General features: G+C 40.6%; 2 protein-coding genes across 3 annotated transcripts in view; one reads left to right on the forward strand and one right to left on the reverse strand.

Annotated features, from left to right (window-relative positions):
- Nucleotides 1–12,574: 12,574 nt before the first annotated feature.
- Nucleotides 12,575–49,676, forward strand: LOC309604441 (N-acetylated-alpha-linked acidic dipeptidase 2-like; the record flags this gene model as incomplete). Its single annotated transcript, XM_082337808.1, has 19 exons — nucleotides 12,575–12,656; nucleotides 14,200–14,311; nucleotides 17,626–17,812; nucleotides 19,238–19,339; nucleotides 20,134–20,259; nucleotides 20,941–21,127; nucleotides 22,267–22,360; nucleotides 22,642–22,740; nucleotides 24,765–24,850; nucleotides 25,451–25,570; nucleotides 26,006–26,088; nucleotides 31,642–31,705; nucleotides 34,380–34,447; nucleotides 39,172–39,263; nucleotides 40,706–40,796; nucleotides 42,305–42,569; nucleotides 45,757–45,838; nucleotides 47,707–47,799; nucleotides 49,487–49,676. The coding sequence occupies 19 exons, from the start codon at nucleotides 12,575–12,577 to the stop codon at nucleotides 49,674–49,676; spliced, it is 2,223 nt and encodes a 740-aa protein (XP_082193934.1).
- Nucleotides 49,677–59,243: 9,567 nt separating this feature from the next.
- The window catches only part of CHORDC1 (cysteine and histidine rich domain containing 1), a 19,027-nt gene continuing 6,181 nt past the window's right edge, over nucleotides 59,244–72,089 (reverse strand). For both annotated transcript variants that reach the window (XM_082304714.1, XM_082304715.1), the window contains 9 exons: nucleotides 70,402–70,458; nucleotides 69,764–69,924; nucleotides 69,067–69,167; nucleotides 68,039–68,097; nucleotides 66,899–66,969; nucleotides 66,560–66,665; nucleotides 64,747–64,866; nucleotides 64,052–64,114; nucleotides 59,244–63,496 (listed from right to left, as the gene is read on the reverse strand). In XM_082304714.1, coding sequence (XP_082160840.1) covers nucleotides 63,353–63,496; nucleotides 64,052–64,114; nucleotides 64,747–64,866; nucleotides 66,560–66,665; nucleotides 66,899–66,969; nucleotides 68,039–68,097; nucleotides 69,067–69,167; nucleotides 69,764–69,924; nucleotides 70,402–70,458 — 882 coding nt within the window. In that variant the 3' untranslated portion in view covers nucleotides 59,244–63,352. The remainder of the gene's footprint in view (nucleotides 63,497–64,051; nucleotides 64,115–64,746; nucleotides 64,867–66,559; nucleotides 66,666–66,898; nucleotides 66,970–68,038; nucleotides 68,098–69,066; nucleotides 69,168–69,763; nucleotides 69,925–70,401; nucleotides 70,459–72,089) is intronic.

The following is a 72,089-nucleotide window of genomic DNA, read 5'->3' on the forward strand; positions in this document are numbered from 1 at the left end:
TGAGTCTTGCAGCTGTTTGCAAATAAAATTAAGAAAGAAGCTTTCTAGTCACCGGAGTAAAAACAAGGCAATACATCTTGTCAGATGTATAATCATCTCACAAAACGTGTCTTTCGAGGTGAAGACCTACTTTTATTCTTTTCTCCAAAATCTACCCTTGCTATGCATTGTCCATATCAATGTATTTTTAATATGAAGACGATTAGAAGCAAAGAAAATTCATCATGTCTTTAGTTTGAAAGGATACCAAATTATTACCATCTTAGTAGAGTCTGTATTTCTGATTTTGGTGTGCAGCTTACTTTTATGACAGTCTGCTCAGAAGACTACAATGGGACAACTGAGATCAGACAGAGAAGACTCAGAAAATCAGATGCCTTCATCTGCCACTCTGCCACTAGAGGATTACTAATATCTTGCACAGCAAATATTTTGTATAATTTGATCTGCCATTTCGGCTGTGGCCTCCACTATGTCTTAGAAGACTGTCCCATGATCTGATTTTTTTCTTGTCCATAACACCTCATTTATTCATAAATATTTCTACTCTTCACATTAAAAGCCTTTAGGCAAGTTATTGTAATTAAGTCATTATTTTACTTAGCTGTTGATCTTTCTCATAAAATAATCCAGTTTTCCAGATAATGGAAAATGCTCTTACACCCACGGTTATTGCTCAGTTATTTTCACATTTTTGTGAAGGTGATTGGAGTAAAACCATGGAGACATGTCTTCCCCCAAACCTAGCTGTGCCGATGGGAGACATTGCTGCCTCTAACTATTTTAGCGCTGCTGGCTGCTCCACTGCTCCTTTTGCCAATGGAGAATCCACCTCTGAAAAAAATGGTCAGGTTAGTTTAGATCATCAGTTAGGCTAACCTAGAGGATTTTGTCTGCAGTAATCAAGGGAATGATAACACAAATCCTCCATGCAGAGCAGGGCAGTGATAAACAGCTTCTGTTGACCAGGTGGATACAAAAAGAGTATTTTTCTATTGCTAAGGAGGATGTATCCAGAACCGAAGCACTGAACTCCAAAATTGTTGAGATCTTTCCCTAAATGACCTGTAAGCTTCCTCAGCAACTTTTTCTGTCAGCCCAGAAGACATAATTTTTTAATCTCTGGCCTAACCATAGCATTGTTTCATTTAAGTTTAATTTAATTAAATTAAAGTTTTAAGTTTAATTTAATTTTTGGCAATACCTGGCAGATAATATACAATGTCGGGGCCCAGGATCTCACAAAATACAGATAGTTACACTCTTAAACTACAGCAACATCCATTTAAAAAAAATTCTGTGGGCTGTACCCTAACCACTGCAGGGAATAGGATATAGGGACAGAAGTTCTCCCTCACCTATTGACTCTGTTCCCTGTGCACAAAAAATTCAAGGCTATCTGGTCCAGAGAGAGGATGCACCCATAAGGCTGGCTGTAACACACGATAGTTTACGTGATATTTTGTTAAGGTGGGATTCAAACGGTCCAGTGCCTTCTCCCAGGTTTGAGTCTGCTTTTTGACCCATTTTGTTCAGTGCAAACCGCAACCCGTAGCAGTTGAATTTTAAAAGTAAACAGAGCTTTGCTTAATGTTTTGAGAGAAGAAGATCCTCAGATGGACTCAGTCCGGCTCTTTCCCCAAGCCTTAACCCAGTCATTTATCAAAGGGATTTGAGGTCAGACATTATGCTCCATGCTGTTGGTGGGGGTGTTTCCCCACTCACTTCTCAGCACGAAGCTTTTCTGATCTCCATTCTGAGAAGCCTAATATTTTGTGCTGACTTCTCTTGAGACAGCCACTGTGATTCTTATCCTTAGCTTATCCAGCATCATCTTGGGTGTTACTGGCCCCACTACAGAAAACCACCACAATTTACAAAATTGTTATGACAAACCAGCACTCATTCCGTTTTTCCTCAATATTCTGGGCTACAACTTGTGCCTGTTCAACAGCTTCTTCAAGAGCTGCTAAGACCTGTTTGCATCTTTATCTGGGACTTGCTGAGAGAGGGAAAGGCAGACAGCAGGTGGCAATAAGGACAGCATGATAGGTGTTCCATGGTAAGCTGTCTGCGCCTTAAGTGCATACCTCAGACTCCTTCGTTTCTGTGAGGAAGGAAGCAGAGGTGTCTAGTGCTGCAAGCCCTAAGTTAGGTATGGCAGCATCTCGCATTTAGACACATTATGGCCAATTCCAGTTCTTGATCAGTTTTTAAATTTAAAATAAAGATGCTTTTTAGTCTTCAAGAACTTCTATGAAAATTCTGATAAGAACATTCTTCTCCCTAAATCATTTCTTATTGTCAGTCTTTTATGGAGTGTAGATATAGCCTTCAGTTCCTCAAAGACTATTCCAGACAGAAGTGGCTGGTGTCATTACTGGACACCAAAGGGCAAAGCCTATGTCGCTAATTACTGAAGCTACATGATTTGTAGTCAGTTGTCCAAGCCATATGTCAAAATATATGCATGGATGCATATGCAACTGTGCATCTCCTGTATGTGTTACTAGGATTATGAGTTATGAGTTCTAAACAAAATGCAAAAAATGAAAGAATAGTTGTGTATGCACTGAGAAATGACTCATTTACTAGGATGATACAAAGATGTAAGGGTCACATTTCACATTTCTGAACAAAATCAGACCAACTGATGTGTTCCAGCAAATGAAGACATCTACTTGCTACCAGACAAGTGGGGAACAATGGTTAAATGAATAAGTAATATGCGTTAAAAGCACTCTCTATTAGTATGTTCTTGCAAACTTTGTAGCTGCACTGAGAAACATGTCCAGTCCATTGATTCTAAGAGCTCAAAAAACTGTCTGAACCAGCCACGTGAGTAAGGAGGTGTATGCTATGAAGCAGTCTACTAAGGAAAGGCAGAAAATGAGAAGCCAGATAAAGGAATAACTACTTCTTAAGCATCTGTTTTTTTTGTTGGATCTGCCAGGGTATCTCAGGGGCATAGCTATTAGCTAACTCAAGCCCTGAGTGTGAAATCCTTTCCTACACAAGAAGTCAAGATAAGGTTTGTGTGCTAATTCTCCTTCAGTGAAGTAGACCTTCAAACAACATAAAAAATTCTTTTTTTTCTAGACTTCTACAGTGAGTTGAAATTCACTCTTAACGCTGCCAAGTGCTGTTGACCAGATTAGCTGTTTTGGCTCTCGAGCTTTGATGATATTCCATAGGAACTGGCCAACAAAGACTGTTGAATTAAGTAAAAAAAAAAAATCAGTTGTTAACAGGAACAAAACCCGAAATCAACTAAGTATGTTGAATTTACAGTTTATTGATCATCTAACATGAGCCAGTTGTTCATGTAACTACAGATGTTTTCAGCTAGAGATGGCCATTAACAGAGCTGTTTACTATAATCAACTTTCAGTTCTTTTATTTTCTAAACATGCTGTAATTAATACTTGGAAGAACTAAGACCCTAATTCCAGACAGCTCCTTGCAAACACTCATTTGGCTTTTACAGTTACTGCAGACAAACTTACCAACTCATTGATTTATATACAGCAGCAGATGACTTAATTACAAGACAGGAGCTTTGGAAGTATTTAGTAAGCAGAGGGAGGAACCTAGCTGGCACACAGGCATTGTTGAGAGCATCCTTTGCAATTTGAGCAATTACATCAAAGAATCTGGAGGTGAAATGAAAAAGGAATGGTATTTTTTTGAAGACAGTACTTTCTATCATATGATCACAAATTGGATGCTGTCAAAATTTTCTAAATAACTTCATACAATGATCATCCTGTGCACTAAGAGTCTGAATCAAATGAAATGAAAGCATACCCATGTGTGGAAAAGGTAGAAACTATATTTGCATTAAAATGGATCCTTGCTATCATGAAACCAGCAATGTCAGTGTTAGTTTGGCTGGAAAGTCTGTTGACCTGTCAGGATAATTTCTAAATTAAGATGCTGTCGACACAGATCTTACTCCAAGTGTTGGTTTAGCTGAGACAGAGCAATCACTGGTAGTCAAGATCTTTGAGATGGGGCCTGTGCGCATCTCTGCTTGTATGAGCAGTTTGAAATGTGCTGCTGGACTACAGACAATACCGTGGTGGAGCAGAGCAGCCAGCCCTCACAGCTGGAGTCAGAGTAAATTGTATTCTTTCACTTGATGGACAGCAGCTCCCCAGGGCAGGGGATTGTAACAAATGGAAGAATATCATGCAATCATAGGATCATAGCGTTGGAAGGGAGCTCAAGAGGGCTCTAGTCCAAACTCCTGCTCAAAGCAGGGTGAGCTCCAAGGTCAGACCGGGTTGCACAGAGTTTTATCAAGTCCAGTCTTGAAAATCTCCAAGGGTGGAGACCGCATAAACTCTCTATGCAACATATTCCAGTGCTTCACTGCCCTCATGATGGGAAAGCTTTTCCTTATATCCAGACAGAACCTCTTGCTGTTTCAGTTTATGACTGTTGTTTCTCAACCTCCTGTCATGCACCACCGAAGAGGCTGGCTCTGTCTTCTTGAGAAACTCCTTGTACATGCTGAAAGATGTCATTTGGTTTATGTTCAGTGCACAGTCCTTTACTCTTTCTGCCTCACCGGGTACATTCCTCTTGTAGAAGAAAGGGTCAAAGTTTGCAAGCTGAACTTGTCAGCTGCCAGCACTGTAAACTTTATTTTAGCTGTAATCTGATAATGGACTCCTGAAGTTCAAGATAACAGAGACTCCAACTCAAAGCATCAAAATCTACTACCCTTTTAATCTGGTAGTCAGACTGCAGAGGCCGTGAGAGAGTTCTGGGGCACTGTGCAACTGCCAGAGTCAGAAGAAAACTACTGATTTGGAATTGCGGGTGAGCATTCCCCTGTTGCCGTTTTTCCTGCAAGAGCTGCCTTTCCCACAAACCAGGGCCCTTTGATCTTTCAAGCCACAGGTTCAACCTTCAGTCAAACAATAGGTCAAGAAGCACAACAGTAACATATCTTTTCTTGCTGCAGATATTAACCTTTGGGGCTCAGTTGCTGAGCAGCTACAACCCATGATTTACAAGCCCTGGCATTCATTCTGTGTATTATGTATTTTCATGTACTGTTGCTCGTTTTGCTAATTGGCTGCATAGCATAATTATGCATTCAACAAACAAATACCTGCTGTTTTGCATTTGGCATGTGTATCTTTGCCATTTTTGGAGCTTTTCTACTTTACCAGGGGTATTTTTTTTTTTTTAACTGAGTAGAATATATGTAGCTCTCTGCAAGTTCTGCTAGCTTCAGCTGAACCTCACTCGTTTTCACTCTCAACATGTGCAATTCTCACCAATCCTGAGCTCAATATGAGGCCTATGCAGTAACTGATAGTTTTCTTGCTAGTTTTAAAAGTGATGTTAATTTGAAGAAGTACTGTGTGTTCAGGAGTTTGTGGTTTGGACCTTTTTTTCATTTTTTTCACCTGGTCTGAGAAAATAAATCTCTTTTCCTAGTAATCTTTTCACATTGCTTGTCTTGCATAATCTTTGTGACTACTTAGGACTGGTTTTATCTGCCATCAGCCTCAAGTCTTAACTCTGAATAAACTTAGGCTAAGGTTGGTATTTTCAGCATTGAATAAAATACCCAACTATTATTAGAGAAGCACTTAGCAGTATCTCACACTGGTAATACCTTAGTTCTAGCAGGAAAAGCCCCATGTAAAAGAATAGGGTGGCTGAAAGGTGTGGTTTTGATTTGGTCAGGAAGTGACTCGGAGAGAAATGAGTCTTATGGGATACTGATGGTCTTCACAGCTCTGAGCTCCCTCCTTGGCTGCTAAGGGAGATGCTCAGTAAGGGCTAAGAGTGAGATGAGGTTTGGTTTGGATCAGCTTCTTCCACCTCACAGATGTGACTTTGCATTCTAGGCACGCTGTACTTCAGATCTCACCACGTCAGGCTGACTTTTGTCTGGCTCCAGTTCTTCTGAGAAGCATTTGTGAGACAGGATACTACACCTTTGGCTTTGTGAGTTAGTAATGTGTATAGTGGGTTATTTAGGCCATATCCCAAGACTCAGGAAACAGCGAACATGCAGGATAGACACTGCATTCCTTATGCTGCATATCTTGGAACTGGTAGTACCAGCAAAGGGGAGAAAGTAAGGAGGTACAGAAAAAAAAGAGGGGGACAAGAAAGTAGCAGCAAAACAATGCTAAAGAGAACCCCCACTTCCAGCCCAGGCAGAGGGAAATGGAAGCTGGTACAGGAGGAGGTAGCTTTATTCCCCCTCCCTTCTTTTCAAAAACTTAGTTCTAGCTGCTCTCTCTCCACATTCTTTAAGGAGCATCTGGATTGCTGCACCCTGTTCCTCCTTCCAAAAGGGAGGCCAGCAGCATCTATAAATTCTGTTATCAAGCCAAAACTTCTGTTTTGCCTGGGTGAATGGTATTTATTTATCCTTCATATGCTGTTTTTCTCATCTTTCCAGGAAGTGTGTAGATGAGATAGCTCAGGGATACTTTTGCAACATATCAGCAAGCCATTTCAAATATCTATGTATAAAATAGATATGATCCAAGAGGGACAACAAAAATTCTTGTGTAGTAATGTCACTCCGTACACTGGCTTCCACAGCATTCCAAGCTGATTCATAGGCTGGAATTGAATGGTTTGGGTTGGAAGGGACCTCCAAAGATCATCTAGCCCAACCCCCCTGCAGTGAGCAGGGACATCTTCAGAGCCCCATCCAACCTGACCTTGAATGTTTCCAGGAACGGGGCATCTACCACCTCTCTAGGCAACCTGGTCCAGTGTCTCTCCACCCTCATTGTGAAAAATTTCTTCCTTCTATCTAGTCTGAATCTACCCTTTTTTAGTTTAAAACCATTACCCCTTGTCCTGTCACCACAGGCCTTACTAAAAAGTCTGTCCCCATTTTCTTACAAGCCCCCTTTAAGTATTGAAAGGCCGCAATAGGGTCTCCCCGGGACCTTCTCTTCTCCAGGCTGAACAACCCCAACTCTCTCAGCCTGTCCTCATAGGAGAGGTGCTCCAGCCCACTGATCATTTTTGTGGTCTTACTCTGGACCCAGTCCAACCGGTCCATGGAAGAAACTGCAAATAATCTCTTATTCAGCTGGGAGAGAAGAATAAATGTTTCAAGAATTTAGGGCTGGAAAGGACCCAATATTTCCAATCTATGAAAATTGGAAGTTTCAAAATGTGGCTTTATTCAACACTGAAGTAGGACTACAACAATTTGTGGGAAAGAGACCAACTTGCTTTAAAACAGTTGATTGCACAATTGTTTAGTAATCTGTTCAAGCAATATATATGTGAAATTCCTTACTTTTCTATGCCTGATGAAGAGCAAGGATTTAAAAAGGACTGGATAAGTTTGCAGGACTGGTTTATGAAGACTGTCACTTTCTTTCCCAGTGAATATTTCACTTGTATACAAGACCAGAAGGAGTTTAGGAGAGAAAAGATCAGCCCAGATTACCAATTATTTGCCAATAACTAGAGCACATCAGCCTACTCAGAATGACGATTTTTTACAGGGGACTTCACTTTCTGAGACAAAAATGTAGTACTCCAGGTCATAAAAGATGTGGTCCACAGAAATGGACAAAACCCAGTCTTTAGAGCTTATCATTTGAATGACACTCAATGCCCTGTGAAGAAGCCCTGCACATCTATTGAGGTATATAGCACAGGTAGGATATTAAAATATTGATGAGCAATAAGGGAAAATAGGTTCACAAGTGATATGAGAACTGTGAAACCCCAGCTTGGCACCACAGAAATATGAGACATCAGCTTCACAGACCATGCCGGAATTGAAACAGAATAATCAGGCATTCCTAGTGTGATTAAGTGACTTGATTTCATGTTTTTTAAAAAGTAATGAAGTCAAAATATTACTTTACTGGGTTTGCATCATAGGTCATAAAATAATAACTCATGAGAGGAACCTTAACCTTGAACTGTACGGATTTGAATCAAGTTTCAACTCTGAGGAAGGACTTTGCTTCAAACTGAATTCACAACTCTCTCCTCTGCGTTCTTTGTATCCTTGGGCGACAGACTGGGGAAAGGCAGCTTTCCATTCAGCCTAGTCCAGTCTAACCCAGCGAGCCCTACACTGCTCCTGTCCTGGTGCGTTGCTTCAGCCCCTCCGAGGGACATGTGTTCCACCAGGACGAACGTTTATCATGACAGATCTTTTTATAATACTCTTCCTATTGTAAACCAATCTCCTTTCTCAACACTTTCTGATTAACGTGAGAATGTCACACTCGACTTTGCAAAACACGACTTTTATGCACTTCCTTTATATCCATTGACATTTCTGGGACAGGTCTGGCTCAAAAAATCAGAGCAGGAGGAGAGGAAGCAACAGCAGAGATGTTAAATTGCCAAGGAGTTTAAGGCTCAGAGTTTCATCTAGACAGTATTCTAATTGCGTACCTTAATGGCATCGTATTATGTGATTAGCAATCTCATTGATTCAAATAATAACAAAAAGAATCACAGAAAGGAAGCAAATGAGATTCCCTTACGTAGGAATTAAAAGCGTGCTATGCCAGCTCTCACAGCACAGTCTACCCAGAGACATCTGAACCACACAAATTGGCTTATATACTTGGGTAAAACTTAGATTCTACTGTGACTTTGAGAAGTTACTAAGATATTAATAAGATACCAGTAGTGTATTATTGATGTTGACTTAGCTTTTGTAATTTTCAGAGAATTTGAGGGCTTCTTTAAATCTAAGGATCATAAGGAAAGCCCCGCAAAGGTTTCCCCAAAACCCCACACAAACCAGAAGAGCCAGCCAGTGGGTTCATAAACCTGAAACTTTATTTCGAGGTCGGTTTGGGACAGAGAAGGCGGGTGTCGCGGAGCTCCCCTTGTCTGTGGCTGTGAGGAGCTTCCAGCTGCCTGTGAGGCCGTGGGGCGGCGCAGGCCGGGGCTGTGCGTGCGTCCTTGTCCCCAGGCCGAGGGCTGTGCAGAAAGCTGCAGAAATCTCCGGCTGAGCGGCTGAGGAGGGAGGGGACGGGAGTGCGCCGGGCTCTGGTTGTGTCCCTGCCTGGGCCTGAGGCTGTGAAAAACAGGACAATATGTACAAACAAGGGGAGCAGCCACCCTCGGTCAGCGTGGGCCACCCCTGCCCAGGGCTCTCCCAGCCTCAGGCCCAGGCTGTCAGCCCCACGTCTCCCCGGCAGCCAGGAGACACCCGTCCTGGGGTGGCCATGTCACTGACCCCCCCACCAGCCTGCTGCCCACTGGGACACGGCCACCAAATTGCTGGGGCTGGTGCCAGGAGCAGATAGCTCAAAAATGGCACCGGACAGGTGTTACTTTGATTCCTTATCTTCATGTCGATGTCCTTGTAGAAAGCCGCAAATCTCTCCGGCTGGGTGGCTGAGGACAGGGGTGCGCCATGGTCCGGTCGCGTCCCCTTCGGGGCCTCTGGCCCTGCAAGGCAAAGGCAGCGCAGCCCCTGACTGTGGCACCACGGGCAGCCCCTGCCTCCCTGCCTGTGGCCCAGCCGTCCCCTCCCTGCCCTCTCCCCTCTCCTCTCACCTCGGCCTTTGCTCCCCCGCCGGCTCGCCCCCAGCCTAGGCTGGCTCACCGCGCAGCCCTTTTGATACCCTCCCTGGGCCGGCCGTGTCACCGACCCCGCTGCGACACGGCCCCTGCCCACGTTCTGCCTGCTGCGACAGAGCCGCCATAGAAGCGGGGGCAGGGGGTGCCAGGGCTGATGGAAGGCCCGGCCCTCGGCTGCCCAGGGAAAAAGGGCTGTTGCTCTTCAGATGTACTCAAATGCAGAAGGACGGGTGATAACTCGGGCCTAGGGGAAAATGGCCGACACGGACAGCCCACTGTTGCTGCTGTCTGTGTGGGGACAGCCTCTCGCCCGGGGCTGCGGTCACATCACAGCCCCTCATGGCCCCCAGCCCACCCCACCTCCCCTCGGCCTCCTCCTTGCTGTCCGGGCTGGGGCAGGGGGAGATGGAGCCCAGCAGGAGGGTGCAGGCAAATAAATGTGGTGTCTAAACGCTGGGGAGCGATTCAGGTGTTTAACACACTGACCTAGTGCCACTTTGGCTGTCTGAGAGCCTAATATGCTATGAATATACATGAAATCGGCAGAATACTGAGCCTGGGAGAAATGCGTGCCCAGGTGGGGTACACTGAGGCATCTGAAATTGCACTAAATACTTCTTTTAATTCCAGCTGTAGTGCCTGGAACTCCACTGGCTTCATCTGTGGACAGTTAGCTCACACCTGGCTGCACAGAGCAGGATTTGGTTGTCTGAAAACAGGCTCTGCAGTATCACTTCAGGTGTTGTGAGAAGTCTCATCTGACCCGTAGCCCCTGCACCAGAACAGGGCAGGCCCGATGTAAATGCTGCCCTGTGCTGGTCTGCTCTGTCTAGAGGCCTCGGACACTCCACGAGCTCCCAGAAGGCACTGGGTGTTTTTCTGTTAGGAACTGAACACTCTCTGTACAGAATAATTCAAGTGCTTCAAGTTAGGTGCCTAACGCACTTTAGATATCCTAGGGTGTCTGGCTTGATCCCAGGAGGCCTCCTGTGTCATCTGTGGCAGCTCTATGGCATAGAGGAGTCAGGAGTGGAGAAGCAAAGTTAAGCTGGAAAAATTGGGTGAGGTGTGGGAGAAGATTTTTTTTTTAAATTTTTGTCTTTGTTTCTCACTACGCAAGTCTATTTTAATTTGCAGTAAATTAAATTATTTTTCCCTTAGTTGAGTCTGTTTTGGCTATGATGGTCATTGGCAAGTGATGTCCCTGTCTTTATCTCAACCCATGAGCTTTTTCATCTTATTGCCTGCCCCTGTCCTGTTGTGGAGGGGGAGTGATTCAAGACATAGGTTTATAGTGTATGTTACGCTTGCATTTAAATGGAACATAATGTATTCCACCAGTGGCCAATCCATGGAATGTAAGAACATGCCACAACTAATAACAGTACTAGGACTGTATTTTAAGAGGTAGAAGCCGCTTGGTTGCTGCTATTGTTCAACTTCAGCATTGCTGATAGTCTTATCACTTTAAAAAGATGTGGGCATAAAAATAAATACATTTCATACTTTCCCACTGTTGCTATTCTTACCTTCTTCCTCCACTGATGTTGTCATCATATGAGGTCTAATTTAGATAGTAATCTCCAAAAGCCCTTGTCACTTTACTGTCTATTATGTGCCAGTCCTACACCTGTGGTGCTGTATAAATGCTAATAATACATCAATATGCTCATTCTTTACACGTTCTGTAGGTGGAATTCCATCTGGTTTGTATATGTCAAGCGAGATGTTGGTGTGAAAAGTCCTTGCTGTTCGGAATTTGTGATGGCTTATGAGCAGTTGGGAAATGACAGAAAAAAAGATCACAAAACTGGACGTGCTTATCATTTGAACAAAGACATCCAGACGTACACTTAAGACAGTGGTAGGGACTGGTGCAGAATACCCAAGTGGTGTAATTCTTCTCTAATCTCTGAAAAGCCTTACTGAAGTAATTAGGACATTAACCAATCTTTTCAGCAGTTTCTGTATATTTTCAGCTCAACCTAGTCTATTTAAGGAAGTTTTGATACTTGGAACATTGCCATTTCTTTCACAAGATGTATCTACTTTGGACTCTTATGGGAGTGAGTGGTAAGAACTCAGAGCATGTCCAGGCTCCTGGAAAGGCTTTCAGCCAGATAACTGATCTCAGATGGGCAGGTCCTCAGTTCCAGAAAGGTCAGTCTTGGCTTCTGTGTAGCCATGCAGGAGCTCAGCAGCAGGGAGTGGTGTGCAGGGCCAGGGTAAATTTGTACAAAATAAAATGATTCCATGATTCTGTGAAGGTATCTTGATTATTCCTTGGGCTGAAGTTTTGTCCTTTCCCATGAGATACTGACGGATTTGGCTGAATTAGACTAGGAAAATTTGATTCTAAAAGAACCTTGTAATCCAAAATGTTAAAAGTTCGAGAATATGCAAAATAATTTTGCAATTTTTCCCAGTTGCCAATTGGATGATGTCTGAAAATGTCCCCGTTGGCTAATCTAAATCGTATTCTGAGCTGCTCTAAGTATTCATCACTTGCCAAGGATGAATTTAACCACAGATTACAAAGGGGAGCAATTCAGTGCTTCCTTGGTAAAGAGAAAACAAGTTTTCCCTTCCTCCATTTCATCTCTTGGCCACTTCCACTGGAACAAATACTGATTGTGATTAAGCCTAAAGCAGGAACTTTCAAAACCAGAAAGTCCTGATAATAGAAATGAACCTTTAAAATAGTACTTGTGCATTGCTTGGTGCACAGTCTAGATGCATATTTGTTACAGAGATACACATACAGCTACACACAAGCTGTCTTGCGGGGTGAGACTAAGAAATGGAAGGGGTTTATTGCACTCAGAAAATCATATTCTCATCAACCAGGGGTTAAAGCTGGTTAGGCAGGAGGAGAGCTGAGAATCAGAAGCCGGGGCAGCCCTGGGGCTGAAGGCGGGAGGAGGAGGAGAGGGAGGAGGAGGAAGAGGAGGAGGAGGAAGGCAGCTGCTTGCCTGCCCTCCTCGCAGCTTGCAGAGCTGCCGGCCACCGGTGCCCTATGGCCAGGAGCAAGGCCACCCTCTGCACATGGCTAGGCTGCCCTGGGCTGCTGGGCTGCTTCTTGCTGGGCTTTCTTGCAGGTGAGTACAGGGCCACGGGGGCTCAGCTCGCAGCCTTTGCCCTCTACAGATACGTATGTGCGACTCCTGTTGTGATTAACTCCCCATCAGGGAGCTTTAACTGCTTTTTAGGGACGTTACAAAATACCTGACCCACTGGTTTTCTAAGAGGTTGTTCTCTGTAGCAGTTTCGTTCTTTAGGGAGTGAGGGATGGAACGGCTGCCTGCTTCAGCCCAAGACAAGCCCTGGTGAACTGGCAGCTTCCCGTAACGGGCAGTCAGACGTTCAAAGAGGAGAGATTAACAGAAGAGTTTGAGACTTCTGTGATTGCAAAACCTCCAGGATTATTTTTTTATTTGTATTTCCTGATTTTTACTGAAGATCTATTTAAATGCTCCTATTCAGTTGCTATTTTAGAAATTAAGGGCAGAATGTAGAGGAGGAGGAGTTTTGACTGACAGCCAAGAGCGGAGCTGCTGAATTTTCCATCACGCACAATAAACTTCACTAAACATTAGATTCTTTTCTGCAGCCACTTATGGCATTTGATTTTAAGTCTAAAATTGCATGTCTGCACCTGTCCTTTTTAAGCTTGTGTTGTAGCACACACCTCGGACTAAAGTATGAAAGAAAAATCCATGAGGGCTATTAAATACAAAAAACATTAGATTGATTTAGGAGATCCCTAACCTGCAAATTTCTGGTGCTTGTGCTATTCTTATACATTTCCCTGAACATCATCTTTTGGCCATGCTCCAAAAGAGCGTACTGGGAAAGATGGACCTAAGGTCTGATCCAGTATCACTGTTATGTTCAGAGCGTTACTACAATTGCATTTCAGTCTAACAGGTCATATGTATTGTGCATGTGACAGCACATATACTTGGCTTTATTATTACAATTTTCCCAGATTGGGATTTACTAGCTATAATAGTAAAAGGATTTGGTTTTTTTAAGGACAAATTCATACAGTTGATATACTCTCTCAGATTTACGGCAACTGAAAAATCTTTAACTTTTCAAAACTGACTAGGGTCACACTTAACTTTATTCCTTTAATTATTAAATAGACTAACTGCACCCTTCTCCAAATCTGTAACTGTTATAATGCTGGCAGGGTGTCTGCTGAGTCCTAGACCTTCACTTTAAATATGCTTATGCACATATCTTTAAATATATGTATAAATTAAATAAGGGAAGTTCATCATGAGCATCAGGAGTTCAATCCTCTCACTGCAAAGAGTTAACTGAGAATTTAAACTATAGTTTAAAATTAATGAGAGATGAATCTGCCTTAAAAAGGAGACTGTATTTACCAGAGATTTAGGGAGGGTGTGCTCTTCTAATTATGTCACTTTTTTGGCAATTCAGTCAATGAAAGTATATTTTACTTTTCTGTTTCACTTCTATGTTTGAGCCAGCAAACACTGACAGAGGGTGCTCTAAGCCCTGTTCATCCTCATGGTTTTAATGAGACTGTTCAGTACTTTAGGTTGCACATGGGCTCAAATACGTGAGGACTGGTGTTCTTGCTAAGTAGGAAGCTTTTTGAATGTGTTTCAGGATGGTTTACAAAACCGACCGAAAAAAACCCCAACTCTTCAGATGTCTATCAAAATGCGCGACAGAAACTTGTGGCTGAAATGAAAGCAGAAAACATCAAGCAATTCCTTCGGTAAGCCCTGTGCATTTGGGTTTTGAATAATTTTACCAGTCACAAAGCCAGAAAGTGATAACATCAGCTCCAAGGAACAGCCTCTGAAAGCAGAGCTGTTAAGATGCTTTGGAAGTATTTGGTTTGTACAGAATGTCTGGAGGAAGGAGAAGGGAGAGACTCACAACCCTTCTGTTCCCCGCCTCCCCATTTTTGAAGTTACTTTTCTGGAGTGGTTGTACTGTTAAGTGTGCTTCCCTCAAGCTGCGTTACTGCCAGTGCTTATCATGCTTTTTTATTATGGTTTTCCATAGTCTTGATTTAATGCAGTATAAGAGTCTGGTTCTTCCTCACAACTGTCAGAAGCTCTAACATCAGATAACTTTGCTTTGTCTCAGACTGAGATGATTTTACTGAATTTGGGATACACTGCTATTAATTGCATTTGACTGATAATCTGTCCAGTGTCTCCTTAAACTTTCAGCTTGAGCAGCTAGTCTAAGTAGAAAATGAATATATTAAAAATGTAGTATTAAAAATGATACAAAGTCTGCATGGCACTGAGTTGCATGTATAGTTACAACTGATAGTTCCTTTGGCGTGGCCATATTGGATCCTGTGCTGTTAATTGGGTGCTTGAGATCCCATTACACCCTGCCTTCTGTTTCAGAAGGTGAAGGGCCCTGTCCAAGCGCAGTGTGTGTGTATGGTTGGTTAAGCCTTGCATGGTGTAATTGTAATTAAATATATTTTTTGCATCCTAGTGCATCCATGCAGTTCTTTCAAAACTTCTAAAATTCTAGGAATATAGAAATACCCTCTCATTTTGCTGTGTATTTCACTGAAAATGAAAAAAAAAAAAAAATCATTCTTGTAGATATTTATATCTTCTACAGAAGAACAAATATACTCACACAAAAAGTAAACAAATACAACCTCTGTTTAGTAACATGTTGGTGTTCAGCATGTAAGTCAGCAGCTGCATTATAAACATCACAGGATTGCTGACAAATTTGATTTCTGTACATTTATTCTAAACCCAGAAGGCTTCATTTCTAACATCAATTAGCTTTTTAAGTCTATAGACCTTATCTTATTTTGTATTTGTTGCTCTCAGTAGATTGGAGAGTTCCTGAAGATTATGTTTGAGTGAGAGTCTAGGCAACATTGAGATTGATGACAGCATGAAGTAGCTCTGCAATTATGCTAAAGTTTCTTGGCCATAGGGTATTAATGGTGTCTGGTTTGTCTGTTTGCTTTGATAATGGGCCAAATGCTTCATACTGGTTTGTTGTTTTGTTGTTGTTTTTTTTTTTTTTTTCCCTAAATTCAAATAAAAAGCAGGAACTGCAGGAAATAAATATTAATACACTATCCAAAAAGCTTGTTAAAAGCATAAAAAAATGTGAACTTGAGAATTTTGATCCATATTCTTAGTTTTTTAAACTAAATCTGCTTTTATCAAGTGGGGAGAACAAACTGTGAGTCTCAGAAAATGCAGACACTTTGACCTTAGCATTGAATCATAGCTCTGGAAAGGATGAAACTGTTTGGAAGTGTAAAATTGAAAAAAGGCATCATGTGTTGTTCAGTATATTTTTCCTGATGGCGTATGTAGTATTTAAACTAGAGTATTTAAGGAATCAGAAGGTACTTAAAATACTTAGAGAATTGAAGTGCAAAAAGAAAACAGGCAACAAGCTTTGGCAAAGGTTGCTTCAGGACCTCAGCGCCTACCTGCACACTTTAAAGAAAGGGAAAGACAACAGCAGAGAGCAGAATCATAGAATCATCGAATGCTTTGGGATGGAAGAGACCTTCAAAGGCCATCTAGTCCAACCCCCTGCAATGGGCAGGGACATCTACAACCAGATCAGGCTGCTCAGAGCCCCATCCAGCCTGGCCTTGAATGTTTCCAAGGATGGGGCATCTACCACCTCCCTGGGCAACCCCTTCCAGTGTTTCACTACCCTCATTGTAAAAAATTTCTTCCTTATAGAAGGTTGTGGTCTACATAGAGAACCTAGATGCATTCAAATCCAGGGGACCGGGTGGGATTTACATGAAAGGTCTGGATGTTATGATTGCAAGGCTGCTGTCTATGAGAGGTTCTGGTGATTGAAGGAGGTCCCTGGTGGCTGCAAAAGGCTGATGATGTGCCCATCTTTAAGTAAGGCAAGAAGGACAACCTGGGGGGACTGTGGGCTGGTCGGCTTCACTTCAGTCCCTGGAAGGGTGACCAAACATCCTTCTGGAATCAGTTTCCAAACACATGAAGGACACAAAGATAGTTAGGAACAGTCAGCATTTTTTTACGATTTGTCAATTAAAAAAAAAAATCATTACTGATCAGGGTGATTGTCTTCTCTAAGGAAATGACTGGCTATGTGTATCGGTGGAGATGTTGCAGTGGCTGTAACATCCTTGACTAACAAGGCTTTGGACGTCGTCTCCCACAGCATTCTCATTTGGAAGCTGAGGAAGCGCATACTGAAGAACAAGCTGTTGCATGGGTTCAAAATAGGCTGAACTGACAGGTTGAAGTGGTACTAATCATGGTATTTGGTACCACTAATTAATGGTAATTAATGGTATCTGACATCCATGAGGCAGCCATTAACAAGTAGCCTGTTGGGAATCGGAAGCTGGTGCTTAGTACCTGGCTGACTCAGCAGCGTTCACCATAACTCATTTGTTCAGTGGGCCAAACAAATGCTAGACTGATTTGTGTAGGGTAGCCCAGAGGAGCTGGATATTGTTTCTGACTATTTATCATGTTATGTGTTATATCTGATCTGGATGTAAATGTTATTAAGAAGGCTTTTATTATTCAGGCTTTTGATTAAGAAAAAAAGAACAAATCTGTGCAGATGTTTTGACATAATGATTTTCAAGTTAAACTTATTAGAACATGTTATGCCAACAATGTACAAACCCATCATCAAATACCAGAATTATTTGGAGGGCTCCTTTCTGAATGCGTAGCTTTTCTGGATCTATTTCTGGTCCTTGCATACTGTTCATAGTCTTTTGCTGAATGTCTTTGACACTGATTTTCATTGCTTGTGTGTAGATGTGGCTATTTCTGTTATGCAAAGAGAAAGGTTCAGCTGAGTTATCTTAAGGCCTCAGGAAAGATCCTCTGCTCTGACTACATTTTGTGCTTATGCTGATGCAGACTAATAAACAGTCATGGTATACAGCTCAGACTTTAACTGTAAGACCTTACTTTCCATGCATGTGGCTCGAAGATAGGCGTTATACACACTGATCCAAGTTCACTATTGTGCTTCTCTGCATTTGCTGCTTCCTAGCGATTTTCTGTTTTATTCTAGCTCATTTACCACGTTGCCTCACCTCGCAGGAACTGAACAGAATCTTCTTCTTGCCAAACAAATTCAAGGCCAGTGGAAGGAATTTGGACTGGATTCAGCAGAACTCGTTCATTATGATGTGCTTCTTTCATACCCAAATGAAAAGCAGCCAAACTACATCTCAGTAATTGATGATCAAGGGAATGAGGTGATCTTTTTAATGATTAAACTATATTTATGTAAGACTTCTTTAAAGAAACAATGTCTTCCTCTGTTTTCTCATCCACTCATCCCAACATGTGCTTTATAATATGATAAAAAATCCAGTGCAAAGGGAATTCATATTTAGAAATGGTTTTCCAGACTGTGCAGCAGAACAGAGCAGAGTGGCTGAAATCTCAGTGCCTCATACGGTAGAGAGAGGATGTGTGGAGAGGCTGCGATTAACATCCATACACCATAAGGTATAAGAATGGCCATATTGGTTCAGATTAAGGATACGTCTAGGTCTATATCCTGTTTCCATAAACAGGCTTAAGTGGATGCACAGGGAAGTTTAAGAACAAAGAAATGTATTTAAGGCATGCAATTCTTCCAGTGTCTAGCTGTTTTCAGCTCAGAGGTTCTCTAAGCATGATGCAGTTAGTGTCTAAGAATCCTCAGTAGACCTCTTTTCCAAGTATTTATCCAGTTAGTAACCCTTATTAGATCTCTCCTCCAAGTACCTGTCCAAACTCTGCTTGAACATCTGTACAATTTTTGCTTCCACAACATGCTGAGGTAAGGAATCCCACACGGATCCTATCCATTTTATGAAGTACTGCCTTGTTTCATTTGCTCTGAACCTGATCCTGCTGGCTTCCTATGGTGTCTCCTAAGTCAGTGTGGGAAGTAGTAATGAACTGTTGGTCTATAGTCACCTTCTCCATTTTCTACACCCAGGGGAATTAAAGAAGTAGACATAAAATCTGACAAGGAACCTGAGTGAGTAGAGGAGATGGGACTGCTAGAGAAGCATCATAGCACATAGGTAGGGATGAAGAGCCCTGGTAGAAACTGAGGAATATGTGCTTGGGGATGACATGGGCTTAGAGGTGAAAGAATGGAGAAATTCTTCCAGAAACTCCCTAACACAGTCTCTCAGCTATAACCTCACAAGGGGACAAAGAGTGAATGTGAACCTTGAGGCAACATGAGTGTTACAATAGATAGTGATGAAAGGCAGCGTGTTTAACTGGAGCATAACTAGCAAAGAGGTGAAGAGAGGGGTAATAATACAGGTGGGGGTAATCACAAAAAATACCTGTGATGGCATGGATAAACGAGGTGTCTTTTTATTGTCACTACCTCTTGGCAATTTTCAGCTACTTTTTTGCTTAGGTTCAGGCAGTGACTGATAAGCGTCTTCTGACAAGTGATCTGTCTCTCTGTACGCATCTCTGCATTGTTACAAAAATTCAGCTATGTATCCCTAGCTGGTTTTTTGTTGGAACTTATATATGATAGTTAGAATTGTATTTTTTGCTAACAACTTATGGAAACTAGCATATTGTTTGCAATAACTAAGCTTAGCATACAAACTTGTGCCTGGAGGTAGAGTGTTTGACCAGAGACTTCTGTTATTTATTGATAGATTTTCAATACATCATTGTTTGAACCACGTCCACAGGGGTATGAAAATGTTACTGATATACTACCACCGTATAATGCTTTTTCAGCACAAGGAGTGCCAGAGGTAAGGAAAAAAAATTATCATTAGCTGAAGTCATATTTTGCAAAACACTTGATGGGATAGATTGCTCCAACTTCTCAAAATATTTCTTGTAGTAGTTTTAATTAACCGTTAGTATAAGAGAGCACGTAAGGACAGCTAAGCCACATATTGTGCAAAGGTTAGAAGTCTCCTATTAGAAAAAAAGCTGTCTCAAATTGCTAGGAATCTGACTTACATAATAAGTGAGAAGCTTTTATCTTTATGGAAAATGTTGGATACATCTCAGATTACTCCACGTCACTCGATCACATGAAGAGGACTTGCTTTAGTTTTAAGTAGAAATAGCAATATATAAATCAATTTGGAAGACATTTTCGATTAAGTGAATGTCTTCAAAGGCTACAAAAGTCCCTCACTTAAACTGATAATTCATCACAGAGGAACAAGGGAGGGACAACATTGCATTGCATAGGTGAATGAAATACAATAGTGAGTGTTTGTGTATGCAAGGAATACCACTATTTCTTCATGGCCACAGAAGTTTGTCAGTTTAGCAAAGTATGTTGGTTTAGTTTCCCACCTCAGTTTATAGTGCTGCTGTTAAGTGCGGGGTAATATAGAAAGGTCAGCAATTTAAGCCAAGGCTTGCTATAGAATATTATGGAAATCTTTTTTATGGGCACTGGATCTTATTTGTAGAAATGCAAAAAAATATCTATGTCATACATAGTGAATAAAGCTGTGTATTTCTGAAAACAGATATTTTGTTTGTTGAATGGCCAGTGGCCATGAAACTGCTTTTCTTTTCTGTGCAGGCTGATCTCATATATGTGAATTATGGCCGCACCGAAGATTATTTTAAGCTGGAGCGTGAAATGGGAATTAACTGTACAGGAAAGATTGTCATTGCCAGATATGGGAAGATCTTCAGAGGAAACAAAGTAAGGGTTGTGTTTTATTTTTTCCTGTATGGGTCAGACACTGCTGATGGTAGAGCTGGCAGGAGTTAATGAGGGCTGTAAGCTGGAACATATGAGCAGAAGGAAGCCTGCAATGTATCCATTGTGACTGCATTCTAAGAATAACTTCCAAAACAATAAAAACAGATGAATGTATTAATCTCCTGAGACTGAGATGACTGCAAACTCCTTAGGCAGTTCTTGCAAGAGATTAGTTTAGGGAACTGAGTAGTCTGTATAGCCAAGGCTTTTAAGAATTTTCATCCATAGAACTGCAGTATTTTGAAGAAGTAAGTATTTGACAAGGAGTCTGATGCACAGGGACTGAATAACTAACTCTTCTGACTTTAGACAACAACTCTGACAAAATTGGTGATAGTTGGATGGTGGGGATAATGGTCAGTTTTTGTGCCTCAATATTATGTCCTGGGCTTTATTTCATAGCCTTGAGCTATGACTGAAGGTGTGACACAAATAATGAACCTACTGTGTTTTGCTCTGGTTTGTTCTGCTGCCAAGTCTGTGGTCATTTTCACTCTTCCACATATACAACTTCTAAAGCTATATGTCCCCATGGAAGCAAATTGCAACATTCAGATTTATTACTGCATTAAAAAAAAAAAAAAAAAAAAAGGCATTTCTTAAAAGCAAATCATTTCACAGGTTAAAAATGCCATATTAGCAGGAGCCCAAGGGATCATACTTTACTCAGACCCTGCTGACTACTGCGCCCCAGGAGTAGATGCTTATCCAGACGGCTGGAACCTTCCAGGCAGAGGAGTCCAGCGTGGGAATGTGTTAAACCTGAATGGAGCTGGGGACCCTCTAACACCAGGTTATCCTGCGAAAGGTGAGTGAAGGATCTGTACCCTGGGCCACCAAGTACTTTATAAACTGGTGCTGAAAGTTATTGTGGCACTAGAAATTCATTTATTTTCAGTACAGATGAAAAGAAAAAAGCTGCTTAAAATTATTTTTCGCAGTAGTTAACTTTCCTATTGCAGACTAAGTCCCACCTGTATGTCATTGCAAGTGGTTGCTTTTGAGTTAGGCAGGGAAAGTAAGTTTTTAGGAAAATCTCTTTGTATAAGCCCAGCCTTGTAACTCTTAGACAAGCAGGATGTGTAGGTTTACAGGCTGTGAAGCAGTAGAAAATGACTGAGAATTTATAGCCATTTTAAAATATCTATGTTTCTCAAGAGGACCAGTTTAAACTAGATTATAGTCTACCATCTAAGAGGAGTAATAGCTTTGCTTGGAGGTATGTTTCCTTGCTGATACTAAATTCCAAGCAGTTTAAAAAGTAGTTTTAAATCCAACAGTTTAAAATCCTCTTTACAGGGAGTAAAATTTCTGTATTAAAAAAAACAGTAGCCTGGAGTCTTTTGAAACTTGGCACCATGTGCTTGTCTTGTCCTTGTAGGCATCCTGAACTCAGTCTGAACTAAGGTGCCTAGTAGTCCTGTGCCGATGGGATGGGAACACAAGGGTGCTTCTGGAAAGCTCACTGGCTTGTGTGACCATTGTTGGGGGCATAAGACAACACCATACTGAAAACCAGGATAGATTGTGTGTGCCTGGCCCACCAGATTCAGAGAGTCATTGTCTGTCTTCAACATAGGGAAATGCATCTGTGGATGTCTTCTGCAGCTTGTCAACAGACTGCACAGGGGCCATCTTCACCTCACACACCAGCTTGGTTATCCCACAGTCAGCTTTGAGGAGATGCAATAATATGGATGGACAGCAAATCTAACCTTGCATCAACTGTGGGGATTTCTCTTACACAGTTGTAAGATGCACTATTGGGTTTGTGGTTCTGTCGTTACGTTTTGATTTCCTAGAAGCAATATCTAAGAAATTATGTAAGAATTAAAAAATTGATGCGTGTTTGTGGCTACTGTGTGGCTGCGCTGTTCAAAAGTGTTTCCAGTTTGGTGAAAGTTGCTAAGAACACTATAAACTTGACATTTTGTTCTGGTTTCTCAGAGTACACTTTCAGGTATAAAGTTAATGAAGGTGTAGGGATTCCCAAAATCCCAGTTCATCCCATTGGATATCATGATGCAGAAGTATTATTACGGTGAGTATACATCAGTCCTCCTCACCAGAAGTCAGTATTCACAAATGTGCAGCAAAATTTTTTATACTAAGATGGTAAAATCTATGCTGTTACTTCTATTTATTGCTCTTTTGTAGTAGTGTGTTCTTCAGAAAATGTGGAAAATTCAAAGCAATCTGTTTCCAGCATAATGCTTTTAAGAATTTTGTAAACCCACCTTGGTTTAGGTGCAGTAATCATTAAGGGAATTTAAGGTTTTAGCCTACTGGTCAACTGCATTTGTCTTGGTTTTCACTTAACAGTGCAATGGGAGGACCCGCAGCTCCAGACAGCAGCTGGAAGGGAAGGCTCAATGTGTCTTATAACATAGGGCCAGGATTTGCAGACAACTCTTCTACAAGGTCTGTTTTAACACTTGCCTATTTATAAAATATTGCAAAAAAAAATCTCAACAAGAAAACTGTGAAACAATACATCTAGAGATATTCTGGAGCAATTTACTTCCTTCTGAGTGGGCAACACTTGGTGATAATTATTAGAATTTGAAAATAAAAATTTGAAAATAATCAAAACTATGGTTTTGCTCAGTGTCCCCAGTGTCAATGGATAGAGAGATTCTGAGAGTATAGGTTCAGCCCTGTCATTCCAATTTTAATCCTTACTTTAAGGTTCAGACATTGTTTCACTGGTCCTTTTAAAAATGCATATATAGCAGTAAGTAGATATTTTTTAATAGTGTTGAATTAACCCTGAACTTCCTCCTCACTTCAAGTTTTGTCTTCTCTGTTTCTGATGACCAGGGGGACAATAGAACAGCCAGCTGGCACCAGTCCAACAGGGAAGGACTGACAATTCAGTAGTTCTCTTCTACCTATGCTTCCCTTGTCCACTGGAAGCTTCCCAGAGTCTCTGTGAACTTAGAGCTGTGAAGTGTGGCAATGATTTGGGAGTCCATCAGCTGTTCCCCAAAGCTGGTAGGCCCCGTGGTTGACAGCCCTGAACAATAACAGGATGGAAGAGCCCAAAGCACATATATCTTATGATTATTCTCATGTAAACTGAAAGAATTTTTGTATGAAAAAGCAATAGAAAAGCGATCTTTAGTTTTATCTATTGCAGCTTATCAGTTATAAACAAGGAAGATATTTATCAGTTTACATGAAATTTCTATGAGGACTGGTAGTGGACCACAATGAACAGTGTGTAAAAATGGTGTATCATTATCACTGCTCCACCTCCTGCAAAACAAGAGTATGTCTGAATATATAATTTTATAAAGAATTCATTGATCATTATTCTTTTCTGCTCTGCTTTAACACTAGCTGAAAATGAATAAAGTAGGAATAAATAAATTAGAAAGCATGTTTGACATAATTAAGGTGCTGTTTGGAATGTCTTGAAGAGCAACAGTGAAAGAAGAAACAATATGATTCATCCACAAAACATATACGAGGGAAATATTTTTGAATGCACTTTTTAACATCTTCCTACTTGATAGGGTTACAGTTTTTGTAAATATGGGATAGTCCTACATATACTTCTTTCTCAGAGTAGCTCCATATCAAAACGAACCTTCTGAGTCTAGGTAGAAAGCCACTTGCACATGTAAAGTGTGCAAGTGTATGCATGCTGAAGGCACTGGTGTCAGTTATTTTCTGGGCAAAAGTCCAGTAGCTGTCCTGAAGTAAGTTTTGATTTTGACAGCTGTGCAGATTTGCTGTTGAAAAGATAATTTCAAATGAGAAACTCTTGGGGTTTTGCCAGACTCAAAAAAAGCATTGTTTGATGCTTTGTTTCATTTACAGGTTAAGAGGGGCTGAATAGTACATTATTTTTAGCTCTCCTAATACCTGAATTTCCTTCCTTTTTATAAAATTTCACAAGTGGATTCTACTGGGAGGGGGGAGGGCTGGAGGATTGACAAATCTTGATTATTTAGATCTTCTGTCCTAAACAGAGATTTCAGTTTATTCCTGGATGAATATTTCTAAGGACCTTCTCTTGAAGTTCTATCTTTATATACAGAATTGTGCTATGAAACCAAAGTGTATTCTTTGTAAAAATCCACAATTATAATTTTGGTCAAAATGTAAATGTATTTTTAATTACTGTATATGCTGTTCAGTTTATTCCTCTAATATACAATTATCTGATTGATTCCCATAACTAACAGTTCAATAAATTCTGTAAATGTTTGAAAGTTTATAGATTGTCCCACTTCATGAGATTGTTTCTAAGGCATCTTTCTGTCAGCAGATTAACCTGAAATAAAAAATGGGACACTGATACAGCATGACAGGTTAGGTCAGTGCTGAACACACAAAGCAGAACAGAAGCACAAACTTTCTGGCTTACAAGCTATTAGGTTGACTTTTTATTGCCTTCTCAGTCAGAAATGGTTAATCCCTGCTGCTTTTAATTTCAGAAAAGTCAGAATGCATGTTCATACAAACAATAAAATAACACGAATTTACAACGTCATTGGCATCCTCAGAGGAGCTGTGGAACCAGGTGAGCATTGGGTGCTTGAGGATTTTAATTCCTTCTTTATTTTGTGTTTGGTGAAATTGCTCTCATATTGCAAGAAACTTTAAGTTTTTTAGACAGCCAGATAATATGGAATCTAAGAAACCCTTAATAGTTATCCTGTCTCTCCCATAACACTGTTTTTCATTGGCATTCCGAAGAATATATTTGAATGGGAATACTAGAATGATGGATGTCAGAGAATTTTTTTATCACGCCTGTCATTTTACAGTAGGTTTCCCCTTACATCATTCATACATTTTGCCTTTGCAGAAATTAACACAATGCAAAGTACAGAAAACTAGTGATGATTTGGGACCTCAGCATACTGTTGTTGATACTTAGTAGCAGGCCATGTACATGAAAGACTTTTAAGTGGAAAAATATGTATAAAATATTTCTTGTCTTCATTTATATACTTCAGTAGAGTAAGTAAATGATTGCAGATCACTTTAAATAATAAATTTGTAGCACTGGTATTAAACTTCTTATTTCATTTAACGCAAGTAGGGATGCAATCAAAGGAAATACAGGTAACCTAAATGCATTTTTAATTAAGGGTTGATATTGTGTGTTTGTTTCCAGACAGATATATTATTTTAGGAGGTCATAGAGACTCTTGGGTATTTGGTGGTATCGATCCAACTACAGGTGCTGCTGTTCTGCAGGAGGTTGTACGGAGTTTTGGTAAAATGAAGATGGAAGGTAAGTTACTTATTACAGACACAGAATGATGGATATGGAAAACAGAAGCTTTGAGGAACTGTGTTGAATGTTCCCATAAGCAGTTGTGTTGATTTAACTTTTCACCTCTACAAAAAGTTGTATTTCTCATTACGAAAGATGCAAATTCATTGAAGAGATGCATATGTAGCATTGCATCTTAGTTGACTGAATTTATTCCTTCATATCTCTCACCAGTGTAATAGTACCCTCTTAGTTGTGTGGAATGAAAATACTGCATTAAGAAGAAATGCCTCTGCAATAATATGTTCTTCTGAGGAGTTTAGAGAGAACTTTTTTTTACTGCTGTATCAATTAAGTGCTTTTTTTTTAAAGTGATTTCAATTAACTGTGGTGATCTTTCACTAGACTTTCTAACTTTAAGTTGAATTTTCAAGTTTAACTATGTGATTGCAGGTTGGAGACCTAAGAGAACTATTATTTTTGCTAGCTGGGATGCAGAAGAATTTGGATTGTTGGGTTCCACAGAATGGGCTGAGGTAAATAAAAGAAAGCAAAACTTGAAAGTCTGTTGCAGGCAGCTGCAGTACACAGTAGCATCTACTCCTAGACTGCAATCAATAGCTTCAAGGTAAAATCGGAGCACAACAAATTCCTTCAGGTGCTGTGAGGCCCTCATATATTTATACAAGTTACCTACCTAACTTTTTACAACATAAATGCACTAACTCTTTTAAGATTTAAAAATCTATTTTGATTCAAAGCTAATGTCCCTCAGTGGTCTCTATGTGGAAATCTATCCCTTCTTTTAGCAGAATGATAGCATTTTATATAACCTAAATCGGTTTATTTTCTAACTTTCTGTTTGAGAAATTCCTTAGTTTCTATAAACTAAAGTCCAGATCATGTACCTGTGATCCATAAGCACACAAAGCGCTTTGTGTGGAAATTAATCCTCCTGGGCAAATGAAAGGGTAGGTAATCTAAGAGTGAATAGTTCCAAATTCCTGTGAAACTTCCAGTATTGTAGAGTCTCAGGGGCAGGACAATTGATTAATTCTGTAGTGGGATCCCTGACTATATTCCTGCCTGACAGAAGGATGTTGGGAAATTCAGAAGGAAGGTTCTGAATGTTTTTATCTTCCTTTCCCTGTTGGGCATGTTCAGTTCTTAACCCTGTAAGTGGATTTGTTCAGTCCTGGTAAGAAATACAGATCTTATAAGAGTTTTCATTGCTTTGTCTCTAAAATTCAAAATAGAAATAGAGCAGGCAGAAAACTGTCTGATGAACACATTTCTGCTGAACTATGTCAATTTATTAGTACTGAATGGTTTAACAGAAATGTGTGGTCTTGTTCTTCTGTTAGAATTTTATTTACAAGGTTATATTTAGATATGTGGATAGAGCTTTCAAAATCTATAACATAAAATATTTTAATCTTTTTGGTTTAGTTTATTGGCATGTATTTCAGTAAACCACAAAATTACATAGCAAAATGACACGTGTCAGAGGAGGGAACAAAACCAGAAATATGCTCCCAAACACCAAAGGGATTCCATTGTTCTTCTGTTAACAAAGCTGAGATTTCTGTTCCTTTGGATTTGCACTAATTCTTTTCCCCATAAACTGTCTGGCTTCCAGCTGCAATAAACTCTCTGCAGCTTACTGTTTATGGGACATTAATGAAGAAAGCATAATTTAAATTACCTTTAAAATCATTTAATGAGAGATTTTAAAGAGCTGGCATTAAAGTTTCATCCCACCTCAACTCCACTGGTAACAAAAGTATACTGTACATAAAACTTTTATTTGTGATGTCTTTGTCTATGTATCTGTGCACACGTTTAGATGTTGTCAAGAAAAAACACACAATTGTTTTAACCATGAGGAATATGAAACAATGATACTTGAAAATCAATTTCTCTTGAGCAAATCATGAATAAATTAGGAGTTCTTTTTATGTTTGATTTGTTCACATATCGCAACTGCTGTTCTGGTTTTTGTTTAATAATTTAATATCTAGTAATCTATCCTCCACTGTTTCAAGAAACAGCAGCTATACTAGATTAGAAGCCATGAGCACAATTCATATTTGAACCTCAGTGTTTTTATATTATTGTTTTCTTGCTTTATCTTGGTGGTGTGCATTCCTCCTCTTTGACACCTACATTAGATTCGGTTTCTCTAGAGACATTCTTCACAGCTTACATTTGTGTTTTCTGCAGCTGCCAGATCTGTCATCCACTAAATCTTGAGGAAGATTAACCCATGATATTCACAGTCTTCTGTGTAACAAAAAGACTCTACAACTGTGGGAACATCCTTTTGTTACATAGACAATCTCCGTTGCTTATAAATGAATGAATTTTTTTATGTTGCAAATATACTTTTGCATATATGCAAGGCCTTATGTATGCATATGCAGGCTTGCTCCCTCCCTTCATATTCTTTTGCAGAATCTCCTCTACTGTTTGTTTTAAAGATATTAATTTTGTTATGAAGTTATCAATTACCAATTCAATTTTTAGTTCACAAGAATTACAAATGATTAGTTGGGTTACAAACTGAATGAATCAAGTAACAATTACTAACCTAATTAGAATATCTATCACAAAGCCAAGACTTAGTAAAATACCACTTACTGATTAGAATATCAATTTCAAACATAATTACCAGTTTACAAAAAATTAAACAAGCGTGTGTATCTATTTAGCATGAAAGCAATGCTTGGTTGACTCAAAACAGTCAGTCAAATTCATTTTCATAGGAAATGTCAGTGCTTTGACTCATCCCTTTTGTCGTGGTTTAACCCCAGCCAGCAACTAACCACCACACAGCCGCTCGCTCACTCCCCCCCGGTGGGATGGGGGAGAGAATCGGAAGAGTAAAAGTGAGAAAACTCATGGGTTGAGATAAAGACAGTTTAATAGGTAAAGCAAAAGCCACATGCACAAGCAAAGCAAAGCAAGGAATTCATTCACTACTTCCCAGCGGCAGGCAGGTGTTCAGCCATCTCCAGGAAAGCAGGGCTCCATCACGCGTAACGGTTACTTGGGAAGACAAACGCCATCACTCCGAATGTCCCCCCCTTCCTTCTTCTTCCCCCAGCTTATATACTGAGCATGATGTCATATGGTATGGAATAGCCCTTTGGCCAGTCTGGGTCAGCTGTCCTAGCTATGCTCCCTCCCAGCTTCTTATGCACCTGGCAGAGCACAAGAAGCTAAAAAGTCCTTGACTAGTGTAAACTCTACTCAGCAAGAACCAAAACATCAGTGTCTTATCAACATTATTCTCATCCTAAATCCAAAACACAGCACTCTACCAGCTACTAAGAAGAAAATTAACTCTATCCCAGCTGAAACCAGGACAGTATCCACCCCTTATTCCATACCATTTACGTCATGCTCAGGTCCCACATTATCCAATACATCCTCATTAACCACCACCCCACTTATTCTATGGACCACTCCTGTAAAATGTCTGTAAAATGTCCATAAACATCCACAAATGTCCACATAATGTCCATTGGGTTCATTTAGTCCGTGACTGGGCTCCATCGGTGATGGTGATCACTCAGGACAGGAGAGGTGGTGTGTTGCGTGGAGTTATTGGGCAACAAAGCCAGCTCAGGTCGGGTCACTGCTGCACTTGCACTGCTTTTTGTAAGGCTTCTCCTCCATTTGTTCAGGTGGTTCCTGCTATGGTAATTCCTATAACATGCAACTCAGATCATGGGTTACAACAATTTAAAGGTATTTCCATTACAATCTCCACCCCTGGCCACTTTGGGCCAGGATTAACATTGCAATGAACTCCTCCCCTTGATCCTAGCCTGGCTAGCAACAAGGGGTTCCTGCTATAGTAATTCCCATAACATGCAACTCAAATCCTGGGTTACAACAATTTAAAGGTATTTCCATTACAATCTCCACCCCTGGCCCCTTTGGACCAGACCATTGGGTTTAACACTGCAATGGACTCCTCCCCTTGCCCCTGCTTCGGCTTGGACTTATCCACAGACTGTAGTCCCTTAGCGGTTTACCTGCTCCAAGCGGAGCCTTGTCTATGAGCCACAGTCTCTCCAGGGGTATACCTGCTGTGGCATGGATTTATCCACAGCCACAGTCACTTAGAGGTGCACCTGTTCCCACATGACCTTCTCCATGGGCCACAATGCTTTCAGAGATATACCTGCTCCAGCGTGGCCTTGCCCGCAGCCACAGTCTCTTCAGAAGTAAACTTGCTCCACCATGGCCTTACCCGCAGCCACAGTCTCTTCAGAAGTAAACTTGCTCCACCATGGCCTTACCCGCAGCCACAGTCTCTTCAGAAGTAAACTTGCTCCACCATGGCCTTACCCATGGCCACACGCTTTGAGGTGCTCCAGCATGACCTCATGCACAGCCACTGATGCTTCAAGGTGTACCTGCTGCAGCACGGACTTATCCACAGCCACAGATGCTTCGAGGTGTACCCTCTCCAGCGTGGACTTATCCTTGGGCCACAATCCCTTCAAGAAGTATACCTGCTGTGGCACAGACATAACCATGGCCACAGACTCTTCGAGACATACCTGCTCTGGTATGGGCTTATCCACGTCCACAGGCGCTTCGGGGTGTCCTGCTCCCACATGGACTCATCCACAGGTCACAGTCCCTTTGACTCGAGTTCACACTGGAGTTCCAGCCTGTCCAGTACAGCAGTGCAGAAACAGCAGCGATGCCCTGGCCATCTGCCAGCCCAGGGCATGGCCGTTGTTGTTATCAAAATGTTCCCAGGCACAGCACAGTAAGATGATAAGCAGTTCAGCAAGTAGCAAAAGCAAAAAGCAGCCACTAACGAGCACTATACTCTAATATACAGTAAGGCAAGCAAGCCCCATGGCAAGTACAGAAGCGTACTGATTAATACCTAAACAGCACTAACAACTATAAATTCAATCTAGCACATTCCAATTAAATCTGTCATTATCTCAAACCCTTCGAGTCCCATCTGGGGTGCCAAAAAGGACTGTCGTGGTTTAACCCCAGCCAGCAACTAACCACCACACAGCCGCTCGCTCACTCCCCCCCGGTGGGATGGGGGAGAGAATCGGAAGAGTAAAAGTGAGAAAACTCATGGGTTGAGATAAAGACAGTTTAATAGGTAAAGCAAAAGCCACATGCACAAGCAAAGCAAAGCAAGGAATTCATTCACTACTTCCCAGCGGCAGGCAGGTGTTCAGCCATCTCCAGGAAAGCAGGGCTCCATCACGCGTAACGGTTACTTGGGAAGACAAACGCCATCACTCCGAATGTCCCCCCCTTCCTTCTTCTTCCCCCAGCTTATATACTGAGCATGATGTCATATGGTATGGAATAGCCCTTTGGCCAGTCTGGGTCAGCTGTCCTAGCTATGCTCCCTCCCAGCTTCTTATGCACCTGGCAGAGCACAAGAAGCTAAAAAGTCCTTGACTAGTGTAAACTCTACTCAGCAAGAACCAAAACATCAGTGTCTTATCAACATTATTCTCATCCTAAATCCAAAACACAGCACTCTACCAGCTACTAAGAAGAAAATTAACTCTATCCCAGCTGAAACCAGGACACCTTTTTGAAATGGAAGAGTGTAGAAATGACAGCAATACTCGGTTTATCGGTGTTAAAACTGAATTCAGTGCTGGGAGCTCACATGAACAACTAGGGATTAAAAGCATGGAGGAATTCTGGCTGACCTGACAGTCACATGTTGCATGTTCCAAAAGCACTGCAAGTGCAGAGTTAAAACACATGTATAACCTTAATTTACCCTGTTACAATGCTGTTCAGTTATTTTCCTGTTCCATCTTGCTCCTGTGTGATGCAGCAGGCAGCAGCTACATTTTGTGGATGTTTTCCACAACAAATTAAGTCCCAGAAAGCAGGAGTGAATTTCATATGCCCAGATCGTTGACCCATCCTCAAACATGAATATAATTAGCAAGGTACCTAGTGCTACTTATCCTGACTGGGTTCTTAAAGGTAATGCTGGAAAAAACAGTGCACTTAACATGCTCTTGACTAAATGTCAGTAATAATTGAAAGTAATAATTACACTTTTACAACCCCAGGAAAATGCCAGAGTCCTCCAGGAACGCGCAGTTGCTTACATCAACACAGATTCTTCTATAGAAGGTGTGTCTTTTATTTTTAAACTCACTTTACTTCACAGATGTCAATTTTAATAGTTGCCTATGTATTATTTATTGCATCCAGAGCTGGCAAACATCAGATAGATAATGTGATGTTCAGAATAAGTGTAGAAAATACAGTATTAAGTGGAGAGAGAGAATAATTTAAATAGTCATGTTGCTTTCGTGTTGCAAACAGCACCGCCCATGAGCTGCAGCCCCCGTGTCTGAAGTCCAGAATGTCTCCTCTGGAGGAGTTTAGTATTCTGTGCTAATGAACTGAGTGGTCTGAATGTTAAATTCTCTCTTAACGCATTAGCTTTAATTTACAATTACAGTTTTAATATCTGACAGACTACTCCTTGTTCTGCTTGCAGCTCCAGCTCCTTTCCCTGTGAAATTATAATATTTTGGGACACTAATTTATTACGATCTTAAGACAATTTGTCTCAAGGCCTTAGGCTTATATTTTGTGGGGGTGGGACCCGTTTTGGTGCTTTGGGCCAGCGTGGTCACCTTTGTTCATTGCTACAAGCAGGGAGAATATGCAGGGAGTTGCATATGTATTGTGGCAGGGCTCTTCTAGAAAAATAAGCACTGAACTGTGTTTCACAAAAAACTCATCCTCCATTATCCAATTTACTATGCCCTTCAGAGTATGAGAAGGATCTGTCATACAGGAATGCTGCTTAGAAACTGGTCTTTGAATTTTTGGACCAACACTATGACCTAAATCACAAAATCCTTCTTAAATTATACTGAGCTTTATTACAGAAGGACTTCGTTTACTGTTGTCTGTGCTGAAATAATAGTCAATAGAGTCCTGTGAAGCTGTCCTGCATCATAACCTCCATTATTTAGGGCATTGCTCTTCCCATGTTAAACCAACTTATTCGAGCTTATTATGTGTGAATAAAATGGATATCACCAGGCTTATTTAAGAACTGTTTTTATTCCTGTCAGCTGAAAATTTTGTCTGTCACAAAAGGATTGGAAAGAAAGAAAAGCCAAACCCAGTTTCTAAATGCTCAGTTGGAGCTGGGGTATAGGGAGGGTTAGAGCTGTTCCTTCAATTATGCAGCCTACATGCTGTGTAAAAAGTAGAGCAGAATTTCATGCCTAGAAGATCTCACGAATGAAATAATAGCTTTACAACTGCTTCATATTCTCAGCATGGATTGTAACACATATTTTTTAGTTGGTTTGCAGCCAACATGCTGCTGCCTTAACGATTTTCTTCTAAATCATGATTAGTCAAACATGTCTCTTGCTTTATGCATTAAAGAAAATGTGAAAGTAAAACCAGTGGAGAAGAAATATGTAATAAGAACACCATATTCAGTGTACTATTTTAAGTATCTTGGACATCTTTCACCTGACTGAGCATTAAAATCCCCTGTAGAGCCATAGCATCCATGTACTCTGCCAATTATTTTGTTTATCATCATACGTTCTCCACAGCACTTCTTATGCCATGTTTTGGACAGCAAATCATTTCTATTCATTGTCGTTTAGCAAGGAAAAGAAGAATAGTGGGCCATCCTTTTGAGCATTTTTGTGACTTTTATTTCCAGTTCTCTAATACAGACTCTCCTTGGAAACATTATTAACATCATTACCTAATATTTTTTCCATCACCATAGGGTTTTCTGTAATTGTTGGTCTAGTCCTCTTGTGAGTACATGCTGTGCAAAGGATGACCCAAAGGTCTAAAGTCATATCAAAACCTAATAACTGTGTTATTTGAGAGCTTATGCTTTATAACACCAAAGCCTTCTCACCCCTCTTCCCCTCTTTGTTGTCCATATTTGAGGGCAGAGGTGTTTGCCCAGCTGCTGTCCGGTGGCTGTAATCTATAGAGAAGACTGCTTTACGCTCCTACCTGCCTCAAAAGTGGTGATTGATAGTTTCTTTTCGATGGGGCTCTTGCAGCTGTAACTGACAACTTCAGTATGAGATACTTACCCAGCTCAACATAGCCCACAGGTGGTGTGGAAACCTCATGGGTGTAAAGTGTAGAAGCCACAGCATGGTGGTAAAAGGGGAGGTTTAGGCGACAGTAAATGGAAACAGTATTCTGCATCTTTGTTGCCTGCTATTTGGGTGAGACTTAGTTCTGAAATACAAACTGCCAAATGTCTCACAAGTCAGAAGATAATCTGTCTTTCAGATACAGTCTGGAAAAACCTTGAAAAAGTCCTCTTTATGATAAGAGAAGAAGCAGCTGCACTGAAAGACTTCTTAGAACATCTTGCAGGGAATATGTCTTTCCTCCTGCACTGCTCCGGGATGCACCAACTTTATTTTTAACACCCTACAAAAAGTAGGATGTTACCATTGCCTTCCATTTAACACAAGCTTCAGGGGGAGCTTCACAAGTTCGGAGTGACAAGGGCTTATAGCTAATGAGGGATAGTTGGGCATATTTTAGAACTATGGGAAGGCTTAATTACATTACAGTGTATGTACTATAACCAATGCATCATTGTTGTGTAGTAGCAGTAGCTTATACAATGTGACCAAGTAGTCTATTTCTGTATATATACTGTGGCAAGATCTAAATTCTTGCCTTGAAGTCAAGAAGTTTGTCTAAGAAAGGACTGCAGGGTTTAATCCATTAAGAAGATAATGCCACTGGTACGTGAAGGGAAAATTTCTATGTCTTTGTTCATTTTCAGGCAACTACACATTAAGAGTTGACTGCACCCCTCTTCTCTACAAACTGGTGTACAATCTGACAAAAGAGGTATGGAATCACAGTGTCTATTATTTGTGGCTTTCTAAGAATGTAAAACTGCGAGTTCGTGGATAAAATTGGGTTATTGAATAAAATTGGATTTATCTCTGTGCTGGAAGAATCTCAATCCCACTAAAATCAATAGCAAAACATCCCGTCAATGGTACGCAGTTCAGGCTCACAGATCCTCAGTATTCTTAGAAAGGTTGAATTGTGTCCCTACGTAAATGGAATGTTATTTGCAATATATAGTAAAAATAATAATAATAAAAACAAGATAATAAAACACTTCAGCAAGATCAATTCTCTAAAATTATAAGCATTCAAGGAAATAAATTGCATTTTACATTTCCATTTCATGTGCAAAAGAGAATCTATTCTTTTTCACATTGGCTAACTACCATTTTCTCTCTGTTTGTTCCCCCTGAATCTCCTTCATATCTCACTGGGTCCCTGTAATACCGTGATAAATATTGAAGGATTGGGCAGGTTTTGTAACAGGCCAGATGTATGGATTTGCATGCTGACAAGTGGTCTAACCATGTCTCCTTTGCATTCACCTCTCAGGATGAATTATCATAAGGCTGAAAGATTGTGGTCCACTAAAGCATGAAATGTCATTGGCTGCATGAGGAGTTAACCAGATTCGGCACCTAGTGTGACCCACTGTCACTGTCCTCAGATCTGGGTTCCTCTCAATTAAGAGATGTCTCTGTCTGACTTAAGCAATGTAGGCTCCCTTTAAAGACAATGGGTAGAAGTAGGTACCTCTAGGATGAGATTCATTTGACCAAATGTGGTTGTCCACTCTTGTACATACGGAACTCTCAAACTATTTTTTTCCCCTAATGTTAATGGAGCCCAAGTGACCTGGTTCAGTGTAGAAATCTGCACTGTAACTGCCCTTGGTAGGATGACTCCAGCTATTAGTCTCCCATCCCATTAGATGCATTCATCCTGAGTTATTTTCAAATGCAGTACACTTTCTTTTAACACTGGAAATGCCATGGTTTAAATCTAGGGTGGTTTATCTATGCTATTTCCATCCTTTTTCCTCTCCTCTCCTCTCCTCTCCTCTCCTCTCCTCTCCTCTCCTCTCCTCTCCTCTCCTCTCCTCTCCTCTCCTCTCCTCTCCTCTCCGCTTCTCTCCTCTCCCCTCCCCTCCCCTCCCCTCCCCCCCCCCCTCCCCTCCCCTGGTCTACATTTTATTGTCTTATCAACTCTTTCTATCTTACTCTTTCTTCCTTGCGGGGAAAGAAGCTGTGCTTGTTCAAACGTTAGCTGTGACACTTCGCACACTGAGGCGCATTCTGTTTCACCTAAAAAAATTTCTATGTCCTGAGTGCTGCAGGGCCCTGGATAAAATAATTTACTTTCTGTCTTCAGCAAGCCACTTACCCATGGATACGTTTTCCTGCAAAAGATAAACAAAGTAAAAAAATGCTCTAGGCTAAAAATAGTACCTCACTTTTGATCTTAAGTCAACTTTTCAACTGTTGCTGGGCTTGAGTAGAAAACTTCCATTAAAATACCATATGAAATACTTGAGACTGGCTTTTTTGAAAATTTTCTTATTCAGTGGTATTTAATCTTTTAACAGTAGAAGCCCAATATAAACAATAGAAAGCATGACAACTATTCCAGAATTCCATGGTGTTTCCTTGCTAAAAAGCTGCTAGAAGTACATTATATTCATCCATATTCTTCATAGCCTCATTTGTAAAGGGGATTATTTTATGGTAGAGTTGCCAGTGAAAAGTCTGACTATTCCCAGAGCTCCTTAAAGCCACTGTTGGTACAACTTAGATATTTTTTTTCTTGTTATAGACAAAACCCACAACTACTTTTTCTTTTCTGTTGTTCCACAGAGCAGGATTCTGCAGCAACATTCTGATTCTCTGCTGTTCTCTGCTTTCTGTACACAGTCAAGGAGCACTTTCCCCAGTTTTCTTTTATCATATTTTCTCTGTCCAAAGAATCTCATCTGCAATCTTTTTTTTCTTTTTACTCATTTTTTTTCGCTATCTTGCTAAATAAATTTGAGACGCTCCTTGCCACATTTCTCTAGAGGGGTGTTTTCCTCTTTTTTTACTGCTAAACCTGGCACTGCCTCTCATCTTTTTGAAACATAAAATCATGGTTCAATTTTTAAAGTGATTCAACATTGTAGTTTTCATTTCTAAACCATCTTTAATTTACCAGTGTTCCTGTGCCACCAATGACCTTCAATGGTCCATAAATCACAGGCTGTGAAAACTTTCTCTAGAACACTATTTTGAAATTTTCTGTAAGATCACTCGTAGAGACCATTGGAATTTTGCCAAGGAAAAAGATGTTTTGATGGACCCTTGGAGAGAAGTCAGGGAAACCAAAGGGCGTTTGCTGAAGGACCACTTCTAACTAGGACACCATTTTTGTTGGCATAGAAACACATATAGAGATGACTGATAGACCCTGTAGAAATGAGGCACATCTTTCGCTCGACTCACTGCTTCTAGCGTCAGAGAATAAAATTCATTTAAGGATTCAAACATCTTTATTCTCCAGGTCTCTAAAAATTCTAGTGAATTGGATTAGAGGGAAAGAAACTAAAGCAGTAGCTAGAACAGGGAAGCTCTATTTTGCAGAGGGATCTGCCTAATTTTTATTCTTTATTTCTTCACTTACATTTAGGTAGCCTCTTATAAAGATAACCAAAGCCTACAATCTGTGGATTTGCTAATCAATTGTGTCTTTTTTACTAATCTGAAAAAAACTCTAATTTCTGTAAGAGCTAGAGGGACTATGGCAGTGTGGTTATATTCTTAGTTTTGCTATTTCAACTAAGCATTTGGGTTTGGATGACATTGGGAAGCTACATGTACACATCAACGCCTTAAGCCATTAAGTCTCTGCATATCCTGGTAGTTAGTTTCTTCAACAGGAATAAAGAGAAGGCCCGTGCACCTCAAGCGTCCTAGTTAATTCTTGGAAACAGCATAAATGGGACCAAAATGGTCGCTATGCTTTGCATTAGGCTTTTGCATAGGATGGAATTTCATTCAGGAAGCCCAGTGTGTGATTATGCATGTCCAAAAGAAAGTTATTTCTGTTCATATTAAAGAGTACAACATCCAACTCTCCGACATCCCAAGATCTCTTTGCTCTTCTTGTATTTTAGTGAGCCATTTATCAAAAAAATGTAGCGTATACATGAAGTGTCATCTTTCAAGGAGTTCTGCTTTTAAGTGTGGCCCTCAGCATACAGATGGGATGTTTAGCTGTTGAAAGTCTTTTTTGGCCCTACTCTGCTACTAGGCTTTAGACAATTGGTCACCACCAGCCAGAACCTGCAATAGTTCAACTCCAATTCCCCTGTTCTGATCATCACTTCTTACTTTGTATTTGTACTTAAAGAACTCTGCATCTTCCCTTGAGGTAGCAGTAAGCTTATGCTGATTCTAGGTTTGGATCTAAGTCAGGGCAAACAGTATGTTTTACTAGGCTCTCAGTGTTGTACGAAAAAGCTGGCCAATGGGTTTTACATAACCAGAGCTGTCAGAATAACATCTCTGCCAGAGCACGGAGTGCTTTTATTCCCATATGTCAGAGTTCAGCTTGCTCTTATTAATGTGCCATTTTCAATTTAGCCCTAGAACTTGAACAAAGTGCCCTGAAAATGACAGCAGCCAAGCAGTTACTTCACAAAGTTGTTATTTTTCTGCTAGCTGCTGACATAATCTCAGAGGTCAGAACTCCCTGGATTTTCAATTTGGAGTCTGTATATTTTTCAGTGCAGAATTTAAGTCTCAACAATACTGTGGGACCATGTATCTAGCCATGAACATGTATGCTTCGTATTTTGGAAAAAAAAAAAATCTCAATCCTCTGCACATCATAACCAATCTTACATTTAAAGGACCGTGTCTATTAAAGATTGTTTAAGTGTAGATGGAGACCAGAGCCAGATTCTTGATTTAGTTTTACCTCTGCCACAGATTTTCTAAGAGCTTTGGTCAACTAATTTTATACTCTCTCATGGTTTTCCTGGTGGTATGATGGATGTACTAATACTTACCTTTTCCATCCTGGTTACATAACTTTTAGTTTTTTTAAGGTAAGGGTGGGACCTACATTTGTACATACAGTGTCTTGCACAACGGTGCTCCAGTCTTGGTTGAGTCCCCTTGGCACTGCTGTAATACAGTTAATCACTGGGTTTGACAGTTCCTTCTAGCACAATTCTTTTGTACCCTTCCTACAGCAAAAAGCAGTCAATTTTCAGGCTCAGCCTATTGAGAAAATATTGCTGCTGTGCGAGGCAAACCTCCAGAGGGTTAGGCTGTCATCTCCCCTTGCCTGCTGAAAGGAAAGCAGCTGGGGCATCCTGGCTGCCAGAGGAGCTCCATAGTGCTATATGTGCTGTTGTGTGTGTACATACACACTGCTACAACAAGGTGGTAAGAAGTCCTACAAATCCCCAGGATCCACTTCCCCCAGAAGTGGATGAGCTCCAGTTAGCGTCCTTGAGCTTTTATCCTGCTCTTTAACCTGTCTGTAGTTGGTTCTGGAGCTGCTCTTCATGGTTGGGATCCATAAATGTATGTAACAAATGTAAATAGTGTATGTACACTTCCTTACATGCAGCAATGCTGTTGATTAATAATGACGCAGATGGTAGCTGTAAAGGTCTCCTTTGATACTGAATTGAATTAGAGGCACTTCCAATGAGATTATAATCTTTTCCTCTCCAGATTTTAAGCCCTCATGAGGGTTATGAAAATAAGTCTCTTTATGAGAGTTGGCTTGAGAAGGATCCTGCAATTGAAAATAATAGCTATCCCAGGTAAATTGTTAATCTGTTTTTTCTTTCCTAATATTTTCATCGTATCATAGCATGGCTACTCTCCAGAATTTTCCAAGATGTGCTATTGATGACAGCAATACAAAACCTTTTAGTACAAGGTGACTCTCTAGCAGTATCTTTTAAAGTAAAATAAAATAAATTTTTATGACTTTCTTTAATGATGGTGACATCTATGCCTGCTGTAAAATGAAACCTCACACTTTTTAAAGGCCTTTTATTAGCAGAAAAGCAATTTGGAAAGCAATCAAAAAAGACCAGGGTGGGGAAAGAGTTCAACGTATAGTTTAGTCACCCTACTAGATGAGATAATATCAAAATTGTTGGGATAAGCAAATGCTGAGTTGAAAGAAACTGCCTAGATTGCTAATTAAAAAGATCTTGTGATACTTACTCTTTGTTTATACAATGGATGTAAATGTAATACATTATAAATCTATATCTGAAGGTATTAAAACTTAATATTTGAAGGTATTAAAACTCCAAAACACTGTTTGAGCTTGTGACTTGTGCGGCTAAATCTTATTACAATGTGGCATGACTCACGTAAGGTAAATAGAACGGCCCCTATGTGTGATTTGACCAAAATGTTCTGCATGTATTACCTTATCTTTCAGGCCCTGGTAAGATGAGTTTCTAGATTCATTAGACTCACTGAGATTTCTGCCTTTTGAAAGAGCTACCAGATCTGGACTTTCTCAATTGATACAAATAGTTCCTTGCAGAAATTTATACTAACAGAAGAAGTTTAGCTGGGTTATTTTTCTTTTTTAGCTGAGAAACACCAATTATTCATCAGGCTAGACATATAAACCTAAAACTTAATATAAAACTTAAATAAATATTTGAAAATACTTCGACTATTTCATCTGTCTTTATTATCGTTATTTTCTTTTCCTCTGTCTTGCCACACCTACCCAGCAGATGGCAATATTTACTTGTAAGTAACAAATGCTAATTGTGTCTTCTGCAGTGGGAATTATTTATCAGTCTTTGATTCGACTGTGGAATATGCTAAGTACACAAACACATCTGTCTTTACATATATTGCTGCCCAATTCATATTAGTTTGGAAATAGATGATGAATGTTTTAAGATTGCAGAGATATATCTGATACAATTTTATGGCTCTCGTGCATAATGTGTACATTTTTTTTTTTTAAATGTGGTAGGTGTCATAAGCAGGATTGCTACCTATAAAAAAATCTTCCTAGCAATATTGGATACTGAATTAGTGTGGCGGAATAAAATCAGTTAGAGTAATTAAGCTTGCCACTCATCTAGTCTCTGATCTTACTAGTGTCCCTGATGTGCCTTCCAGAAGAACTGACCTCCATTTCTTTGAAAAATCTGCATTTTGCATAAATTACTACCATACTATAAAGTAAGTGCTGTCACTGAGATGTTGTCTTTTCTACATATAGAATAAACAAACTGGGATCAGGCAGTGATTTTGAAGCTTACTTTCAGCGACTGGGAGTTGCATCAGCCAGAGTCCGTTATACCAAGAATAGGGTAAGTCTGCCAGATTCCTTGAAGAATTTTGACAGTGCTGAGCAGTCATCTTTTAAAAGCATTTATTCATGATTAATAAAAAAGCTTCAAACAATCTTCGACTGGTTTGTAGTTCAGTCCCATTTCTTAATTTAGCAGGGAACCTAAATGTTTGGAGAATAAAACATGTTACAGTGATGTGTACGTTCTATAAGCTGTCAAGTTCACAGAAAGGTATTTATAGAATCTGATTGGAGGTGTATATTTCATTCCACCATACTATTAGTAGGCCCTTAATATACAAATCTTCCTTGATTGTGTTCAGAAATAACTACAGGGCCATGAGTGAGGACTTCGCTGGGTAAAAAACTGGCTGGATGGCCAGAGAGTGGTGGTGAATGGAGTCAAATCCAGTTGGCGGCCGGTCACGAGTGGTGTTCCCCAGGGCTCAGTGCTGGGGCCGGTCCTGTTCAATATCTTTACTGATGATCTGGATGAGGGGATCGAGTGCACCCTCAGTAAGTTTGCAGATGACACCAAGTTGGGTGGAAGTGTTGATCTGCCTGAAGGTAGGAAGGCCCTGCAGGGGGATCTGGACAGGCTGGACCGATGAGCTGAGGCCAACCGTATGAAGTTCAGTAAGGCTCAGTGCTGGGTCCTGCACTTCGGTCACAACAATCCCATGCAATGCTACAAGCTTGGGGAAGAGTGGCTGGAGAGCTGCTTGCTGGAAAAGGACCTGGGGGTGCTGCTTGACAGCTAGCTGAACATGAGAGGTGCTAGAGCGTGTCCAGAGAAGGGCAACAAAGCTGGTGAAGGGTCTGGACCACAAGTCTTATGAGGAGCGGCTGAGGGAACTGGGGTTGTTTACCTTGGAGAAGAGGAGGCTGAGGGGAGACCTTGTTGCTCTCTACAACTACCTGAAAGGAGGCTGTAGCAAGGTGGGGGTTGGTCTCTTCTCCCTAGTAACAAGCGATAGGACAAGAGGGAACGGCCTCAAGTTGTGCCAGGGGAGATTTAGACTGGATAGTAGGATCAATTTCTTCACGGAGAGAGTGGTTAGGCATTGGAACAGACTGCCCAGGGAAGCGGTGCAATCACAGTCCCTGGCAGTGTTCAAAAAACGTGTGGATGGTTTAGAGGTGGACCTGGAAGTTAGGTTAATGGTTGGACTCGATCTCAGACTTCTTTTCCAACCTTAATGATTCTATGATTCTGCTATCCAAAACCCCAACCTGTTTTCACTTTTAGTGAAGGCAATCTTTGTACAATGGAACTGAAGGCAGGTCTGTGTAGATAGAGAGAAGGAAGCCTGCTCACTTAATCTTGTGCAACAGTCCATGGATTCAGGTTGGTTTAGTTTCTTAAAATGAACACACAGAAATGGAAGGATAGTAAATTGTGTTCTGTAGCAAATAGCTTTTTTGATTTGGAAACTGTGCAAAACATCACAGTTGTTAAGTGATCCATACATCCCTCAACTGCAGTTAGAATACAGGGCACTGACAAATTTGCTTGCTCTTTTTCAGAAAGCAGACAAGTTCAGCAATTATCCTGTTTATCACACTGTGTATGAGACCTTTGAGTTAGTGGAAAAATTTTATGACCCCACCTTCAAGAAACAGCTAACAATTGCCCAGTTACGAGGCAAGTTGGTTTATGAACTTGCAGATTCCCAGGTCATTCCGTTCGACTGTAGAGATTATGGAGAAGCCTTAAAAGGATATAGCAACAGAATTTATCAATTGGCCAAGAAACATGAAGAACAGCTGAAAACTTACAAAGTATCATTTGGTAAGTAATAGCCACAACAGTATTTCTTAAGTGCATTAATTAGAATTATGCAAGGACACGATATATCTGTTGTAGCTCTGAAACTGAATTCCTTACTTTCCTGTTTCAATTCTGCCATCATAATAAAGAGCCTCCATTTTTTTTTTTCCCTAAACGTAACACAGGTTTAACACATTATAGATGTGAGGGTTATAGATGAGAGGGTTATAATAATTTTCATGCATATTACTAATTTTGGGCATTATTGCAGTGCTCATGAGCAGTTATGGACCACAATCAAATGCAGAACAAAGAGGCAGTATCAGCCTGCTTCTCCCTTTCTTGCTTAGAAAAGAAGACAAGTTAAACCTTTATGGCAACTGCCTGGAACTTGGGAGACACAGGTGCCCATTCCTCCTCAGCCAAAGACTTCATCTGACCTGGGGAAACTGGCTTACCGTCTGTCTCAGTGCCTGGATACCACTCTTAGGCAACAGAAGCACTTCTCTAACTCTTCTGCATAAATACATCCATTTGCTGAGCACTTGAACACATTGCAATGAAGCATATAAAACAGGTCGGAAGCAGCGGAGTGCTGTGGATCCCAGGCTAGGATAGCTTCCACAGTAATCTCCTTTCTCTCCCTCTCTTTCCCTTCTTTCTTTCTTTCTTCTTGCCTCATTCACCCCTTCTGTTTCTGTACCAAGAGGGATTTTCAGTCAGTCCTAATTAACTTGGTGTCTGATGGACCCATGGCTTAGAGACATAAACAAGCTTTTTGGCGATGCAGTAGTCTTTTGGGTTGTGTGAAACATTAGAAGTAAATCAAATCCTCAGTTGGGGAAAATTTAAAATGACATTTAAAACTTCACGTAATGACTTGGGTGAAAAATTCTTGACTATTTTGAAAAGCCACCCTTTTTTTGTAAAAAGGCCACTCAAGGCAGCGGAAGCCTTATGTGATGGATCATCTGGTCTGAGATTTTGCATAACATAAGTATTTATTTCAATATATTATTGCATTTACTGCAGCTTGTCTTGTAAGGAAACATCAAATCTGGCATTTCTTTTTGCAGTAGTAGAACATGTACTAAATTTTCTGTTAAATAATTTATTTTCATTGTTTGAGTTTCTTTCTCCTTTCATGTTAGAAATTGCCCAAACTACCTTCTGACCAACACATCTAGTTTTGTTCCTAGATTCTAGAAGCAATCTTTTTCTTAGCTTTTTTTCCCCAAATATCACTTAACCTTCTCCTTAATAACTTTATAGGTGTGTCACTTTGACCAGTTTTTTACAACGCATGTTTTTCAGTCTTTTCATTATTTTCATGGCTCTTCTCTGATGCCTGATCAGTTTTAAATTATTTCTTTAATAAAACAATAATTTTTAATTTTTGTTTATTCTATTGCGCCAGAGTGCATTAAAATATATAGGCAGTTTTTACAATACTGTGAAAATTAAAATTCATTTCACTCAAAATTTCCTTCAAAATAATAGGTAAAGGCTTTTATTTGCCTTTGGATTCAGATTTCAGCTGCTCTGCTGCAACAATGAGGGCTAGAAACCTTTCTTCATGAAATATGCACTTGTAGTCATATGCTATCAGAAACTAGGGTTTGCAGGGGGAAAAAAAAAGAAATGTGATATTTTCTAAAATAACCAACACTGAAAGCACTGAATAGCTAGTGAACATAAGCACAAATTCTCCTACATATTTTCAGATGACCTTTCTTTTTTTCTCTTAAGTCCCCTCCTGCTGCTTCTGAAACATAATCTGTTGCCATGATATAGCCATGATGTCAGCAGGGCAGAACTCTGCCCTCTGGCAAACTTATAACTATTGCCATGGTTGTGGACAAGTGTAAATTCTCACTCTCGCAAGGTGACGTGGGTCTGTCTATACTGTGGTCCGTAAAAAGGTTGCATACATGCATTATGTAAACTAAAGAAAAACACTAATACAAGAACAAGCAAGTGTAGGCTGGTGATGAATAAATAAGTTTGCTAGAAATAGAATTGTAAATGAGACTGCAGAACAGCTTTCAATAGGAGTCCTGGGAACAGAAAGCCTATCACACTAAATAGCGTGATAAATTTATAAACAGTGAAGGGTCATAGTTGTCAACAGAGGACTGGATTTAGGAGATGACCTAATCTTATGCTCCATATTCCTGTACAATCAAAGAGAGGATACCCTGGTTTATCTAAAGTTTTCTGAAACTTATGGGCAAAATGTACAGGTTGTAAACCTTCTTGGTAATTGAGTTGAATTTTGGTAAGGCCAGAAGCTCTTCTCCTCATAACATTCACCTTTTACTTATTGCACAAAATTTAGCTGTATAAATTGATACTTTCCGCCGGTCTGTATTAAATAAACCCTTCCACAGGAAAATCATCACAGCTGATATTGTCATTAAAAGAAAAGCCTACTGGTTCTTTAGCTAAGTTATTCCACATAGCTTGGATGTTCTGCCAGGGACAGAGCAGGAAAAAGCAACTACTTACTTACCCACCAGCCCGACTGCACATAGTCAGGCGTAACAGGCAAAATCCTGGGGTTTGAGTAGCAGCACCGTGGGATGGCACATGGGCTCATGGCAGAGACACCTCGTGTGCCGTAACTCTAGTGCATGTGTGGAGCAAGCACGGGACTTGGCTACTCCAATCTACCTTGTCTATCACTGTGTTCCATGGCAGTTGTGTCTTTTATGCCTCACCTAATACTATACAATACACATATCACACTCTTCTGTTATGATATGAATAGGACATAATGTTCCAAGAGAGAAATCCTGCTGTCCTTCCACAGCTTGCTGGAAGAGCTGGCATTTTTGATGTAAGTCAGGCTTTTTATGCCTAAACGCTGCAGTGCATCCTTTTGTTAAAAAGGAAACTGCAGAGTTCTCCGTTTGCAATGCCAGGCAGTCTTTTCCTTGCCAGGCAGAGGGAAGATGTACACTTGTGAAAGCTTTATCAAGCATTTACTTTATTGTTGGCCTCGTTGCACAAGGTCTTTGCCTATTACTGCTAGTAGAGCAGCTCTTCAAAGTCTACACTAGGGAAACTAATGAACTATGGAAAGACAACAAAATTAATGCAATTATTTAACCAAAACAAATGTAGTTTTTCTTCCACTGGGCAACTGAAGGGTATATTGGGCTCAGCAGATACTTTGAAGTTGTTCACAAAGTCCTTTCTTTTCTAGATCCTCTTTTTTCTGCTGTGGTGAACTTCTCAAAGGCTGCTGCTGAATTTCACAGGAGACTTGAACAAGTTGACAAGGAAGAGTAAGTCTGAAAAACAAAAATTATAGATAGATAGATATGTATATCTGCCTTAGGTACCCCGGGTGGCATTTCTTTCTTTCCAGTGACTACACAAGGAGTCTCTCTGGTTAGTGTAGAATAGAGCTCTTGAACTCTGAGACAGGCAATATCTGCTAAGATGAATTCTGCTTCCTGTGATGAATAGTATCAGCTGTAGAGCTTATTACTAGTATCAGCTTGTCATTAAAAATATTGTAATATATGGAAAGGCAGGTAGTGGTGAAAATTAAAGTTGGACTGAGCTCTGTATTTAGACACCTGCACTTGAGTGTTGTTTGTCATGCCAGAATTTGTACTTTCAGCACACCCCAAGGAGACAGACTGATGCTTCAGAGTATCTAAGACATAGAACCATAGAATGGTTTGCATTGGAAAGGACCTTAAAGACCATCTAGTTCCAACCACCCCCTGCCATGGTCAGGGACACCTTCCACTAGACCAGGTTGCTCAAAGTCCCATCCAACCTGGCCTTGCGGGGCATTCACAACGTCTCTGGGCAACTTGTTCCAGTGCCTCACCACCCTCATAGTGAAGAACTTCTTCCTTATATCTAGTCTGAATCTACCCTCTTTCAGTTTAAAGCCATTACCCCTTGTCCTATCATTACATGCCCTTGTAAAAAGTCCATCTCCAGCTTTCCTGTAGGCCCCCTTCAGGTACTGGAGGGCTGCAAGAAGGTCTCCCTGGAGCATTCTCTTCTCCAGGCTGAACAACCCCAACTCCCTCAGCCTTTCCTCATAGGAGAGGTGCTGCAGCCCTCTGATCATCTTCGTGGACCTCCTCTGGACTTGCTCCAACAGGTCCATGTCCTTCCTATGTTGGGGGCTCCAAAGCTGAACATAGTACTCCAGGTAGGTCTCATGAGAACAGAGTAGAAGGGGAGAATCACCTCCCTTGACCTGCTGGTCATGCTTCTTTTGATGCAGCCCAGGATACAGTTGGCCTTCTGGGCTGCAAGCGCACATTGCCAGGTTGTGTTGAGCTTCTCATCATCCAACACCCCCAAGTCCTTCTCAGAGCTGCTCTCAATCCATTCTCTGCCCAGCCTGTATTTGTGCTTGGGATTGCCCCGACCCATGTACAGGACCTTGCACTTGGCCTTGTTGAACTTCATGAGGTTCGCACGGGCCCACCTCTCAAGCCCATCAAGGTCCCTCTGGATGGCATCCCTACCCTCCAGCGTGTCAACCGCACCACACAGCTTGGTGTCGTCAGCAAACCTGCTGAGAGTGCACTGAATCCCACTGTCCATGTTGCCGACAAAGATGTTGAACAACAGCACCGGTCCCATATAATCTATATGATGCTTACAAACCTAAGGGCCCTATAGGACTCCCATCCCTCTGAGTATAGTGGCTGCAGACCAGGTAGGCACCTAGTATGGTACCAGATAGTTGTGTTTAGGCAACTAAATCCCATCCTTACTTACTATACAGACTAGAAGGGGAGCTGGGACACTTGGCTTATGGGTGGATACCAAAATCTAGGTATTGTCATCTTGACCTGAATCTCAGCCTTCCTCTCCCCTCTGTTAAGTGGGATCTTGCTAGTGCTAAGCAAGTATCTGACACTCTTAGAAAGTCTCCCATTTTATTTTTTGCATAGTATGAAATCTTGTAGTTGATTTTTCTAACACAGAAATCCTAATGCATTAATATAACATGTATTGGATATCTCCATTTGCAAAACCTCATCTTTTTGCAAACTGTAGACCATCATCTTTGTCGTTTTTTTTTTTTTCTGTCCAAAGAAGAGGAAAAGTGTTTAAATGAAACTAGGAAGTCATGTTTCCTTGTTATGTGAAATGTCTCTGTCTCCATTTTCTGCAGTCCAGTTGCAGTGCGAATCATGAACGATCAGCTGATGTTTATAGAAAGAGCTTTCATTGATCCTCTTGGCTTACCAGGAAGGAAGTTTTACCGGTGAGGCAACAAGTTTCTTGATCACCTGTCTAAGGCACCGTATTTTTGCATGTGAACCCCACCCTAACTGACCGCTCAGTTGAACTGCTGTATAGGCCTCGTATAGGAATTACAGCTCAACAGATTCTGGTTTAGGTACAATCCAGTGAGTAGCAGATGTTGTTTATAACGCCCAAGGAGAACTCCTTGGCTGCACCAGTCTTGTGGTGCCTAATTCCTCTTCTTGGGTCTGGCGCTCTGTTTTTATTGGCCATCATACTCTGACTTTTATTTGCAGGTGTGTAGTACTACTTCTGTCACGACTTGCTCTTTTAAACCTGTACAAAGTGAGGATTCAGTGGAGAATCAACTGTGTGGAAAGAAAGGAGAAACGAGAGTAGAGTAAAAGGGAGAAGAGGATGAGAACAGATCTGTAGTGAATGTCAGGTGAAGAGAGAAGTCCAGAAGAGAGAGCTTGGAGGGAGTGACCTTTGAGCACCGGATAGATAAAGGCCCAGGAGTTGTGCTGCAGAGATCCATCTGTCGCAGCTTTGGCTGCTTCTGTAGATGCTCCTAGTAGCTTAAATCATTAATTAGTTATTCTTGAAGTTTTATCTCTACAAGCATATGGGCCCAGAGAAAGACAATGTTCGGTGCACCACAATACCCTTTATAGAAACCCAGTGCATTTATTAGTAACGCTTGACGAGAAGTTAGCTTCCAGCATCATGTGTGCGAGTACCTCACTTTACTCTCTGCATCCCCCTTTTCTTAATGACTGGGTATATCTGCCGCACTGACTGATGGCCTTCACACCAAGCCAGAAGTCCCTTCGGCAGGTAGAACTGAGAATCACACTTCCATCCTCCTAGGATAAACTGTCGTTTATGCTTTTGGAAGAATGAAGTGGTTGCTTTCTACAGTTGTTCCTGTTGGGTGTAAGGTATTGTTTAGAGCGGTCTTTATTTTTTTCTTTTTTACTTACTTGCATTTATTAATGCAGTTTTAGTGTTTATTTTGATATGGGGGGCCCTCTTTCACCTCCTCTTTCACAAACGTGCTTTAATACTTCATACAAAAACCATCAATTTGAAAGCAGATCTGAAAGTATTCATTATTAAAAAAAAAAAACAGCAAAATCAACTAACAAAATTAAGTGATACTTTTGCCCAGTTCTGTTCCAATATAATCACTTCTTCTCTGAAGAATTCATGCTCTTCTGAAGAATTCTCCCACAGGTTTTTTTTCCCCCTCTTTTCACATTCCTTTCCCGCATCTGCTGACCGTCATTCAATTATTAGTTAATTTTTGAAGTTTCTGTTCCACTTCTTCTCATTGTACCCCCATAACTAGTTTTATTCCCTGTTCCAGACTGCCACGTTAGTTCAACAGATTTGTTGAGCTCCCGTTTACAAAAAATTCAACATGCTTTCATTCCTAATTAGGCAAACGCACCATCTCTTCCCAAGGAGAAGGCTACCTGTCCTAAGTCTGTGCCCCTCCCCATAGATTTTGCTGTTGGGGCTGCTTACGCCTGTCCTTTTAAAGACAGTTCCAGCTAGATTTCCTGTGTATTTAGTAAGTTCTGATCTTCACAGGATTCATAGTTGCTTTATGTAGCACATATACAGTTCCCTACAATGAACATGCACACCATTAATGGTTATTGTATTTAGTATACCTATATTTTTTCCTTCTTTCCCCACAGACATGTCATCTTTGCTCCAAGCAGTCACAACAAGTATGCTGGAGAGTCCTTCCCAGGGATCTATGATGCCGTGTTTGATATTGAAAGCAAAGCAGATCAGCGTGGAGCCTGGGAAGAAGTAAAGAGGCAGATTTCCATTGCAGCCTTCACTGTGCAGGCCGCAGCAGGGACACTGAAAGAAGTAGCATAGGATGATGGCTTCGAAAAGCTCAGTCAGACAGCAAAGTCTGAAATGCACTGTAGTCAGGCTACTGCAGTGACCCAGCCTCTCCTGCCTGCCTGCCTGCCTGAGTTTCCAACCTTCTGAATGCACGCAAGTGTACTGGTAGGGTGAGCAGGAGCTCTGTGTATCAAAGAACTCCTGAGCTAGAAATTACTGCTTCTCTGACACTGACAAAACTGTAGCTTTAAGAAGATGGAAGCAAATTTGGAGGTGGGGAGAAGGAAGAATCAGTTCCCAATTAGAGTTTTCTGAAAGATCTGCCAATTTTGAGGACCCATTATTTTGGATGTACGATTACAAAACCAGTTATTTGCCAAGCTACCTGTAAATCTTGTCTGTAGCGGTGATCAGCGGCATGCATTTCAGGAGAAAAAATATAGCACTCCTCAGCACATGCATTCTTCTTGTTCTGATCATTACTTTTATAATATAAATCATGCCAAAGGCATCTCGGTATTTTAGAATCTATTCTGCAGCACTGGTGAGTGCTCATTATACTGATTTGCTTTCTTTTCCTGAAAAAATAAAATATTGGCCCTCCTGCCGATTGCCGAAGGAGTACTAGCCATTCTTGATAATCGGAGAAAACAGCCGCTTATATGCAGCAATCCAAAAGCATTTTCTCGGGGAGCGAGTGTCCACCCCTCTGAAAGACCACGTGCACCTCCCTCCATTATTTGCACTTTGGAATATACAGATCACGGGGGATAACCAAAAGCTGACCTCCCTGCTTGGCACTGTCACTAGTCCCAAACCCATGGCAGCTTTTGTTCCTGGTTTTTCCTGGGAGATCTCTTTTGTGCAGATGTCTTCTTCCAGCTGAGGGAGATGGAGGACATTGGCGCTATTGGCATGGGGCTTGGAGTTCTTCTGTCTTCAAATAAGGCCTGAAGAAAGTTTCCCATCAGGAGCTGCATTTACAGTCAAAGAGAAACTGAAATGCATGAGAAGGGTAATTGTACAAAACTGTTTAATCCGTAAAAAAATTGATTCTTGCTTCATTTGCCTTTTAAATGTACTTCCACCTCCATGCTTTACAACTAATAAAATTGCTAGAATTTTATTAAATCACACTCCAGTTTGTGGGAGCTGATCATAACCCATTTCTTCTCTTACGTAAAATGTACTACAGTTTTTCTCACAACCATAAATTGCACCAGGCTCTGGGAATAAAATCCTTTTTGTTTTATGGGGAATAGGACAGATGTGGTACTAAAAAAGACAGAAACAGGACAATTACTAGGCTACAGAAGGAGCTGTTCTCATCTCAAATGCCTTGAATTCAGAGAAGGGAATGAGCAATTACTATAGTTCAGTCCTTCGGGAAGCTGTTTTGGGGGGTATATGCCACTAAGAGAGGCTTTCATTGGCATCATTTCCAATAATTCTCTCTGAAAGACGAAGGACTGTGTACCTATGGATGTTGTGCTCATAATTTACTGTTAAATTGCTTTTCACAAATCAAGCCTTAGGCACACGAGGAGGAAATTATACTTCTGCAGTCCGTGCTTCACCTGTTCTGCTGGAAAAAGTAGTGCTTAACCGACCTTGTCCGCACGCACCCAGGAGACGGGAGCAGTCAATGCTGGGGATGCCAGAACAGCGACTACATTTTTGTTGTTCTCTTTACTTCTGCCTAACTGGGGCCACTCACAGTTACGAAGCTGCTCATCTCCACAGCTGTAGCTTAAGGGGTTGCTGAAGGACGCGATACCCTGTGAACGCTGACCGGTGCCTACTGCTCTGTTTTTTCTTCCCTTTTCCTGCATCGCCCGCTCTTCCTGCTCCATCATAGCCTGATGTTAGCTGCAATGGGCGGTAACTGAGGAAGGGTTAGGATATCTGGATGGTGGAAAAAAAGCCATTGCTGCCTCTTCCTTGCAAACAGCAGCCACCTTTGGATCTGTCAGTGGCCGCTGCTGTAGGATCTTCAGAGGATGAGGCAAACAAGGATTTTCCACATAAAAAGGACGTATCTGACAAAGCGTGCTTCCTCCTTCATTTGCAGAAATCTCTTTAACAGTACAAACCAGTGAACAAATGTTTCACCAGTAAACAGACTTTTTCAGTGGTGGTTAGCCTTTGAAGTTCTGTGCCGTTGCCTTGCTGCTGCAAAAGAACGTATTATCATCTCTTCTTGTTTCCATGCGCAGTTTGAAGCTGTAAGAATAAATTACGGCTCACATCAGGCTGAATGCACAGCTGGCATCGATTGCTTTGTTCTTCTTAGCTTAATTGATAACTCTGTGTGAACATACGATTCATCATGGCCCGCTACATCCTGACAAGTATACAAAATAGCTTAAATCTATTTCCATTCCTCTCTATAAAGTTCTACTGAGGGAGAGTGATATCCCAACCCTTATAAATAAGGAAACCAAACCACTTATAAATGGCTTATACGAATTGATTTCCATAAAGCCCCATATCCTTGGTATTGAAAGGATCAGTTAGTCAGAGCTGAGATCGCCTTCCCTGCTTCAGTCAGCAGTATCTCCTTTTCTATAGATGGGCAACCAAGCAGCTGCTGCCGGCTCCCAGCCCAAAGGCTGCCGTATTTGTGCAGCTCTGCCTGCCCCTAATTTCAAAGTGTATGTGGGATTTTTCAGGCTCTCCATACAAATGGGTAACACTGGATCACCTGCTCTGTCCTGCCCTAATGCCATCTGCACAGTTCATTCACTCAGCCTGGCTGAAGCGACCTGTGAATCATATGGCTGGGCAAAATGGGCCCTTCGGCCTCGGCGGGGGCCGCAAAACAATTGGGCAAAATTAAATTTGGATGACCCCAATACCACTTGGATATTTGGGTTGCCAATTGTCTCTTTAGAAAATCAGTTTCAAAGGGGCAGTGCTGGGAAGTTTATTTCAGATTCCCTTACGGCTGAAATACCTTTGGTTTGCCTTTGGAAGGGAAGCCGTGACACTTGGTCAGCTTGGTGATGGCTGGAGGGCAGGGATAACCTCCGTTCTCCACGGAGTGAGTGATAAACACGATCCAGTTACACCACTCACTCATTTGCACCAAAAATGGTAGTAAATTGAAATAGTTATTCTGCTGTGTTTTACAACCAATCAATAAATAGAAATAGAACCACCTAAAAAATGTTCTGCAGATCTTAAGCTTAATAAAAACTCAAACTAATTCAAAACCTTTGAAGACTGTGTTTGGGATTAAGTGATGCCCGTGCTTCTCTCAACACCCTGTAATTTAGCAACCCTTCCCAAAGCTGACTCATGCATCCAGGGACTACCTTTGTGGAGCAAGGACATTAACATTTCCCTCTCCCAGTACCCTGACAAGTGAAGTATGAGCACACCAACTGAAGAAGTTTGATAAATCGTCTCGGTAACTATCCAGCTCGGCTGTTAGAACTTGTCTGGTTGGACTTGCCTGGTTTTTTGGTTCAGCCGAAGCAATTTGTCAAGTCCAGGTCAAACTTTTAAATCGCTTCAGCTGATCTAAAATTGCATTCTTTTACAAGAGTCATAAAAATAAAACGCGCTGTGTAACTCAGTGTTTCTATTAAGGGAAAGACACCGGAAGAGAAAGGTCCCAAAGCAGTCAATCAGCCCATTAAGCAGATGATCACAATCAGTACCGGTGCTGACTTTTCCACAGACCCGGTTTCTATTATTCTGTCCTTCTCCTATAGATAACCAATAAAATAATCTCTGCATATTCATAAGGGCCAAGAGAACGTGAACTCTATGGACTGCATAGTATTTTGCAGCAGAAGAGGACCTGAAGACCTGCCCAGCAGCCCTCCGTGACCTGAAAGCCTTTCCTTGTGTGGAGGAACTACTGCTGCTCCCGTCCGTGCTGCCTAATAACACATCAGGCAGCAGGGTTAAACAAAGGGATTACTCACCCTACGTGTGCTTATATGGTGAAGCTCATTGCTACAGGAGCTTGTGAAAGGTGAAATGGGTTGAAAAAGGGTCAGAGGTGTGCAAGGAGTGCTCATGCCTAATGATCCAGGTGCAACCTTTCATTCAGAAGGCCCTAAAGCACTTGGGAATTAAAGCATCTGTGTGCATGAAGGGATTAAAACGTACCTGTTTCATTCCTCGCTTTAAGCATTTGTCATGGAGAGATTATTGGGACAGACAGTACTCTGCACTCTCTCACTGTAGTGCTTTCCATGGAACAGACACCCCCTTAGGTGCTGCTGGTGGTCCTCTTCGTGTGCACTTGATTGAACCCCATGAAAATTAATAAATGTACCTTTAAAAGGTTGCTTGTTTCCTCTTTAAACCAAGATAAGGATTAAATATGTCAATCACGGGTCTTTTTACAAAAACAAAATTCCTTGAGAGCAGAAACAGTTCATCCTGCGGTGGCGTGACTCCCAGGGTAAGAGGCGATGTGCAGCATCTGCAGAGAAGAGCTACCGCAGCGACCCCCCGTTATTCCTAAGGCAAACAGCAGCAGGATGAGATTCGGGAAGATCCTGACTGGGTCTGAAAGTCACTGAGGACTTTCGGCACCTCCCAGGCAAGGCTGTAGAAACCCTCACGGTGGCAGAGCTGGAATCTCTAGGCCGTACAGCATCAAAAGCAGCTGGGGACCTCCCCTGTGCAGCTGGCAGGAACAGGATATACTCAACATGGCCCGGGTTTTTCCCTCTCTTACTCTAAATTCCTCTTTTTTCATTCATGGGATTTTTAAAATACAGTTAAGGGTGCCCTTAAGAGAGCTGAATGATGGCGAATGTCATGGACTTCCCTACAGCAAAGCAGAGAAGACAACAGTAATTAAATGAAATATGGAAATCTTGCTTCTGCTACGCTGTTCTCTTCCAAGCCGAACCGAAGCGCTGCGTTCCTCACTGAGCAACACCTGCGACACAGAAATCAGCCCTAGAGAAACCAGTAGGAGCTGAATTTAGTGAGCAGCCTTTTTTTAACACAAAAGACTGTTTGCATTACACCACTGGGACCAAAAGCAACTCCAATCGAGCAAGAGTGGCTACCATTTCACCCTGTAATTTAGCTGCAAGTCTATGATGTGTTAAAGTTGAGCTCTAAGTCAAGTTCAGCAATTACTTCTGTTAATCAGCGTCAGCAGGAGGAACTTAGAAAGCCTAAACGGTTTAGGAGCCGTCTGTCCCACGGATTGCTTCTGTACTTGCTTGTGCCAGCTCTAATCTGTGAAGCCAAGGCAGCTCCCATCAGCGTCAACACAGCATTTGTCCTGATGGATCCTACACCTTTAAACATTTTCTCCCTCATCCAAGAAAATCTATGAGCTATTCTTCAACCCAGTCTGTGAGGCGCATCCATTTTCTGGATGAGCTCGGAGGGCTCGAAGAATGGCGGCGGTGGAAGAGGACTGGTTTGTTAGGCACCTCACGCCGGAGGGGCTGGACCTGGTTCAAGTGAACTGCAGAGACGTTACAGCCTTCCAGAAAGGGAAAGAACAGAAGCGACAGTGGGAAAAGCAGGCCATAGGAGGGGATCAGATAAGAATAGACTTGCTGTGTTTACATGGCACCTTCCCCAGATGTGCTTTGCTAGCGTGCTGACAGCAAGCTGCTGACGCATTCCTGATGCTGCCATCCACGTTACCTCCAAACTTGGCTCTATTTTTAGAAGGAAACTCAAGCTGCAGTTGCTGGACACAGCGACTGTTGTGACAACACAGCCCTGTGTAACCCATAAGCAGTAGGACGTCAGGCTGGGGAAACACAGTCAGCTGCGAACACTGAGCTCTGAAAGATTTAGCTCCCTCTGAGATCACCCGTCCTGTCAGATGCTCCTGGAACCAACGCCCCGCTCCTGAAACACAGCTTTTGCTTCCTCAGCTCTCTCCGTCTCCCAAGCCACGTTTCCATCCTCTTTCCGCCCGAGCCTGCGTGCCCGGGCACCTCCTGCCGGCACTCAGCCGCCGCCTCAGCCCGCGGCCCAGCCAGCGCTCCCCCGGCACCTGGCGTCGCCCATTGCCACGGCAGGGGAGGAAAACACGCTGCCCCTGCCCGAGTACGGGCAGAAACACACTTGGTAAGCAAAGACAAGTTCATTGTTAGTATACTTGAAATCTTAAGGGTGCGATCAAAGAATGTTTAGTCTCTACTACAGAAGAAGAAAAAACAGAATACTATTACAGACAAACCTTTCAACAACAGTCTCCAGTATCATCCTGTGCCTCTTCTCTAATCATCCCATGCCCATGCCCCCGACGCCACATCCCATGCCCCAGTTTTCAAGGCCCCTGCTTGTATCAGAATCACAGAATGGTTTGGGTTGGAAGGGACCTTAAAGATCATCTGGTTCCAGTCCCACTGCCATGGGCAGGGACACCTTCCGCTAGACCAGGTTGCTCAAAGCCCCGTCCTTGGCTTGTATTCCTCTGCAATCTGATGCTAGAATCATAAATATGTTCTACACAGAAAAACAGCTTGTTACTAGAATCTATATAAAAAATATGGTTATACCATATAACTACAAAAGGAGAAACACAGGTAAAACAAACAAGGCAATAGCCACCTGGTGAGGAGAAAACTTGTAACGGCCAAACAAGCTAAAACCAGGCTCCAGGCGGGCGAAGAGTTCAGACAACGCAAGCCTGGCAAGTCCCGAAACCCTGCAGAGCTGGCACAAAGCCTGTGCCCTGCTACGGGCCGTGGCAAGACTGTATGCATCCAGCTGTCAGCAGAGACCGGCACCCGGGGACCGCCGGGGGAGATCCCAAGTGTTTGAAGAGCAAGCCTTAAGGACAGCTACGTACACATAGCTGTATTCGTACTTGGTATCCAGTCCTGGCAATCTGAGAAATGGATGAAACGGACCTAGCTTTTCTTTCTGCATTTTCAAACCATCCCAGTTCACGTAATCCAGCCTGACTGGACTTTGATTTTGCAAATATCAATCATTCTTGTCATCTGCAGTCTCATAAACGATAACCAGCCTGAGGGCTAGATATTTATACGGGATTCAGAGTGTAACTGCAGGCCTCAGGACTTGCCGCTCAGGCAGTACGATACTCCGTTTTGTACGAAACCGTCATCACCAGAATATGGAGAGCTCTGGCAAAATCCATCCGCTCTCTCGCGGCTGCTGCTCCTTCTGCAGACTGCACTTACCATTTCGGTGAAGAATACCTACAACGTACGGAGGGAAAATGAGGACGTACGACACTGCAGACTGCAATATACCCTTGAAAAGTTATGTTTACTTAAATACCCCCATGGGACAGTTTAAGATAAAACATTTGTGCATTATATAATAGAACTGTGAAATGCAAAACCTCTTTAAATGATGCATGCTTTAGCTTAAGAATTGTGCGCTCAACGTTTTGGTACTGCCACTCGACCACGTTGAAGTTTTTGGCCACCGTTCATTGTACAGGTCCCAACCACGCTGCCGTCTTCAGGCAACGCGCATCAATATGATGGGTCAATAATAAACGCAATAAACTTAATTGTCTGCGTTCTAAAGTAAAATCTTGTTGAGGAGAAATAAGAGCAAAAGAAGAAATGCTGAACAACGCCACTGTGCTCACACAGCACACAGCAACAAGGTGAATCTTTATAAAGATACGGGACAAAATTATAAAACATTGTGATTTGAAAAGTTTCGGTGCTTTGGCACATTCACAGATGGAGTTGTTGCTTTGCATTAACCTTCAGTCTTAGCATGTTTTCCATAAACTATTTCATTTTTCTATAAACCTGAAAAGCTTTCTCTTAAGAATTTATTTTCAACTACATTTAATATTCTCCATTCATTTTACCAGCTTTATCTGCTTTGCAGCTGCTAACTGCCCTTGGAAAGCATAAGCGTCCCTTTTAAGTTATAAATCAATTGAAGTCCAAGTTTTGTAACAGAAGTGCCAACAGGCTTCCGATTTGCAGAGCTACAATTCAAGAATAATTCTGAAGGGAACGCTTTTGTTGTAGGTTTTGCTCATGAGTAGACACTCCAACGTTAACTACTTTCACAGATGAAGGCAGAACATTTGAAGTTTGGGTTACTGTTTATGTATGCAACAATATAACCTGATTACAAGGCATTCCCGTAAAAAAAAAAAAAAAATGAAGTCCCTTGGGGTCCAGCAGCGCACAGTAACAACTCTGCCTCTTATACACGAGTTTGATTTTCCATAAAGAACAAATTAGGTTAAGTGTATTAGGCTAGAAGCACATGAGGTTAGTTTTCTCCCAAGCATTGAATTCCGCAGTAATATTGCAGTATCAATATTTATCATAAATTTAAAACACATTTCAGAGAACAAGGTTTCCAGACTAAATAAATATTTCCTAGATGGTTGTAAGGTAACAGCTCTGCCTCCAGCTAGATGTGAATGACTTTTGTTGCAATGCAGCTTTTATTAACCTTTAACAAAGAACTAGTTTTTCAAATACTTGTTTCCAGTAGGTAACATAAATATTTTATTCAAGAGGACGCTTGCTTCTCACACAGAAGCGCGCTGGCTGCAAAAAAACCTGCGCAGTTTCTGGATGGCCAGAATCAGTCATCATATAGGTTGCTCAATTAAGCTAAAGAAAAACACGCCGATGCATGTGGTGGCCTTGGCAGTGCCAGGGGAACGGCTGGACTCCAGGATCTTAAGGGTCTTTTCCAACCTTAACGATTCTATGACTCCGTGTCACGTCCCTCCAGATGACAGGTACCTGCTCCTGCAGCCCCCTTCCTTGCAGGCTCGCGGACTGACCACAAACGCGTGGCTGACAGCGGTCCCGTACAGCAGTTCTTCATTCCTGCTCACGCCAACGTTGCGTCAGGAAGACAAAACGTTCAGAAGTTGAACGGAGAAATGTTGACTTTATGAACGCGGGTTGAAATCTGTGCTGCCTACAGGGAAGCCTTCGGGACCGCAGCCTTTGCCCACCCATCCCCCTGACTGCTAACATCCTATCTCCCCACCGCCAACCCTGCGTGTTGCAGACAAACTCGGAGAAACTGAATCCGCTTGACTAACAGCCATTTGGCACAGTAACTGGCTTAGTTTATAAGGTCTGTGACGTGCATCTTGGTTATCTTCGGTTAAAACGCCCACCCAAACTTTGAGAAAACACAAAGTTTTTATTACCACAGAAAATTTCAGGCCCCAAGAAGTGAATCCTTTTTCTCTCCATTGTGGGAATGCCGGAGGTTTTGACAGGTATCTTCTTCCAAGAAATCAAGAAAATAGAAAAAGAGCAGCAGAGCTACAATATCTTCGGCATTCTTAGAAACAGCCCGAACACTGTACTGGGAATTATTCCAGTTCCAACAAGTTTGTAACAGCTCAAACCAGAAAAATTTCCAAGAGCGAGACAGGCCCCATGCCATCAGCCAGACCTACTCGAACCGCCGCACAGCTTGCGCGTCCCGACGGGGCTGTCGCGTTAGGAAGCAACAGGGAAAGAAAGAAACCAAGGGGTGGGGAAAGACCCCTCTGCCTCACAGGTTCCCGCACCTACGGACGGACCTGTGCAAAATGCCCACTTCCATTTCATTTTGACAGCCGTGTTGCAAATCCAAAGGGAAGTTCTCTCCCGTAACAAAAGAAGTCAAAAAACCCCCAAATGCAACCAGCATGTAGTAAGAATTTTATTGAATACATTTAGAAAAAAACTAGAGCATGAAGACGTGAGATTAATTTCTCCATATAAGTTTTATGAATGGGCAGAACCAAACCACCATGCAAAAAGACATCTCCCCCCCTTCGACTGCAATTCAAGACTCCTATAATGGCAAAATTATTACCACCTTAAAACCGTGTTCCAGACACATAACTCATTACTTTAAAAAGGATCTCGTTCCTGAACGGAGATAAAAAAAATTTTAGTAGCAATAGGGAAAGACCAGTGATTAACAGGTACAGTATTTAACCAATACTCATGCCATGTTTAAAGAATGCAAGCAAAAAATGCCTCGTTCCATAGGATAAGTAGATTTTTTTTTCCAAGGCAAAATCCCTAGTAAAACTAGTCCCTAAACTACTGAAATGGTGACTTGATAATGTACGCGTTCCAGAAGATCATCCAATGGAAGATTTTTTTTGTCAAGTTACATCAGTGCCATGTAAAACCTAAGAGTCAGAGCAGCTGAACAGCCCAGTGCTTAACAGTGCATTAACATGAAAAATAAATTCCCGCTCCTCCAAGAAATGTTGTTACAGATACAACATGTAATGCTGGGTAGGAAAATAGGCTTATACACGAGGGAAAAGATTAAGATTTCTGTCACAAGCTTGTATACCCATGCTATTTTTCATATTAAAAAGGGATTATGAAGGAAAAGGTTTATATGCACCTGGACAGTCAGTTCTGAGACATGTAATACGCTGTGTGCATGTGTGACATGGAAACTCGTACTGAAACACACTACTGCTTTTAAAGGCTCATCAATTATAAAAATATGGCTAGACTGTATCAAGTTAACCAACTTGTTAAATACAGCACAACTTCTGAAAACATGAAAAAAAGGGTAAATTTAACAGCAAGTATTCCAGTACATACTTGTTTGCAATTTAGTTTCACTACTATTAGACAGGTGAAAGCCTACGGGATCAAAAATCACTTCGCTTAGTTTTCAGATCTTGCTTTTGAGAAAGTACTGTGATCGGTTTGGTACCCGACAGTCGGTTTCACCTTCTCTCCACACGCACTAATAAAAGCTACAGCCAAAGCAGTATTCCACGGAAGCGGGGGCTAGCGCTAGCCACGTCAAGACGTCCTGTCACAGAATCCCAGGATCAAACACCGGTGTGCCGAAGCCTGGTCTGAGCAACTGCTTCAAACACTCAAATTCAGCGATACAGCTTTCGCAGCCTGACGACGGATGCAGACATATGGTTATAAAAAGCTGCTAAGAATTAATGCAGTTAAACACGAGACTTATGGCAAGTCTATACCATCTGAAAGTTGATCCTTTTATTTTGAAAAACATCACAGCCATAGAAAACTAGGCTATTATTTGTAAAACCTACACCTTCTTGCCTGATCGAAGCTGGGTTTTTTTTTGTTTGCTTACTTTTTTAATCAGGTGAATTTTAGAAGTGATTTTATTGCCACTGATGGGGAAAGTCATTACGGAACTCCTGAAGTATCTTTAATTTTGTGCTGAAAGTATGAACAACAGGAAAAGAGTAGGAGGAATGAACAAAAAGCAAAACGGAGACCCATGTTTACAGGAGCTTCCTTCTACTTATGGCCAAGCTGACTCAGCTACCGGCAGAACGTAGCTTGAAAGAGTGTAACAAACAGTTACGGGGTCCCAAGGCCTGCAGCACCAACAGCAGAAGGCCCGTTCGTCCACATTGCTCTCCGTTGAGGGTTTAGTATGCTAAGGGAGAATGTGGCTTGCTTAAAAACAGAAATTCTGTTGTCCCAAGGAATTCCATCTCCCTTGTAGTTCGTTAAAATGGATTTTACATGATGTAAACCTACTGCATGTGAGGATGCAAATAAACTGAAAGTATGTTAAAAAAAATGTGGAAAATTTAGGGTATTTACATATCCATATGGATAGACACATGTTTGAACTTGCTTGTTAAATAAGAACTTTATCCTGGCATTTAAGCACTGCTCATTTTGCTGTCCAAGTTCAGAGTTCTGCCTACAAAAACACAGATGGCACGCTAGTAGCTACAGCTATCTAGAACTTTTCATCCCCTGAAGTGGCAGTTCTCAGTATTGTACCAGTAAGAGCTCCACTTGGTGGTTCAGAACACATCAGGGAACATCTGTTCAATTTTTAGAAGACCAGTTGCAGGCATACATTTTTGTAAGCTTGCACCCTATCACTTCACAGCACCTGATGTTTGCAAATTTATTAAAAAAAAAAAAAAGGCAGCATTATTAGAGGTTAATAGAATCTTTCAGGCAGAACTTAAGCTGGAACTTTTAACAGGGGCCCAAAGGAGTACGCAACCACGCTCCCGCCAAGCCAATGAGGAAACAGGACCTCGGAGGTAACGAAGCACCAAAACCAATTCCATGTATACAGCACTGGCGTTACTTTCCTGGGGTTTGGGGATGGTTTCTTTGGTAGTGTGTTTCCTACTACTTTAAGCATGAAGTAGGATTTCAAGTACTGCTAGGGACAAAACTCTGAGCTCAAGTCAAATTATACCTGTTGTAAAACAGTAAGATTCTTAGAAATACACATTTAACTTCAGACTGCCTTTACCACGTTCTGTGTTTCTCTTGGCGTTGTTCCAGGTGTGCCAAGGTAGGTAGACGAGCACCCACACGTTTCAACAGTCCACAGGACTGCTTGTTTACGTATATGAGTTTTGGCACAATAAATAATGGGGTACATTTTGCATGACATATACAAAAACATTGCTTTTCTTTCAGCTGCAATCCAAAATTAAGAAACTATTTTAAGCAGAAAGAGAAAGCAACATTACTGCATGTGTTGCTGCTTGGATAAAAGTCTCATCTTTAAAACTATCCTGTTTTCAGTCACAAATCCTTACTGATGGAGAACTGAAAACAAAAATAAGGTCTTCATTTCTAATTACAGTGTTTTGCTTATGCTGTTTGAAAGAAATAATATTTTCAAAGTATTTTAATACAAAGGTACAATTATGATCTGAGACAGACATTTTAAAGCTTGTTGTTTGTTTCTCCTAAGATTTGCCCTGTACGTAAATTTGGTTCTTAGATTACCATCCTCAGAAACCAGAGCTGTGCATATCCACGTGGAAATAATTTTCCTGAGACACCTACAGTGTGTACTGGCTTCTCCTACTACACATATCCACCTACTCTGAAAAAAGATTCATAATTTTGAATGTTGTAGAATAGGACAGAACAGACATTCTAAAGACTGTCAAATATATATATATACACACACACATATATATACACATATTGGTAATTTTACAATAGTCTGCTGTTTCTATATTCTCCACAGCTGAGATGCTAAATTATTCAGCCATTTCACTGTCCATTCACTTTTATATTTAACAATACAAATACCAAAGGTACAGGAGGTAAAAAAAAAAAAAAATTCCCTCTTGCCAATTTTGTTTTTATTTTAATCTGATCTCCTGCTTTTATACATGAAAGACAGCAAAAGAGTCAGCAAGTACTGAAATCCTTAGCAAAATACCCTTTATTCCATTCCTCCACAGCCAACAGGTATTGAAACAAACCTCAGTTTCAGAAGACAAAAACGCAAGTATACAAGTGTGCTTTCGTATTTATGCTTATGTACCTTTCTATTCTAGATGTAGAATCAGGTTAATCACTTCATAAACTCGGATTTTTGCATCTGTATTACTGTATGCTTCATAACAAACCGTGCTGAATTTAACATGTGCTAACATGTGTAGATCCAGTCTAAACCGAACACTTGAAAAATTAACAGACACAGTGGACTGAGAACACATCTATTTGGACAGCCAGTGCATGGCAGGTAAGGTTGTAAGCAAAGGGCAATAGCTCTTTTACTCTAAATCCCCACGGAGACACTCCAGCTAGAATAAATATACTCATGGGAGCAAGAGCAGAAATAGCTGTTACCCTTCAAGTTTATACCTCCATTTACTGTGCATCAAGTTTCTTTGTAGAATGGAACATATGATCTAGCATAAAAAAAATGAATCTATATAAAAGTTAAATATTTGATTACAGTAGCAAGTCACCACTTCATAATGGGAAATAACTTCTCTCTTGGAATCATTATTGATCTGAATTCTCTTTTTTCTGTTGTGTGTGGGATACCGGTAATTCAAGACTTGCCCATAATAGGGGCTCTGCTTTTCTCATAGTAAGCTCAATCTTTGTAGCCGTCATGTTCACATAACTCCTCTTTACATCAATTACCTAGAACAGAAAACATATTTCACACCTCAATTTACGAAACAGACTGCTAGGTATTTGGGAATTAAGTTTGGAAGAGTACCTTACCACTAAATTTCAGTATATGTTTAGGTAGATGGAGTCCCTCTGTTATCTGGAAAAGTCAACCCTCTCCCATTCCCAAGCCACAAACACATGCCTGTGCAGATGTAACATACACATTGGTCTAACACATACATAAGCATGCCGTTACATAGTGTCAAGGGTTTCTGGAAGACCACTATCACGGTGTTGGGATCTTAGGACAAATCGGGACAGAAAGGACCTCAGGAGGTCACCTCCTGCTCAAAGCAGCATCAACTATGATGTCATACCTGATCACTTGGGGCATTAGATTCAGATTTAAATGTAGATTACTGAACGACATGCAACTGAATTTCTTTCAATAAACAGAGTAATGAGGAAAAACAAACTGTTTTGAAAGAGAGGAAGCTGAGGGTTTGTGTTTTGTTGTGTGTTTTGTGTTTTTGTTTTTTTTTTTTTTTTTTTTTTAAAAAGAAAAATTATTCTTATACTTACTCCCCATAATTTCACACTGCGATGAAATTCCTTTTCTCCTTCAAATACAATATGGATATTTAACTTAACGGGAAAAACAACAGAACATTTTGTCAGGCTAATAAAACATACACAAGGATGTTTAAGCAAAATATATCACATTAGGACTCAGATTCTACAATAAGCAAAGTGAAAATCTATTTTAACAGATTCTGATACAGTCTCGCAGTCAATAGTGGCCATATATACCTCCTGGGAGGTGTATCATTCTCTCCAAATGCATGATTAAGACATGAGAGAAGCATTTTAACACTTGTTTAATATTAGTAGCTGTGAAACTGCATACTGTGAAGAACTATAATAAATTACATTAAACCAAATACAATGAAATTATGAATCTATAATTATTTACACATATGGTGATGCAAATCCATCACACTTGGGTTTTAATTGTGGAAGTCAAATTAAAGATTTTTTTGACATATCATATTGCAGCTTAAAAAAAAAAATTAAAGTACAGATGTCCGGAAGAGGAAAAAAAAAAAAAACGCTAGACATACATGAACAAACACAAATGCAAACAAAAAGCCGTTACTCAAAAAAGACTCTTATGCTGTTCTACCTCTGCCTTGTAAATAAAGCAGAACCCAGATTTACCTAATTTCAAGCTGCTGTAAGAATTAAAAAAAGAATTACATCTTAAGGTAGATACTCACCATTGTGCTATTTGCTTCTACGTAGCTCAGATCAGGAACAGAGTTTTTCGCATATACAGAAATAGTCACTTCTGCTCCGGTCTGGTGCCAATCATGCCTGCATGGAACTACTTTCTTTCCCTATATAAGCAAGAAGTTATGAAAAAAAGACTTAAAATTGCACTCAGGAGTATTTTTACAAGATTAATCAGGATAAAAGCCCAGGACTATTTTAATAGCCAATAGGCATAGCTAATAAAAGAACTATACTGCATGCTCACAGGACATTGCAAGACTTCACTTACATCTTTTTTTAGTAAATATTTCAGCTACCAGTCCCTGACAAACATTAGAAGTGAGAAAACCAATGCTTATAACAGACTACAGTAAGAAACTGGGGCGTTGTGACAGAAAAAAATAAAAACCAGAACAACAACAACAAAATGTTACTTGTTGGATTAACTTCCTTTCCAAGACTACAGTTTTCCAGCAGGTAGTAGAAAGGAACAGATCAAAGAAAAAGAAAGCCATGGCTCCAAGAAACTTTCCTATTACTGCAAAAAATTGTTGAGTATTACCCTCTGTTCTCTGATGCAGGAAAAAGAAACACTTGAAAAAAAACCAAAACAACAACAAAAAGGTAAAGTCAAAAAAACCCTGTTAGCTAGAAACCCATTATCTCAATATAAGCACATTTAATATACACACAGTTTCTTAACATCTGGGTAAATTCTTTACAGGAATACTCTCATGCTTTAGGCTCACAACTTCAGCTTTTTTTTTTTTTTAATCCCTCCTTTCTGTATTTGAAAATACTTCTTAAAAACAAACATAAGTCTTCAAAGCAAGCAGCACTTCCATGACTTAAAGGAAGTAAAGGACTTGTGAAGTAGTTGTTATAGAATGAGGTAACAGAACCACACTTTCTATAATATATCTTTATTTCCTTCTGTTAAGCGTTACTGCTGTTTGCAGTATCAAACCCATTTTGCCTCAGCAATAGACAATATATTCATAACAAGAATTTTGTGTTCACCTGCATCCAACATGTGACCAGCTCATGTGTTTGAAGTAAGTGTTCAGTTCCATTATTACGTTCTATAATGTTCTCTAAGAATCTTTTTAAACCTTGAATGGAAATATTTTTCACCCTATAATTCTGCAGTTTGTTCCCAACATTGCATGAAATACCTACAAACTAAACAGATGCTCTCTCTGTATTTGTTATACTGGTAGTCAAAACACTGAATTAGATTCAGACCAGAAAAATATTCAGACGTGTAAACAGAATCCAAATTAGACAGAAAGAGACCCTTCCATCCTCACCCACGGAACCTCATCGACCTTATCTGCCCTGCCATCCCTACCTAAACAACAATTCAACTACTCTGAATGAAACTGGAAGTACCATTATTTTACCACAGAACATGTACGGCTGCTCTCTTCATGGTCTTTGGGGGAGGAAAGACTTCTAATAATCTTATTTTAAGGAATATATATGGAATATATTCTATATGGAATACCATAGACTTTCTTAACTAACAAAGCAGAGAAGACTGCCTTTTTTTTTTTCTGAATTTGCCAAAAACACTTTTACTATAAAATAGTGATACTACAGGTAACACTAAAAAAAAAGGTTGTACTCTATTACAAGTATGCTTCTACCACAGATTACTTCAAAATCCAGTTCTCTGTTGTCATGCTGTGCATATCCTCCCGGTTATTTCAGAGGCAGTGATCTGTAACAGCTCGCCTATAGTAATAACTCAATCAAGCTACTAACTACACTTGAGTAGTCAAAATTCAGAATGGCCAGCTACAGAATGCAACTTACCGCATCCTTTTTAGTCCATACATGTGTTCCTGTTGTGCAGCCTTCTTGAGCTAAAAATGTATTGAAGTCAGACGTTTTCCTTTTACAACAGCTCCAATACTTCATCCTTGAAAGTTTGCAAAGTAATTAACAAACAATATTTAGGACACTATTTACTGTGAGTACTTAAGATCTTTCCTTTATGCAATATTACTGTTAATTTAGTATACCCTCCTCAAGCATTGCCGGTTTTGACTGAAGAAGAAACACAGAATGAAAACAAGGCAACATCTACAAAGAAAGCAGGAACGCGTGGTAGACTAATTTAAAAAAAAAAATTGAAGTTAACTGAGTACTAACCCTTCATGGAATATAGGTACACCAGAATGGTATATACATACTTCTTCTGTGCTGTGTGGTCCTTCGTACGTCTAGTAAAACAAAACATTTAAAGCGTATTACTATTACAGGACGTGGACCAAAAGAAAAAACAGAACAAAACAAAATACAGCCCACAAGAGAAACACTGAACAAAGTACTACAAAGCTTTTGAGTAAATAATCTAAATCTGGTGGCTTGCCTTAGCTTTTCAAAACAGCCATTCAGCCTTCACTCACAAGAGGTTCCCTGGCACTCTTCCTCCCAAGATATACTTTGTATTAGTTCAATGGAGTACATTAAGGGTGACATCATCTATGCTCATAAAGGTCACTTGAGATCCTCAGAGATATCTATCTTTAAAAATACTCTGAATATTCAGAGAAAACAAGTACTTAACTGGAAAATAAATTAAATTTATCATTCATAAAACACATAGATTCTCAAAAGGAAGTAAATTAAACAATATACAACTCTGCCACCGAGTATCATATCAGTTGTTCCTAACACAAACGAGACCGTTATAAATTCTTCTCCCACCAGTTTCAGCAGAAAATGCAAACTCTCTCAGATGTCCAGTGAAATACCTATTTAAATTCTACTGTCCCATTCTGTACAACACAAGGGTGTCAATGTAAAAAAACTTTTAGCTTAAATGACCGTGTAATACAAAGACTAATTTTGCTGGTAGGAGTGCTAAAACATTTTCTTTGTGGATTCTTCTGGCAGGAAGCATTAATTGATAAGATCTGCAGACGCTTCTGACCTATACCCAGATTATCAAGAGCAATTCAAGTGTTACCAGGGAGCCACCTCTCACCAATATATTTAACATTTTAAGGTGAAACACATCAGTACCATGGGTTTGGCAAGCTTACTAATCGGAAGATCAGGACAGGTGTAAAAAAAAGTAATCTTAGACTTACTGCATCCACAGTACAAAACAGCCCACGTTTGTCCATACGAGAGCGTGTTATCAAATGTGCATTCGTTAAGCCTCATGGACTTTGTGCCATTTCCAAATCAATTGGTAGAGCACAAAAAAACACCCAAGAAAGGAAAACAAAACTGCACACTTAATAGTTTAGCAGCTGGGTTTAAGAGTGGAACTGAACCACTTACTTTTGAACAGCCTGCATTTTTACATGCCGTCCCAATCTTGATTTCATCACTGTCTTCCTCTGTAAACAGAATCATATTATAGAAAATAGCAACTGAATTGTACAGTGTACTAAATATTTTGCTTTTATTGAGAATTAAAACAAGCGAAGGAGTGTATTACGAAAAAAACCCTCTCAAGCTGGCTATTTTCTGCCTGGCACTGAAGTCTGCCAGGAAGTTACAAAGAAAGAAACAGAAATTATGCAAACATTCCAAAAGCTGTATTATCTATGCATCAGATTCTAGGCTCTATACCTTTACACTGTTTTAAGTGGGGCAAAAAAAATTGATGAAGAGGATTATTACAATCATAGGGGAAGAGAACAATCACTCATCTTGCTTGGTTTTGTAAAACCAAATGTAAAAGGCTCCAACTGCTGTCTACAAATACACAGAAGGAAAGAATTTGGATACCAACTAGAAAGAAGAACTAAATGACAGTTTTGGCACAAGAACAAAGAAATATAAAATAGCCACAAACGTAGGCTGAAATTAGAAAGTGTTTCATAAGGTGCAGTGTAGTTCTGGAACCAAAATCCAAACAAACTGCGGGAAGAAAAAAAGTGGAAAAACAGAAGAGGGAGAACCAACTAGACTTCAGAGGAATTTGAGCAGTTTATGAAAGGCTTTATAAGACATCGTCTTTGCAATAACACAGAAGTAGAGTTCATTGCTTGGGAAACTCTTTCAGTCATCTATTCAGAAATGCATGTTCCCACCATGTCCATTCTAACCAGGAAATCTCATAAAATAGGCAGTTCAAATAATTTTAATGGGAACATACTGCTCCTAACACCCAAGTCTCCACATTGTTCACATTTAAACTCTGATTATCATTCCCTAGACAAGAAGGTATTTCCCAGATTATTGAGAACAAGAACATAATTACATGAAATAACTACTTCAGAAACCACAACAAAAAACCAGCATTTCATTTATTTGTGTGACAATTTGCATCATATACCTACTTAACCTCCCTATATCCTCACCTTTTTTCTCTTCATTTTCTGATGACAGTTTCAGTTTATCTAGCGCTTGCTTCAAGGAAGCTGACACTTTCAGCTGCAAATTTGTCATTGGCTCATCTGGGCTAAAAAAAAGTCCATGTATTCATGTCAGCTTCATGAGAAATAATTTACAAAAGATAACAAAGTAGTAACTTTTAATCTTGCTATAAGGCTCTTCCTTTCCAACCTCCCTTACAACAACAAACAAACAAACTAGGTTTGTAAATGCCAATTCTTACTGTTTATGGAAAAACAGACTAGAGATTCAGAAGGCAGTCTTAGACTTCAACAGGAAATCCTAAATACTCTACAACAATAAAAATGAATCAGAGAGATTAAGGAATCTAAATACAAGCACTCTAAAATTATTTTCTATCTCTGTTTAAAACACTAAACACAACTGCTAGTGGCATTCTAAGCTACGAGGCTTTAGACCGCAATTTTTGTTTCCTGTAAAGCTAAATGCCGAGAGATCGAGTACCACCTTGTCCTAACCAGAATTCTTTTATCTCATTTTGAAGCTTAAGATAACATCATCACTGCTACCAAACACAAGCTCTTTTGAAGTTAATTTGGGATTTTTTACACTATATGAGATGTGCAACACTGAATAACCAAACAAGCTTTACCTTGGCCAACTGACCACAAACCTGGCAAAACTTAGTTTCGGATACTGTACCTTGGTCTTTTAATTGTTTCCAATGGTTTTGGTGCCTGAATTATGTGCTCTTGAAATTTGGGTTTCAGTTCAGCCAGCTCCTTTCGTTCAGAGGTAGTTTTGACTTCTGGCTTAACAGGCTCAGGAGGTTTCTCACTGTTATGGAAACCCTTTGTACAGCCCTATTATGGAAAGCATATGTTTATATATATGCAGTATAGTTTGTGTGCACAATTAAGAATTATCAAAAGCTGCAACAAGTTTTCTCGATTTATTTCTGCAGCCCCATCTTCTCCTTTAAACCCACTCTAGACATTGGCTGCAAAGGAAATCCTGCAACTAAAGTGGAAAAATCTTCATTTGGACGTATGTTAAAAGAAAATTGCATGCCTCCCGTAATCAAGCAAAGTAACAAAAAATATTGACCTTCCTTCATTGTTAACAAGTATCTAAATAGGTTTTGATAGAACTAATTATAACCATTAAAGCTTGAAAATGAGACTCAACTTCAACATTATATCAAGAAAAATAGTGCATGCAAGATTAAGACAGTTTTAACAAAAGTACACAGATTTTAAACATGTAAGCACATGTACCATTTAATATTTATCATTGTCATTTGACAAGTATAAAAATTGTAAATAATCATGAGTACATACCACAATGCTTAAGAAGTCAGAAAAGTCTGTTGTTCTTCTCTTACAACATGACCAACCCTATAAAAATTTTGGAATAAAAATAAAACAAGCATGACCACCTTACTTGGCAACAGCTTACAAAAACCAAAAGACTAATTATATTCCTTTACAAGATATGGCACATCACGATTAGAGATTATTTTCTTCTCTGGACAATATTGTCATCATGTGCATTTTTAAAAGCCAGAGAAACCTGTTACAGCTGCCACTTCTAGTTCACTCATGCTGCCTTAATCACATAGTTCGGTAAACGTGAGGCAATATTTCCACGACAAGTTAGGTGCCAACTCTGTAAACCAAACGAATACTATACCTGAGACTAGTCTCACCTGTGGCATAACGTACAGGCCCCTTTCCTAAAACAATGAGGACTTTTTCTTTCTTTGAGCACTAGTCAAGTCTTTCAACTGCTTATTTCCCACCACAAAGCTGGAGATGGGCCTTGCATAGCCATCTACCCAACTACATCAATCAAGAGCACTTTTTATTATATAAACCAGAAATCCCACTTTAGAGAAAATTATCTTGCCACTGTGAATAATGTATCTTACAACTTGAAGAACCTTATTAAAGGCAACGGTTTGACTAATAAATGCACCACTGCTTTGAGAGCTTAAGCAGTGTGACACAATGGGTTTTAGGTACGTGGTTCTAAAGCATCCTCAAAATATTAATTATTTCCACAGTCAAGGAGACAAAAGGTTCACCCTGCCCACTTAGATTATCTAGAATTCATAGCAGGAGGAAAACTGCCCATACAGAATTATGACACATTTGTAATTAGACCAAGAGATAGGATAAGGAGAGGAGTGAAAGTAGTACTTGTTTTAAAAACGGTGCATATATAAGCAAAAGAGGGAGTAAACACAATCTTTTGAGGTAACTGTATGATTTCTGTCTTTATAATTATGTAGAAGTTTTAGGTACTGTGTTGTGAGTACAACTGTAATTTTGCACAAAACAAGCTGCCATAGTCTAAGTAACTGTATCGTATTTGATCCAACAGCGTCCATCCTCATTTGCGAGTGGCGCACTGTGGCCGGTTCCAGAGCCATGTACTGCAATATGAGCAATAGCTCACAGAAAATACGCTACCCAGCACACATGCACAAGCTTCCATGAGCCCAAAAGACAGCACATTATGGGACAGGGATGAGATGCACTGCCAGTAGAAGCAGTTGCTAAACGCCAAGAAAAGATGCTTGCCCCAGAGCTTGGTTAAATAGCAGTCTGGTGTCCTAAGAAGGGTCACTTAGGCTACATCTGTATTAATACAGTAACCATTGCCAGGCTCCATTTCTGGACACCAGATTTCTGGCCATACACTATTAAATTGTTAGAATGATTTCCAGTACTGTTTTGGCAGTTGTGTCTCAGATAATTCCCTGTAGGCACTTTGGATGCATCCAGTAGATCCTGAAGTAGGAAAAGAGTTTAATATAATGAATATGGGCTATGTAGTTGGCCTAAGCACTGGAGACCAGTCACAGGTATATTTAATTCACTACTGACGATGTAGCCCAAGAATCCTGGACAGCTGCATCAGAGGCACGGCCTACCAGTCCCAACTTAACCAACATACTCATCTGTCAGATTAACAGAACACAATTATTTTTTATAGTAGGCAAATGTCACATACACATTAGTTC

Source organism: Platalea leucorodia, assembly GCF_965183815.1.
Source record: "Platalea leucorodia genome assembly, chromosome: 2".
NCBI classification, from domain to species: domain Eukaryota; kingdom Metazoa; phylum Chordata; class Aves; order Pelecaniformes; family Threskiornithidae; genus Platalea; species Platalea leucorodia.